Source organism: Cibotium barometz, chromosome 15 (genome assembly GCF_041138505.1).
Source record: "Cibotium barometz isolate CiBa-2024 chromosome 15, ASM4113850v1, whole genome shotgun sequence".
NCBI classification, from domain to species: domain Eukaryota; kingdom Viridiplantae; phylum Streptophyta; class Polypodiopsida; order Cyatheales; family Cibotiaceae; genus Cibotium; species Cibotium barometz.
Window position 1 is genome coordinate 23,191,928 of NC_141060.1, and position 72,089 is coordinate 23,264,016.

Sequence of the window (72,089 nt, forward strand, 5' to 3'; positions counted from 1 at the left end):
CTTGACTCTCCACTTCCATGTGTGACCCTTGGTTTCTTGACCCTAACCCCAACCCTAGTTAGGTTTAACCCTTGTCCCACTAGAGCATGTTCCCATGATCCCATGCTCACATGCCTAGGGCGGGTTAGCCCCTCCTAGTATATGCACATAATATGACGTACACAACAGTTTCCCTAGTGGGGGTATCTACAACTCTGGTGCTAACACTTGTGGAGGTCTCTTAGAGGGTTCTTGGTCCTGGAAACCTTTGCTATGTCCTTGAGCTTCCTCAGTCGGCGATCTTCTACTTTTTGGTGTATCTTGACCATACCAATCCCAAATTTGTCGACTAACGATATGTCACGTGAGGGGGTTTTGACAAAATCTTAAAAAGATTCACTATGCCCCCATTTTTTAATCTTGCAAAATGGGAATAGGGATTTTCCCAAACTCCCTAATATGGTCTTTCTAGCGCTTCATGGGACATATTGGGTATTATCAACATTTCATCTTCATGTACGCTAAGATTGCTTGCCCCCTCTATGGACTTCTAATCATTTTTGAATGGGCGAAGGAGTGCCAAAAGTTGTATATGTTACCATATTATAGTAGTGATGTGTGTGAACACACTTAGGACCGCCGGGGCACTTTTTCCCTCACTAGGAGGTTTTTTCCCCCGTGCATTGTATATACGCCCATTATCTTTTAGGGTTGGTTATCTTTTATTTTTGGCACTCATAATACACTACAGTGTTGTGCTCAAGCTTCCTCATCTTCTTGAAGTTGTGTGTGCATTCCTGCAACCCTAATTCCAACAATTGGTATCAGAGCAGGCTTCCTCCTCCCGGGCAGCATCACCGGCACCTGCCGCTTCATCTCCTCCGATTGCAACGAGGTTTCACGAGCGTCTGCAGGTTAGTATATGCCGTGGGAAAGCCCGTAGGGCTTGTTCGTTTCAGAATTTTGATCTGAAGTCATTTCGCCCTCCGTTTTTGCATTCCAAGTACTGCGCAGGCAAAATCGTCCTACTGTGCAGATTTTCTGTCAAGATTAAAATCTGCAGGACAGGTGCCCATTCGTCTGTTTTGGGCTGTGCTACATAGCACAGGTCGATTTTATACAGGTTTACCTCTTACAGACAGCATTTACATCTAGTAGTACAGTCATTGGCCATGGCTGATAATAATGATGTATTCCGCATGTTGGCTGCTGAGGATAAGTTGGATGGCACCAACTATCCATTGTGGGCATATATGATGCAACATGTATTGGTAGCAAAGGGGTTATGGAACATTGTGCAGGGTATTGATGCACGTCCTATTGTGGCTGGGAATGCTGCAAACACATCAGAAACAGGTACTGTTGATGATGGTGCAAGCACAAGTGCTGTAGCAGCTGTTCGAGAACCACCACTTTCAGCAGAGCAGATTCGTTGGGATGGTAGAGATGCGCAGGCTCATGCCTTGATTGCGCTGTCTGTTAAACGTACCATTATCCCACATATTCGCTCCTGCAGGACTTCTAAGGATGCTTGGGATGTACTTGCCACATTGTATCAGGCAAGAAATGAGGCTCGTGTTGCTTATCTCCGAAAACAGTTGGAGAGTGAGCATATGAACGAAGGTGATTCTATGGATAGCTTTTTGACAAAGATCAAGGATTTCAAAGAGCAGCTCATTTCTGCAGATGAAATCCTGTCAGACAGTTCACTTGTGCAGACTGTTTTGAATGGTCTACCAGATTCTTATCAGGGTTTTGCTTCCACTCTTCGCTTGATGATGAAAGGCAATCCCAATGCCTTATCATTTGAGGAGTTAGTTTCTGTTTTGCTGCAAGAAGACCAGTCAAGGCAAAACAGGAATATTATGCGTGTCGCAGATCAAGCTTTCGTTGCTAGTCAGAGAAGCGGGAAAGGTAAAGCTGGCTTTTCTTCTAGTAAGCAGAAATCTGCAAATGCTGCGCAACCAAAGAAGGAAGACAAAGATGAGAAGAAGGGTGACAAACAGAAGACATTTTGCAAGTACTGTAAGGGAAATGATCATGTCATCAAAGCGTATCCTAAGCTGGCTGCGAAAGAGGCTAAGAAGAAAGAGGCTGGTATGGATGTTGCAGATGCCTCTCCTTCTAACAATGAATCTGCTAATGTTGTGCTAGATACAGAATGGGCATTCAATGCGCAGTGCAGTTATGACCCATCTTTGCATGACACATGTATGTCTGCAGTAGATTCACATGTATGGTACTTTGACAGTGGTGCCACTAAGCATATCACCTCGCAGCGCAGTTTATTCACTTTCCTTGAGTCTGCTCCCACAGGGAATACTGTCACTTGTGCCAATAACTCCTCTTATCCCGTTGAAGGAGTTGGACAGATTGTGCTGAATGTTGCAAATGGCAACACCTTTACACTTTTTGATGCATTGTATGTGCCAGGGATCAAAAAGAATCTGCTGTCAGTCTCCGCATTTGCCAAAACAGGTTTGGTTGTAAAATTTGTGGATGACAGATGTACTGTTCATGATCTCTCTTGTGGTGACATCATTGTAGCATCTGGTTCACTATGTCGAGGGCTGTATAAGCTCAATATGGATGGCAAATGTGTAGAGGATTCAGCATGTGCTATTATGGATACGCAGGCTATTTCAGATGCAAAACTGTGGCATGCACGTTTTGGTCATCTGAATTTTGCAAGTTTGCTGCGCCTGCAGAAATCTGAAATGGTGTCTTCTTTGCCTAAGCTTGAGGCACCTGTCAAGCATGTTTGTGAGGGCTGCATATTGGGTAAAATGCAGCGTGCTTCCTTTCCCAAAGATGGATCAGTGAGAGCTGAACGCAGATTGCAGCTTGTTCACAGTGATGTTTGTGGTCCCATGCAAACTCCATCATTTGGAAACTACCTTTACTTCGTGACTTTCATTGATGATTTTACCAGGCATGCATGGGTATATCCTTTGAAGGCAAAGTCCGAAGTGTTTTTGTGCTTCAAACAGTTTTTGGTTATGGCTGAAAATGTGTCAGAAAGTAAGATGGGCACCCTCCGTTCAGATCGAGGGGGGGAGTATATGTCTTCAGAATTTAATGCATTTCTGGCTGAGCGTGGGATAAAACACCAATGTACAGTGCCGTATACACCACAGCAAAATGGTGTGGCTGAGAGAAAAAACAGGTCTCTCATGGAAATGGCAAGATGTATGGTTAAGAGTCAAAGTCTACCACATGGTTTTTGGCTTGAGGCTGTCATGTGTGCCACTTATGTACTAAACAGGTGTCCCACCAAAGCATTACAGGTTGTCACTCCATATGAGGCTTGGCATAGCCGCAAGCCATCTGTTGGCCATTTACGTGTTTTTGGTTGCCTGGCATATGCATTAGTGCCTGTGCAACATCGCAGAAAATTGGATGACAAAGCTGTCAAATGTATTTTTGTTGGATATAGTGCTGAGAGCAAAGGCTATCGTTTGTATCATCCACAGACAAAGCGCATTTTGGTTAGCCGTGATGTTGTATTTGTGGAAGATGCAGTTCAGCCCTTGGTTTCATGTACTAAGGAGACAGATATCAGCTCACGTGATGTCTATGATACATTGTTGCCTCTTTTCAGTGGTGCACAGTCAAGTGCAATACCTCATGAGGCAGTTTTTCAGCCTATGCAGGTTTTAAATGATGGCACAGATCAGCCTATATCTGATGCAGATGTGCATGATGCACTTGAGGATGAGAGACAAGAGATTGAGGGCTCTAGGAATATGCCTAGATGGCTGGTGCAGACTTTGCGTGACAGCAAGTTGGATGCCCCTTTGTCTAGTCGCACTCGTTCTGGCTCTCATGGTGCCTCTTATGCGTCAGATTGTTATGCATTGGCTGTTTCTAGTATGTGCGATGAAAGTGAGCCTGTTTCATTTGATGAGGCACAAAGTTCAGAAAATTGGATGGCTGCTATGCAAGCAGAATACGATGCTATTATGAAGAATGGTACATGGTCTTTATGTGACTTGCCCCCTGGCAAGAAGGCCATTGGCACTAAGTGGGTATACAAATTGAAGCGTAAGCCTGATGGCACAGTGGATCGCCATAAGGCTAGGCTTGTTGCAAAAGGTTATGCTCAAGAGAAGGGCATTGATTTTGATGAGACTTTTGCTCCCACATGTCGTATGACCACTGTTCGTAGCATCTGTGCATTAGCAGCTCATAATGGTTGGAATGTACATCAGCTGGACATAAAGACTGCGTTCTTAAATGGAGATTTGCATGAGGAGGTGTATGTATCGCAGCCTCGTGGTTTTGTTCAAAGAGGGCAGGAAAACAAAGTGTGCAGGTTAAAAAAGGCTTTATATGGTTTAAAGCAAGCTCCACGAGCTTGGTATGAAAAAATACATGCATATTTGACTGCACATGGGTTTCAGAATAGTCCAACAGAAAGCACTTTGTATGTTAAACGTGTGGATGGTGTACATCTAATCATTGCTCTCTATGTCGATGACATGCTGCTCACAGGACCAAATGAGAGTCATATTGCTGATTTTAAGGCTGATTTGAATGCCTCTTTTGAGATGTCAGATTTGGGGCATTTGCATCATTATTTGGGGATACAATTTAAGCAGTGTGATGGAGGTATTGCTTTGTGTCAGACAAAGTATATTGAAACATTGTTGCGGAGATTTGGCCTTGAAGACTGCAAGCCTATTGCTACTCCAATGGAGACAGGTTTGAAGTTGAGTCTTCATGATGCTGGAGATCACTTTGATGTCACACTCTATCAGACAGCTGTTGGTTGCCTCATTTATGTATGCATTACGAGGCCAGACATTCAGTTTGCAGTCTCACAGGTGAGCAGATTTATGCATAGCCCAGGCATTAAGCATTGGCAGGCAGTGAAGCGTATCTTTCGCTATTTGAGTGGTACTCGGCATCTTGGGTTGTTTTATCCCAAGGGGGGATCATTGCCGCCAGATTTACATGTTTTTTCAGATTCTGACTGGGCTGGTTGTTATGACACACGCGTGTCTACGAGTGGTTTTTGCTTCATGCTTGGAAGCTCATGCATATCATGGTTGAGCAAGAAGCAGCCTACTGTGGCCACTTCTAGTTGTGAAGCTGAGTACAGGGCAGCTTTCACAGCTACGGTTGAGTGTGTGTGGCTCAGACGCCTTATGGCTGATTTGGGTGTTGGGCAGCCATCTGCCACCACCATCTTCACTGACAGTTAGAGCGCATTGGCAGTTGCGCGGAACCCAGTGTTCCATGCTCGTACGAAGCACATTGAGGTGCACTACCATTATGTCAGGGAGAGACTCTCTGCAGGAGAGATCAGTTTGGCTTATGTGCCAACACAGGATAACCTTGCAGACCTTTTCACAAAGGCTCTGCCTCGTGAAAAGTTCGAAGCTTTTCGCAAAGCTTTGGGCTTACTCCCTTTTGTGGATTCGTCCACATAGCTAGACACTTCCCTATACATGAGTGCTAGCTCTTGTTCACCGCATCACTCCAGGGGGGATTTGTTACCATATTATAGTAGTGATGTGTGTGAACACACTTAGGACCGCCGGGGCACTTTTTCCCTCACTAGGAGGTTTTTTCCCCCGTGCATTGTATATACGCCCATTATCTTTTAGGGTTGGTTATCTTTTATTTTTGGCACTCATAATACACTACAGTGTTGTGCTCAAGCTTCCTCATCTTCTTGAAGTTGTGTGTGCATTCCTGCAACCCTAATTCCAACAGTATAACACCCTGAAAAAAGCCCCTTCTATGGACTTCTAAACATTTTTGAATGGACATAGTATAACACCCTAAAACAAAGCCTTGGCAAGTGCTCCCAACTTGAGGTCCCTCAATTGGGACATCATATTTCACATCCACATCGATGCCTCCACCTTTGCAATTGGGCGGGTATTGGTGATGAGCATAATAGGGATTTCCCTACTAGTTTTGCCACGATCACCAAGTCAATGAGGAGTGCCAATAGGCATACACCACCCTAAAAAAAGCCTTGGCAACATAGGAGTGCCAACAGAGGAGTATAACACCCTAAAAAAAGCCTTGGCACAAGCGCTCTCATCTTGAGGTCCCACAATTGGGACATCACATTTCATGTCCACATCGATGCTTCCACCTTTGGAATTGGGTGTGAACATAGGCTCAACCTGGTGAGCACAATAGGGATTTCCCTATTGGTTTTACTAGTTGTTACAAACTCAACGAGGAGGTAGGACGCAACTATACCACCACCAAAAGGGAGGGGTTAGCCATGTTCTACACGGTTAAAAAGTTTTGCCATTTTCTTTTGGAACTAAGTTTATCTTATTTTTAGACCATCAATCTCTCCTTTATCTTGTAAACAAATTGTAAACAAACCCTATACCACCCGCGAATCACTAGATGGCTATTGCCTAATTCTGCTCGAGTTTGAGGAAGGGCTCACAGCATGTTTAGGCTAACCATATGTCACACATCCCCCACTGGTGGGTGTCAAGGATGGCTTGCTAGATGCTGCCTTGTTCCAAGTGTGCTTAATCCTCGAATGGGGAGAGGAGGTTGCACACTTCCTTGACAATGGCCTACCCATGGACCCACTCCTTAACAAATACCGGGCAAGGCACAAGCAAGGAAAGGGCATAATCATACGATGGTGTGCCCACAAAGACGAGTATGTCTTCCTTCTAGAGAGCAGGCCCACTTTGCCAGTGCTAGAGGACACTTCGCACCACACATTACTACTCGTAAAGTCCTCACAACAACAAGACTATGGTGGCCCTACTTAATGGCAGATATGCGATGGAATATGTCAAACGATGTGACAAATACTAACGAGTGTAAATTCCATGATTTAAGGACAAAAATCCCCTAAAAATAAGTGGGGCATTGATTTCATTTAAGAAGTGGGGCATTGATTTCATCGGATCCATTAGTCTAGCTTGGTACACTTAAGCATGATACATTATAACATCCCACAGACTATTGCAGTATGGGTCAAAGCTAGGGCTCTCCACAAATTTGACTTGAGATACACAGCTAAATTCCTTTATTAAGAATCAATGAGTGACAATGGCGCGCACTCATATATCTAGTGATATAATTCTTGTTACAAGAATTCCTAGTCACCCATAGGAAATCCTACCCCTATTATCCCCAAGCCAATGGCCAAGACAAAAGCACAAATAAAGTCCTTTATGCCATCCTGACCAAAAAAATTGAGGCTAGCTGAAATGATTGGGAATAGAAGTTGCCTACAGCCCTTTGGGCGTATCGCACATCCTACAGGACAACCATAAATGCCACACCCTTCAGTTTAACCTATGGTATTGAAGCAATCATGCCTATGGAGTTCTTTCTACCCACCTTGAGAATTGCAGTACAAGAGAAACTCACGGCCAATTGACGTGAGTAGAGTGAAAAGTGGGAGGATGGAATGCCCCGACGGTACCATCCTACGGACGGGTGGACCCGATTAGTCGGGTAGCTTTCCAACAAATTAAGTGAAAGCCCTACTCTAGATAAATAGGTTCTTGGGCAATTCTATTCTAGAAGACTAGGCCAGCGGCGGCTGTGCCTTCCATGGATGAGGAAAAAAGCATTGTCTCTAGGAATCAAGACTAGTAGTTGCCCAAATTATGATCAATTACTCTATGGGCGATTTGATTTTTAAAAGACCACGGGATATGAATCGTATCCTTGAATCTCTACATGATCAAGGTGTCGATGAGTAGGAAATTTTCTCCAAGTTAAGACTTAGTGAACTATCTTAAGTGTTTCCCCTATTTTGGAAGGGGGAAACCTTACAGCTACTTTTTGTATTGACATTCAAGATCTCTTGGTGATAAATTACCTCGATTTTTATGAGGTGACAAAGATGGTCAAAGTGATTCCATCTCTTTCTCTATTTGCCTATCTTTGTCATTGTATTTAACCTTAGCCATGTAAATGAATGTGCATGCAAGTCTTTATTGTTGTCTTTCTCCTTTGCCATATCCATGTAAGTGAATGTGCATGCAAGTTTAAATCTATAAACTGCCACGTCATGTACATACATAAGTGATTATAGGTTTTAATACACACTGACACAAATATATACACATACACTTGGATAATTATGTTTGTGTAGCTCTAAATGGGTGGGAATAGTAGATGAGGATTATTGTCTTAGTTTTATTCTCTAGTGCAAGATGGTAGCACGAAGGCAAAATGGATTATTGGCATAATACTTCACGTTTTAAGTGGGCCATATTAGCATTTTAGTTTGCTACCATTGAAGTATTCCGCCATTTTGCCATTGAGTGTTTCTACACTACGTGTGGGGTTATCTTAGTGACTAGGAAAGGTCTTAAGCCTCTAAATTTGAGTTTCTTTTTGTGGTTTTCGTGTTGTAGAGGAGGACCATATCACCCTCACTCATTTCTTTGTCTTTGACTTGGTCGTCAAACCACTATTTATGCCTCAGTTTTTTTATGATCATACTATACATAGAAAGGAGGCGTGCTTTTCAAGTTCAAAAAGGCGACAACCACACTGTTTTGACATACATAAACATGCTCCTTAATTAAGGCCCTTTTCACAAGGTTTGTTAAAACAGCCTTTTTCCACAGTACAATAATGCCAAAGACAAGATTTATAAAAAAAAAGTTTATACATGAATCGATTCCATAGAAGCCAAACTAGCTCTCTTATTCTTTTCCTTTATACTGTTGAATGATCTAGAATTCGACCTTCCAGCCTCTACATGCTGGCAAAACCGTACGGGACCATACACCTCGTCAATCATCATCAGCTGCCGCCGATTGCTGGCGCGAGGACTCAAGCCGGCATGTCGCCCTCTTAAGCTCCATTGCGCTCGATTCGTCCACCCCTTAGAGGGATGTCTACACACTAGGTTGGGCTTATTCACCACACTAGCCTGGGCCCTCAGAACTAGATAGCATCACAATCTCTCGCCTCAATTGGCAAACCTTATTCTCCCAATGGTATGAGGGATACCTTGGGCCAATCCTAGTTACACAAGCACGGAACGGAGTTAGCGTTGAAGATAAGAAAAACCTGCACTCTTTCTCTTAAATTTTTTATTATGTGCATTGGATATAGAGGATGATTGATTCTTGGATTTTTCCAATATGGGAGACGAAATAAGATTGAGTACCTTGTCATTCTTGATGGTGGAGGTATGGGACGGTGCTCTCCACAATACTTCCCAATCTCCTACTCTTAGAGGATGTGGGGATAGATGAAACAAACTTCTCATGATCAAATGGAAAAAATCGGTGATGGTATTCATACAAAACCTTCTTGAGATACATAGGCCATGATGTAACAAGCGATGGCCCACAAATAGGACAAGCATTGTGACCGGATGTTGTGAGCCCGAATTATACACAATGCACAAATAACATATATTTAGAGCCAACACATATTAGATAATTTAAATCAAATGGAAGGTGATTGAGAATAGAAAACATACTGGAGTGCTCTCCATATCCCAAAAGTCATGCATTATCCACGTTTAAATTTCCTTCACCTCTGTGCTATGTTGTGTAAGCGGTTGGGACACATCATGCACTTGGATGCCATGCCATAGTGTCTCAAGCTTCTCAATCAAAGGTTTAAGGTACACATCCATGTTCTTGACCTTGTGCTTGCCAAACACACACGAGAAGAGCTAGCATCACATGACCCTTATTTATTGACTTCCAAGGAGGGAGATTGTAGCTCACTACTACCACTGGCCATGTGGTCCATGAGGGAATATTCGAGACTAAATGGATTGAATCCATCCATACCCAATCCAAGTCATAGGTGACATGGCTCGTCCTTGAATTTTGACCACTCCTCTTCTATGTGTTGCATGTCGATGAATCAGTAGGGACCCTCATCGTGCCATTGGTAGAATGATTATGTGCATGCCATGTCATTAAAATTAGGGAAAATTCGGGTTCCAAATGGGCGCTTTAAAGGCTTTCTCTCTCATGGAATCCCAAAAAAAAAGCAAAAATAATAATATTCTATTGGGTTTCTCTCTCTTCTTTTCAAATCTAAATTCTCATTTTTTCATATTTTCTAAAGAGATTCAATGCTTATTTTATTCTAATGTGCAATCCATGTATCCATTAATGCTCACACTCCATGTTCCACCTTGTGCTTTCCATGTGCTACCTTTTTGACCTTTGACTACCCCATTTACACTTGACCATACATTTCAACCTTTGGCAATGTACCCTTATTCTAATGTGCATGCTCCTCCCCTTTCTCCACAATTGTTGCACCCTCACACATTGTTTTTCTCGACATTTCCAAAAAATAGACCTCTCGCTAGCCTTGAAAGTTGGATAAAGTCAACATCAGTAATACACAAGTCAGTAAGACTTACAAACTCTACAAATAGTAAGCAAGATACATAAAAAATATTACTCAACCAGTAGATGGAGAAGCATTTTATATGTGGCCAATTTTATTACCTACCTTTTTGATAGTCCACTTATTTGTGCATTTATTCCAAACCCAATTGCAAGGGAAGTCACTGTACATTAGATTGTTTACATTGACATGAAGCTCATTAGTTACAAATCACCTTGTAAGAGTAGTTTTATTATTAGTATCGTCCTCAACTACATAATTGTCTTGAAACATCACGTCATTTTGCAATAGTAAATGACCTTGAAATATTTAGATATCCGACTTCTCCTCATGCAAATCATATTCATAGATTCTATAGAATGCCTCTAATGCTGATATATAACGTACCTCCAAGTTTTTAGAAATTTAATCCACTAAACCACTGTGATCATCCATTGTTATCGTTGCTTTGTCAAGACCCTTATACACATACTTGTACAAATATTGCACAATGAAAACTGTGGAGCACACTTCAATACTAATGTGAACCTTGTCTCTCATGGAAGGGAAAGGAGAGTATGGCATGATCCACCTATCGTCCACTATAGCTTCCTTTACTTGTACTCTATAGCTCCCTTTACTTGTACACTATTACCATCATCTTGACACATGTAAATGGGATAATCATCAATATCCATTACTATAGACTGAGTGAAGTTGTGTGGATAACCCCGAATACATCTCCCATCAACCATACAAATAGTGTTGGGAATTAATGTACCACATGGACCATGAACATTACGCTATTTGTTGATAGCTTCATGCAACTCTAGAAACATTTCTCTATTGGGTAGTTTAGCACATACCAATCGATCATAATGAGATATGTCACGGCTTTAATTCATATTTCAGAATCAGTAATATGTGCAAGTGTGGAAGACATATCTTTTGAAATTCAATCACACATGCATAACCACTTTTCTAAATAAACTATGCTTTCTAAGTAACCTCACTATATCCTTATGCTTCTCGTAGTAAGATCTGGCCGATCCTAGAGGCAATTTGCCTCAGTAATAAGGCATCAAATATTTCATGTCATTTTGGGTTACACACAATCTGGCTGACCCTTCTTCCTTACAATTGCCATGGCATCTTAGTATTTGAGCTAATACATAAAGTGAGGCCCTTCTGTAAAGAAGATGGCAATACAACTTTTCACCCTGCTGCACACACCCTGATACAGTTTGTGCATCATCAACTACATTGTGGCATGATAAATAGTCCCTTCTAGACTTTATCATGAAAATTTTCTTGGTTATTTTGAATGCATGCTAATCTTGACTCCTCAATAGTACTATAAGAATCAATAATGTATTGGTACAATACTCTTTCCCCACGTAAAAGCCATGCAATGGTAAATTTAGCCTATCTAATTTGCAAGCTATATACATAATATTTACTCTGAGTGACACATTTATGAGTCCCGGTTATTGCATGCATGGACACATCAACATGTGGAATATGTATATGCCAACCCATCCTCTCCTCATGGAAATAGGAGAACATACATGAGTGGCATATATGATCGATGCAAGTTACTTATTATTTGCACTACTCCATTATGGGAACAAACTTTAATATCTCAAAACCCAAGATCAAAATCATACCTTTCCCCTGGCATAATCGCAACATTAGTAGAGTCGCAACCTCGCTAAGCAGTTGGCACTAAATACTACCTTGAAGTACGTGTCTCACAAATTACCATCCTTAACTCTACATGTGGATTACTTTGTGAAAATTCCTCCATAGATCAAAAAACATTGGCATATGGGTTGCATTCATGCATCATTTTTTACAACATTCCTAACACATCGGGATCCAACCAAGGCATACCATCTAAACGATTCTATAACTCATATTCTATGTCATATACTCATACAGTTATGCATACTGTGGATTTTTTTCTTGTGTCTAGTCAGGTAACAATGTTTTGACATGATGATACAAACTACCATGGATTTAAAAATTACACACACGTCTATTTCTACCAAATCTTTCACATCAACATGAGTACCGAGTGAAACAAAAGCTAAGGCATTATTGTAAGCTCATATATCCTTTCAAAATAACTTGCATTTGGCATCACTATTGAGCAAAAAGAGCTTTTATAGCCTTAAGGGAATTCTCTAAACCCAATAACAATACCTTCCTAGATCCACATCAATGCTTCCCCACAGCTTATCGATGGGGTATTTTTATCCCTTATTTCCATAACTGAGCATGGAAAAAACTACATATATAATCCAAACCTCCCAAATGAGTGAAAACTACAGGCACCAAAAAATAATGGATATGTTGCTGGATACCTTATGTCATCTCTTGTAGGATATTGATGAGAAATAGAAAGACCCGGGACTCTTGACCTTGGCATATCACCTCTAATCTGTGAACCATCTCCCTGTGCAAACTGAACAGTGAGAACCTCTATTTCCTTCCAAATGATTGAAACTATTTTGTTGTAGATCAACTATTACTACGTTTTCTATAGAAATTTGTAGTGTCACATTCTAGAATTGATTGATACACTCAGGTTAATCCCTATATGCAGTTACTCCTCTTCTAACACATGCCATCCTTTCTTCTGTCAACCTAGATTCTTGATTCCTATTTTGATCTTGATTAACTACTACTTTGTTTAAATTTCTCTAGTAGTGTCACATTCTGGCCTTGATTATTACACTCAAGTTCATCCCTAAATTCACTTACTCCTCTACTAACTACCACCATTTGTTTAGTAAACCGAGATGCTTAATTTCTAACTAGTATTCTTTGTGTAGCAATGCTGTGACATGCTCTACATGTGACATCAAAATGAGTAAATATATATTTATTTGGATCAAATACTCCAACTCTCTCTGTAGAAGTTTGTACTAGCACTGTATGGGTTTGATTATTACACACATGTTTCTCCCTACATTCATGTACTCCCTTCCTAATAGTTTTCCACCCTTCCTTTTGTAAACCTAAATACTTGATTTTTAAGCACGATTCTTTCTCTAATGATGTTTGTGAAGGGCTTTGCATGTGACATCCAAGAAACGACATCGTTCAAGTCATGCAAATGTGAAGTATTATGCACTTCCAAAAATCCATTTTGCCTTCATGCTACCATCTTGCACTAGACAACAAAACTAAGTCAATAATCCTCATCTACTATTCCCACACATTCATAGCTATACAAACATATTATCCAAGTGTATGTGTATATATTCGTGTCCGTGTGTGTTTAAAAAACTATAATCACTTACATATGTATGCACATGACATTGCAGTTTATAGATTTAAACTTGCATACACATTCATTTACATGGACATGGCTAAGAAGCAAGGAAACAACAAATACTTGCATGCACATTCATTCACATGGCTAAGGAGTAAGGTAATGACAAAGATAGGCAAACAGAGAAAGAGATGGAATCACTTTGGCTGTCTTTGTCACCTCATAATTATCGAGGTACATTTATATTACCACAAGAGAGTTTGAATGTCAATTCAACAAGCAGCCTAAACACCCAAAATGTGGTTCGTATAGTAAGTAGTGAGGATGCACAAAGCACTCCAACATATATCACCAAGAGAGATGCATGTCAATATAAAAAGCAGCCTAAACCCCCCAAAAAGTGGTCCATATAGTAAGTCAACAGCAACAAGGAGGCACAAATTGCTCCAATGTGCTATTCTATTCATAATTGCTTTCATCCTACTCAAGTTGGTTTTGAGCCTTGTCACTTCACCACACAAAACAGTAAGAAGGCACATGCCTAATGCACTCAATTGGGTTCGAGAGACTTTAGAGAGGGTGGTGCAAGGGGACAATGATTTCTTTTAACAAAATTGAGATGGTTGTGATTTTCATGTTAGTACATGTATATTTATTTTTAATCATTATTTAAACGATTTTTCTTTACATATAATGCGTAAGTTCACTCACTAACTTTATCCATGTTTGGATTGGCATGATGTTATAGTAGTATCAAGGCTTATGCTTGATAACTTCAGTGCCTTGGTTGATTTGCATCATGTCATGATGGACTCTGGCATTGTAGCATCATTTTAGCAAAACAAAGCTACACTAGTAGTATGGATACAAATCTTACCAATGGCAAACTTGGTTATGTTAGTGCTCAAGGACATCATCCAGGTTGGCTATAGGTCCTTCAAGCAAGCACTGCTAAGATTCAGATGGTTCTAGACATAGTACCATGGAAATAATACAACAAACATAATGGAGATAAATAGATTCTATGCTATCAATTCATCAAAAGAATTGCATCAAAGAATGGAGCCATTCATCTTCCCTAGAGCATTGTGAATAACATTCTTTTTTCAAGATTCAAACAATGAATAATGGTTGTATGTTATCCGCATGTCACCTCTTGTAATAGTAGGCACATATTTCAAGAAAGGACAATTAAAGGAGATGATATGTTTATAGATTAAGATAGAAAATGAGAGAGGGGAGCACATATTGGACACACAAGTAGGGACCAAAACCTCTAGATATTAATGCAAACATTTTTGCACCTTAATGAGGACGAAGTACATGGTAATGAAGATGGCTTACCAGAAGTTAATAAAGACATTGAAGTATCTAATGAAGATAACACCTTAGGATTACATGTTTTTCTTCCCATTAAAGTGTGTGAGGCTTCACTTGACAAGAACAAAGAATTTGAGCTAGAGTGATTCCAAGACTCTTTCATTATATACTGGCACAAAATCAATGTATCCATGTACAATAGTATAACCCTTTTAAGGAAATATTTATCATATGTCGTGACCTAAATTGTGAGCCTTGGCTTAGTGAGACAAGTTGGAGGCATGAGCTATGTAGGTCTTTCCAAGCGATAGAACTCAAGTGTCAGTCTAGGTCCATTTTAACCTTGGGGAACAAGTAGTGCATATAGGTTAAGCCTCGAGATATATCTAAAAGCATGTAGAGTCAAGTGCTCCTTTTTTTTGGGTAATTTTGGATCTTATAAAAAGGAAAACATCATTATAACCACATATTCAATCACAATCATCATTGCAAGAAGTTATCCGAGACATAATGAAAGCAAGTACTCCTACTTGCAAAAGAGGGGGCCCTTTAGTGGCTAAACCAATCTCGTGTCAAATCTCTTTATCTCTTTCCATACCTAAAGTGAAGTTCTCTCTAAGTAAAGTTTGAATAGGATCTTGGTGTGTGTATGTACCTTTAAGTCCGTGAATTTAACCATCACCTTGATTACATGTCCTCAAGTTGCATTAAATGACTTTGACCAAATGAACTTAACTTGCAGGAAAGGCATGTAAGTTGTTTAAACAAGTAGTATCGCATTTCAATGCTAATGCATGCTTTAATCACAAGTTGCAAATTTACAGTCTTATATATTTCAATTCAAAGATCCCTGCCCCCTCTGCATAATGAATTCGGGGATACTAACATTGGAAGTAGCACTTCTTGCGTAGGCAAAGCCTCTCACTCGGGGCCTCGCCCACGGATATCCGGACAAGAGACTAATCCCTCGGTTCTTCCAAAACCGAACCCAGAAAAACTTCCCTCGCCTAGAAAGCATGGGCGATTCCTCTGGGATAATTTTATTCTAACGTAGTCAAAAGTCTTAACTAACCAAACTAATCCAACCAAACCCATAAGTCTCGTGGTGGTCAGATCAAGGAAGAGACTTACACTTGGATCATAGAGTCCAACGCTTTTTTCCTCATCAAGAGGCACAACCGTTGATTATTTTCCATAGAACAAGGGCTATCTCGGATTTACTTCAACTATCATAACTTAACAGAATTGAGTCTCATTTTAGGGATCCATCGGTCGAGCCTAACCCCATCCAATCCCATGGGTTAGCCAACTGTCCCAGCCAACTATCCAACCACTGTAGTGATAGGATCCATTTAGGAATTCAGTTATGTTTTGTCCCGAGTACCAGGGAAAAGAGTTCCTAGGCCCCCTAGCCGGTGCTTCAAGTAAACTTCAAGATAGTCACACCACTTACACACCCCATATAAAATTGCCTGTTTCACAAATTCAGTCGTCTTTAAAATAATCTTTTAATGAAATCATAGTATCACTGATCATAATCCTCCAAAATATCTAGCTTGAGTTCTAATTTTCCTTCATTCCTTCATCGGTGTACCTATGGCATCATTGGTAACCAGAACGCTCACCATCTGTCCACTCAGGGGTCTTTTCAATAGTTCCTAGCTCATAGTACCCGGAAATATAATCACATAAGAAAACACCAGCTGGACTCTCGGTTGAAGATCAGCAAGATCAACCAATAGATCCATATAAAAGAGCCATGGACTCATCCGTTGAGGACCAGCAAGGCCAATCAACCAGATCCATACCCGAGTTTAGAAAATAACTCTAACTCCTTATTCCATTTTCTTCCTCGATGCACGTATGGGTATCTTCAGGCGACCCAGAGCCGGAGCACCGTATGGTCAGCACCCTCCAGGCTCCTACGCAGGTCACCTAGTGCTTCACTCATAGGCCGCTTCCTTGGTTTCTCATCCACCGTATCGCGAAAGCTCACCATTTAAATCAAAATGAGGCTGGTCAAGACCTCAGCGGACCTTGCTACGCAAGACGTAATAACTCATTACCAGAGAATAATTCATTCATATTCTTATCATAATAATGGTCCATCAAACCGAAAATTCCATCTAAACATTCCTCCATGGGAATTTCAGTTATGCAGGTTCTCAATTTGTCATTCCTTAATTAGATCCACTAGGTCAAAGGTCAAACAACAACAATCTGTCAACACAATCCACTAATCTCATAGTGATTTGTTGAAGTCATAATCGTCATTCCAGTTACTAACATCATCACTGGGATTTGTCCCATTTATCCTCCTTGTGGCTTTGTTCAACTTATCTTCTTTCAACCAAAATTCAAAAATCATCATCTTTCAATCAGAATCCAAATCAACTCATCAATTCTCAACCAGAATTCTAAAATCATATCAACCAGCATTCGAATTCATCCTCTAGATAGCATTTTTGCTTATAATTTCAAGGTCTCAGATTTACTTGTATATATTGCCAGTAAAGAGCTGCAATTATACCCATTGGTATATACGGGTAATCACGATCCTTGGAACTATAAATACCATCATATCTAGGCCTTAAGCAAGTCAAGGATTCCAAAACAATTGCGGTACTTCTATCTGAAGACCCACTTTCTAATTTATGAATCTTGATTTTGAATATCAATTTATATGAATTTTATCACACCATTACAATCTTTTACTGGTACTTCATAAAATTTTGACATTTCTTGCTTCCTGATTGATCCACTTTAGCCAGTTTGATCTGATACCAGCTCAAAGATCCCTGCCCCCTCCACGCAACAAATTCGGGGGTGCTAGTAGTAGAAGTAGCACTTCTTGTGCAGGACAGAGCCTCTCACTCAAGGCCTCGCCCACGGATATTCGGACAAGAGACTAATCCCTCGGTTCTTCCAAAACCAAACCTAGAAAAACTTCCCTCACCGAGAAAGCATGAGCGATTTCTCCGGGATAATTTTATTCTAACGTAGTCAAAAGCCTTAACGAACCAAATTGATCCGACCAAACCCGTAAGTCTCATGGTCAGATCAAGGAAGGGACTTGCACTTGGATCATAGAGTCCAACGCTTATTTCCGCATCAAGAGGCACAACCCTTGATTCTTTTCCATAGAACAAGGGTTATCCGGGATTTACTTCAACTATCATAACTTAACAGAATTGAGTCTCATTTTAGGGATCCATCAGTCCAGCCTAACCCCATCCAATCCCATGGGTTAGCCAACCGTTGTAGTGATAGGATCCCATGGGTTAGCCAACCGCTGTAGTGATAGGATCCATTTAGGAATTTGGTTATGTTTTGTCCCGGGTACTAGGGAAAAGAGTTCCCAGGCCCCCTAGCCGTTGCTTCAAGCAAACTTCAAGATAGTCACACCACTTACACACCCAATATGAAATTGCCTGTTTCATAGATTGAGTTGTATTTAAAATAATCTTTTAATGAAACCATAGTATCACTGATCATAATCCTCCAAAATATCTAGCTTGAGTTCCAATGTGCAATCATTCCTTCATCAGTGTACCTATGGCATCATTGGTTACCAGAACGCTCACCACCTGTCCACTCAAGGGCCTTTTCAATAGTTTCTAGCTCATAGTACCCGGAAATATAATCACAAATGAAAAATCTAGATGGACTCTCCGTTGAAGATCAGCAAGATCAACCAACAATAGATCCATATAAAAGAGCCATGGACTCATCCGTTGTTGAGGACCAGCAAGGTCAATCAACCAGATCCATACCCGAGTTCAGAAAACAACTCTAACTCCTTATTCCATTTTCTTTCTCGATGCACGTATGGGTATCTTCGGTGACCCAGAGCCCGAGCACTGTATGGTCAGCACCCTCTAAGGTTCTACGTAGGTCACCTAGCGCTTCACTCATAGGCCGCTTCCTTGGTCTCTCATCCACCGTACCGGAAGCTCACTATTTAAATCGAATTGAGGCTGGTCAAGACCTTGGCAGACCTTGCTACACAAGACATCCTCTATTGACTCTCTGTCAGCTATTGCAACTTTATCACTTAGGTCTCCATGATCTCATTCACAAGATGGTCAAAATGCTTCCCCAGCATTCTTGACATAAAACAGTCATTTAAAAACAAGTTTCATAAATACAACGAACTCTCATCTTTCCACATTGTTCCACATCATTTCTCATTATTCCACATTCTTCTATATCAATTCACATTGCTTATTCTGCATCCAGTCATATGTATTCCCATCGTCCTTCATCTATTCTCATCTAATCACAGCATATTACATCTCATCACATCTATCTTGATCACATCACATCACATCACAACATATCGACATTGCATCTCATCCATTCATATCACATCACATCCATCTACATTCATTCAGATCCACATCACATCCACATATCATCGCATCACGTTCACATCTAATTACATCCATTCACATCACTTCACATCCATTCACATCTACCCAAGTCCACACCACATCACATCTCATCTATCCACATCATATCTCATCCATTCATATCTAACCAGATCCACATCACATCCATTCACATCTCATTCCATCACATTCACATCTCACTACATCCACTCACATCTCATCACATCCATTCACATCTATCACACCCATTCACATCCCACGTTCATTCACATCTTGTCACATCCATCCTCATCTTATTACATCTCGTTCACATCCATCCACATCACATCTCATTCATTCCATCCACATTACATCACTCCACATCTATCCATATCACACCACATCCATTCACAGCTCATCACATTCATCCACATCTATTCGTTCATTTACATTCACATCTATCCACATCCATTCATTCATTCACATGCATACACTACAAGGGATCGGGCTCATACCCGCGCTCTTAGCCGCTAAAAATGACTTGTGAAAAAAAGTAGCGGGCCCGTGTATTAGCGCGTGTATAATCGCGGCCAGAGACATGCGTGTAAAACCGCGTGTACAGTACCTCTCAGACGCGTGTATACACGGGTATGTAGCCGTGTTTTTTTATACAGACGTGTTAATACACGCCGCTATACACGCTTCTTATTATATTAGACGCGCTTATACACGGGTGTATAGCCGCATCCTGTTCAGTTCCAATGTCCCAGACGCGTTTTTACTTGCGGCTATACACACGTTTCTTTAATTTAGATGCGCTTATACACGCATTATTACCAGTTTATACGCAGTAATACACGCGTAATTTCCAGGGTATCCGCGCAGATACACGCAAGTTTTAGCAGTTTTGACGCGTTTATACACGCGAACAGAGAGCAAAAAAAAAAATCCAGAGAGTGCTATTTGGTGCCTGAATACTGTTCCAGCATTCCAGCACCCAATAGCACTCTCTGGTTTAGGGTTTTTGGTGCATTAGACCATCCCATTAGACCATATTCCACGAAGAACATATGCACGAGGGAGATTAAGACAAGAACGACATGAATGCATACATTGTCATTACACGATTCAAGACAGACATGAATGTAATACTATCGATCAATCAATTCAATATTACTATCAAAATTTCATACATGTATACAAGGGAGTCCATATCTCGAAGTAGCCCATGGCTTGAGTTTACAAAAAAATATATACAATCACATCCTAAATATGGAATGTGATACTACAAGTCTGAGTACTACTCAAACCCAGATGATGACTCGGTGCTCCCCCCATGCTCAGATGAGCTCGCATCGGTCGGAATGTCCGAGGAGTAGTGCTCACGTCCACCCTCTACAGCGGCGGCCGGTGGATCATCAGCAGCTTGTGCCTGTTCAAGTAATATATAGTATATAAGTATATATATATGCAATTCAATAAACCAAAACCATTCGTTACGAATTTTCAAGTACCTGTCGACCGTATGGTCTCATGGCCAACTCAAACTGCGCATCCGTAATACGTCCCTCGGCTCTGAAGATGGCCCACGTGTCACGTCTGCTATGCCGGCGAGCATACGCAGTATCGTGGGTTGTGGGCTTCCTCCCCGTAACCCGTCGCTGTATCATAATCAACACAATTTGTAAGATTAAAACAATTCATAGAATCAATGAATTAAGTAAACAATCAAATAAAGTGGCAGGATACTTACGAACTCTGCCTCCCATGACTCGACGCCGCCAGATCTGAAATGCGAAGATCCAACGGTCTCCATCTGGATCCGTCGTGCCTCCACATGCTGCCTGCTCTTCACGCCACCCTCTGCTCGTTTCTTTGCCTCCTTCCACTCGCGTTTGTGCGCAGTGGGGCAGGTTTCTCGGCAGGATAGCCACCCGCAGCTACATTTAGCCGGTCATCGTACACGAGTTTTTTAAGGTGAGATCTTTTATTACTTAAGATCTCCCTTATTCGCGTCCTTCCCCATACATCCGAGAATGTAGCATGTGGGGGATTGGGGTACCGACTGTGTACAGCCTCTATCACCTCCCCAACTAATCGGCTATTTTGATCTTTAAATTTAATAAAACAATTTCTATATGAGTTTGATACTACCCCACGCATGTACTCCATTACCTCCCTCCCCCTCGCATCCATCACTATCCCGCCCCTATCCGTCACATCATAGCAAACCACTCTCTCCATCTCTCTCATCTCCTCCTCTTCCGAACTGTCTCCTCTAACTCTTCTCCCTCTATCTCCTCTCTCACCGCGTGCCCTACTACCTCCCCCACCTCCCCCACCTCCCCCAAGCACCCGCCGCATCCTCCACTCCCACTCTTCCTACTGCTGCGGGTGGAGTCACGACTGGGGGATTGTCTACGTGACGGTGGCTGTGAGCCCTGACGTGACGGTGGCTCTGAGGGAGCACGTGATGGTGGCTGTGAGGGTGTACGTGAGTGTGTCTGGGACGAGGTATGTCTCCTCGGTGGACGTGGAAGAGGAGAAGCTGCATGCCATCTCGTCGGACTCGGAGGAATAGACGGCACTGGAGTGCCTTGGATACTCGCGGTAGGGGTATAGACACCAGGCAGGGAAGGAGGGGGATGGGCATACATATACTCTGTAAGCTCAACCGGACTAGGTTGGTGCCCAAAGTGATTCATCATCTCCATCAACCAATTGCTGTACGCAAATGGATCGGATGAAGAACCTGGAATATCCATAAAGAACCTGTAACAAACATCATCATGCACATCATGGGCTGTCTCTTGACTCACACATTGTCATTACACAAGTCAATTGCCTGCAAATCATGAAATCTGAAACGCCGCAGTTTTCTGTCCGCAGAAACGCGTGTATAAACTCGGCCAAAAACGCGTGTATATACGCGTGAAAAAACTCTGCAGACAGATTACACGCGCTTCTACACGCGTTTGTACACGCGACCTGCGAAAAAAATTTCTCGAAAAGACCGACCCCCCGACAAAGACAGAATGTCCTTATAAAAGGACCAGCCATTGTCGCCCCTGTCAGGATGCAGCAACCCAATCGTGTGCAAAAAGACAAACCCAAAGAGCAAAGAGCAAAGTAAACAAATCTGACAAAAGAGACAAGGCACAGGACAAAGTCACTCACCTCTGAAAAAGTGAGTCCTCTCTGCTCCTTCTCTGCTCCCTCCTTCTCCCGTGTGTGTGCTCCTTTCTCTGCTCCCTCCTTGCTGTTGGAAGAGGCGAAAACAGGTGAAAACGCATGCACTGTTGATTTCTAAGTTCAAAATCTATATTTGGGGAAGACGGGCTATTTTTAGTTTAAATATGCCGCCGCGTTTATATTCGCGTTTATGAACGCAGGTATATTCGCGTGTATATGATTTTAGCTGCGTTCATACACGCGTTTTGCAGAAATTAGCCGCGTGAATACACGCGATTTTTAGGAAGTAGCCGCGTTAATACACGCAAGTTTTAGGATATAGCCGCATCAATACACGCGATTTTGTGCTTTCATTAAAAACATATAATGATTTTGTGTTTTCTGATTTGTACACAGGATGTCATCAACCTCTTCAAGCAGTTCTGGGGAAGATGAGACAATGCGTCATCGTAATCGCGATGTGTGGTTGGGACAACGGATCAAATGTATGTGTAATCGATGTCAAGGATGCATTGTACGAGCATGTCGAATTACCTTGAATCACATCTCCATGTATGGAGAATGGAATCAAACAGGTTTAGAGGTGAGTAGATGTAAATTGATGGTATTCAAATGACTCATGGTATCCAAATTAAATTAATAGAGTTGTAACATATAATTTGATAAATTGAAGCAGGATGCAGTACCACACCCTAACATGGTACCCTACGCGCGACGAGAGCACGTAAAGCGTCGACGAGATGATGCTGGAGCTTCGGGATCTATTGTCAGAGATGAGTGGGAAAGGGACGACAATAGCCCTGCACCCCACGAAGTTGTGGAAGAGGAGGTGCTTGATGATATGGTGCGGAATCTTTTTAAGGATGATCCCAAAGGTATGGACGACGATGATATGGAACAAGAGCATCTTTATAAAGCTTCATCGACACCGGTGTTTGAAGGGTGCACACTCTCAGTTTTACGTGCTTCACTTGAACTACTTAATATACAAACAGTTTATGGATGGAGCAATGCAAGTCTTGACGCATTGTTGAAGTAAGCATTCTAACTTATAAATTTGAATTAGTGGTTTAAGGTTTAGGATTTAAGACTAATTATAATTGATGATATTGGATGCAGGCTATTATCAAACATGCTTCCAAAGGAAAATAGACTACCCACCTCAAGAGACATAGCGAGGCGCTATGTGACATCTCTTGGAGGACTGGATTATGATAAAATACATGCATGCGTCAATGATTGCATTCTCTTTCGTGGGACGCATAAGGAGGCTCTACATTGTCCCACTTGTGGTGAAGCAAGGTACAGAACAGATATGAAGAGTTTTGATGTACCTCGTAAAGTCTTGCGACACTTTCCTATAATTCCTCGCATCAAACACATGTTCAAGTGCAAATCCATAGCAGAGCTCATGTCATGGCATTCCTCACATCGATCGGATGATGGCATGTGGAGAATTCCCGCAGACACTCCTGCTTGGAAGCATATTGAAGATGAGTGGCCCAGCTTTAAAACAGAGCCCAGAAACTTGAGACTTGGCCTGGGTATGGATGGAGTGAATCCATTTGGTTTCAAAAGCACCGCATACAGCGTGTGGCCAGTTGTGTTGGTGAATTACAACCTTCCACCATCAATGGCGATCAAGAAGGGACATCTTATGTTATCCCTTCTAATTCCAGGGAAACATAAAGTCAAGCATATGGATGTTTATCTTGAACCACTGATTGATGAGTTGGAGGAACTATGGAGAGGTGTTGCGGTGGTGGACATTAGTAGGCCTCTCTCCTCTCGACACTTCGACTTAAAAGCAGTGTTGATGTGGACAATGCATGACTTTCCAGGATACAGCGATTGTTCTGGTAAGAATTCTAATTACCTCCCTACTCTATTACTATTGGCTATATATATTAATTAGACGGTTTGACTTTATTATTCTAACTTTTATTTATATTTTAACAGGTTTGAAAACATCGGGTAAACATGCATGTCCTGTTTGTGGCCCTTCGTTAGTACATGAGTATGCTGATGGTTTGTGTAAGACTATATTCGATAATCATCATCGATTTCTCCCCTCAGATCATCCTAAATATGTTGCCAGTAAGAGTAACATTCCTCCACAAACACTTCGTGCAAAAGATTGGAAGCGTATTTGGGAGTCTACAACTATTCTTCCTCCAGATGGCATGAACAGGTATAGTGATGTTTTTTCAATCTTGTTTTGTGTAGTCTCTAATTGGATTAAAGGTCACATAGAGCAATCCCTTGTGCAGGTACTCCATTTTTTTCCGGCTGCCATATTGGACCCATCTTAAGATCAACCATCTTCTTGATCCCATGCACATCTTCAAGAATGTGGGATCTGGTATTTGGGAACATATTACTGGTAAACGAGACAATGTCAGCGTACGTGAGGACTTGCGGGTCGCAGGACGTATGCGTCAAGCTTGGCCACAAGAGGTGGGTGGGCACGTTCGTCTTCCGCCTGCACCATGGATTATATCAAAGAAAGAGGAGAAGCAGGTAAAGCAGGCCATCACCACTTTGCGTACTCCCACTGGATGCATGAGATCATTGAAGGGAGCCTTTACAACCACTAAGAAAAGAGGCGTTAAGCAACTATATGGGTTGAAGTCCCACGATTGGCACAAGATGCTTCAAGTAAGTGTTTTCCAAGTCTTGTACGTACGTTGAAATTAAATTTTGTAATGCCATAAACCATAAATGTGCTCTTATGTGCGCAGTTCATACTACCTACTAGCATCGACCATTGTGCGAATAAGAGTTTGAAAAAATGTATTTATAAGATGGGCGAGCTTGTGAGGTATGTAAAACCCATGCTCAGATCACCCTTCATTATACCTTGCAAAATGAACGTGCATGAGGTATAACGTACTATTTAATTATTTTTCAGATATGTTAGTTCCAAAGCAATTGATCCAGCCACGTTGGATGATGCGCGTGTTATGGCAGTGGAGGTGGTTTGTTTGGTAGAGGAGACTTTTCCGCGAACCATTCTCACAAGTCAACTACATCTCATTGTGCATTTAGTGGACGAAATTGCTTTATGTGGTACTGTGCATGCACGTTGGATGTTCTTCCTAGAGCGCTTCATGAAGACCTTAAAAGACTTTGTGAGGCAAAGTGCAAGGCCTGAAGGAAGCATGGCCGAGGGTTGGTTGATACAAGAGTCTCTTGTATATATTTCAGAATTTCTTGGTCAGGTGGACAGCTCTTTGCCACGACTATGGAGCAATGAAGAGGACTTGAGGATGACCTCTATTGTGCCTCAAGGAAAAGGACAGAGTAAAGTAATTGACAGAACATTGATTGATGATCTCAATTTCACTTGTATCCTTAATAGTGATGTGATGAGCAGATGGGTTACAAGATATGAGGATGCAAAGACAAAAAGGCAAGCATAAAGAGCTCTCTTTCGGAGGCAACATGGCTCTCGGAAGGCGTACCCTAAGCATCTAGCAACACTTTCGAATGATATCCATGTTGATTGGTTGCATGAGGAAATGGAGAGAGCAGAGAGCGACGAGGGGCTGCATATCACGGCGGAAGAATGGGAGTATGCACGAGGATGCATGTCAAAGGTACATAGAACTAATGTTTTGCATTAGTTGTAAGTGATTTGCTTTTAATATTTATTCACATTGCTTACACAAATATTGCTTCTATTTTGGTCCAGTGCACTATGTTCAATGCTATATGGTGTGAAGGCAAGCATTTTCGAACACAAAGAATTGATGAAAAGAGAAATACACAAGATTGCGGTGTCATTAGTAGCTTTGAGGGAGCTAATGGAAAAATGGATGATTATTGTGGCATAATCCAAGACATATTTAGGCTTGACTTTCGTCGCTTCTTTGTGTATGTTTTGGATGTCAAATGGCAAATGAACGTGGTGGAAAAAGGGCCTGATGCAACGATAAAACGCCATGCAAGTGGATATGTAACTATTGACTCTACAAAGTTCTGGCAAACAAAGAAAGATAGGCTCGTATTGCCACAACAATGTGAGCAGGTATGCATTTCTTTACTAATGTGTTTCATGTACATATATATCTAAGCTCGCGTACCCCTTGACTTTTGATATGCTAATTAATTACTGTACTATGTGTATTTGAGTGGGTTATCTATCTACCAATGGTGCATGACATCAAATGGTGGTACGTCATCCCTATTGCACCACGTTCCAAAGTGATGTATAATACATTCACTGATATGGAGCATATGGAGGATGTAACAAGCCGCAATGAAGATGACGTCGAACATGCCATTGAAGATGTTGTGATCGATGATCAAGAAATAAGAGATGATCGTGATAATGAGGATGAGCATGCCATTTCTCATGATCATGAGAATGACCCTACCATTGAGGATGATGGTGATGTTGATGAGGATGATCAGGACATCGATACCATTATCAATGGAGTACAGAATATCGATAGTGGAATAAATTTAATCGTAGCCTTACCAATTGATCAAATGGATATTGATGTTGATCGTTTGGCAAGGATGGATCTTATTGAAGATGAGATCGAACCCTAACCAATCCGTCACTGTATGTTCTAAATTGATGACATTTCTATCATCTCATATGCATGATTTATTTTTGAATATATTTCATTGTTGTAAATGCATGTAGTGGGATTGTGTAATGATGTATACTGTAATGTACTATGAGATGGTTTAAGGAAAATAGTTTTTAATTTTGTTAAGGAATTCAGTTTTTTTTCAGTTTTTCTCTGCCATGCGTGTATTAATCCGTGTACAGTGGCGTGTATTTATCCGTGTATAATAGCGAGTATTACCCCGTAAATATTATCGTGTATTTATCCGTGTATTACTGCGTGTATATAAATGCGTTTATACACGCGTTGATAAATGCAAATATACACGCGAACTTAAATGCAAAAATACACGCGCCCGATTCTATTCAAATACAAGCGCGACCATACACGCGTTCGTAATTTATCGCGTGTATGAAACACGTGTATGGCAGCATTGTCTTGTAGTGATATCTATCACATCATATCTCATTCTCATCCATTTAGATCACATCACATCCTTTCACATATCATCACATCTTATCACATTCACGTCCACATCCATTTACATCACATCACATCCCATCCACATCCATTTACATCACATCACATCTCATCCACTTCTCATCACATCCACTCACATCTTATCACATCGCATTCACATCTTATCACATCGCACTCACATCTTATTCACATCGCATTCACATCTATTCACATCGCACTCATATCTTATTCACATCGCATTCACATTTAGTACCGTTTTCTACTTTCGATATACCGATGGGACTTTTCTAAGTTTCTGCCAATTGCTTGGCCTAGTTAAGGGTAATTTTTCTCGATGGATATTTTCATATTCTTTCTCAAATTTCTCAAGTGAAATATATTCAATATTCTTCTTTTTTAGTAAAAGATTCATGGGATTTACAAAAATCAATTCTACCCATATTTTCCAATAAAATTAATAATGCTCAAAATTCCACTTTTGATAAATACTCATAATTTGAATTATGCCAAAAATTCCTCTTTTACCACGTACTAACTTGGATCTCAAATATCATGGGAATTCCTCTTTTTGCATAAAAATAAATTTACCAAAAATTCCTCTTTTACCATTTAATTACTTGGATCTTAATTATCATGGGAATTCCTCTTTTGCATAAAAATAAATTTACCAAAGTTTACTCTTTTCTCATAATCAATTAATTATGCATAATTACAAAAAAATAATTTCTCATGAATATGATGAAAATCATTCTTTTTGCATAGGATGTCCAATCCTAGAATATGGTAGGAAGTCCTCTTTTAGCATTATGCATAAAAATAAGATATGTATTATTTTTTGAAAATTTTATTATAGCTTCGCTGCTATTACTGATAATTCTTAATTTTTTTTCAGAAGAATAAAAGCTTGTAATGAAAATATGATAGTAGTTCCTCTTTTATGCTTAAAATCAAACTATGAATTTAAATCATAATTTTAACAATAATCATAAACTTAATTTTGATTATCTCACTAGATTATGCTAATTCCACTATTTTCATTTTTCCAAATTGATAGGATAATCTATTTCTCATTTAGAATCAATCAAAGTAGTTTTTAACTACTTATAAATAATCTAAAAGAAATAACCATTATTTTGTTAACACAAAATCATAAAAATACCATTTTCTTAATCTCTAGCTTATCAAGCCTAGAGTTTAGCTTTGAATTAAGAGACTATCATTGAGAAGCATCCTTTTTCAAGGGAGTTAACCCCATAAAGATGGCTATTCTTTTAGAGAGAGTGATTTACTTAAAGAAAGCATTACAAATAAGCATAAAGATTAACTTTCTCTTAATTAAGCATTAAGACTTTAAGGGAAAGCTTGATTTGAATTAAAACAATCATTTAGAAAGCTTCTCAAGCTTGAGAGGGGTTGAGAAGAAGAAAGTTATTGAGAAAATTGAAAAAAAAATCATAAAATTTAATTTTACCTCCGAGTTTGGCTTGGTTCTGTAATTGCAGTGAAGCCCCCAACCAATCAATTGGTCCACCAAGAGGAGAAGAGCAACTCCAAGAGGAGTTGTAGAGAGAGAGAGAGCTCCAATCTCCCAAGAGAGAAGAAAATTTAAAGTATAATAAAAAATATGATTATTTTAATATAATACTGGCATAGTATAGCTCCAATATTCAATTACAAATGATTGAGGGTCTATTTATAGGTGAGGGAGACCACTTACCAAGTCCAATTGGGTTCTAGAATTTTCCAGGTTCAATTTTACTCAATTTGGACAAGATTTGGACCAGTTTGGCTCCCTTTTTTATTTGGTTTGATCCAGGAGAGAGGAGAGATAAAAATATCACAATGTTTTTGAATTAAAAACTACTCCACACATGTGAAAGAGGCACCTACCTCAAGAGTCCCCCTTTCCTTACCAAGGTGTCAAAAATGTATCATTATTCTAAAATCTCTCATTTTTTTAGTTATATTTCATAATTTTTAACTAATAAACCTTGTACTTAGTCAACTCTTCATCTTATGTGAGAATTTACTCATTTTTTGGTATTTTCTTTTATTCTTTTGGATATATCTCATCCCAACACTTGGATTAATCCAATTGGCCCATTGGAACCTTAATTAGACCATAATCCAAAAATTTCTGAAAATGTAGACCCTTAGGCTAAGGTCCCTTATACCATTTTCAATTAATTCCTAATGCACATTGGAAAGTTAATTTTGAACTTCTGTTTCAGGGGAATCCATTTTAGACACTAGGAGGATTTTTATATCCAAAGATATCTCAATTTTGGACTTCACGCGACAGCCAAATTACAATCTAACTGCATACCTGTCCGAGACATTTGATGTCAAATAATATCATTCAATCATTGTCAATTGATGATTTGATACGTACCCCCCCCAAAAAAATCTCACCCAGATGGTGAAAAACCTTGATTTCTAGGATATTTATTTACTTTTTAAAAAAACTTAAAATATATTAAATAAAAAGGTTCATGAAGGTTTTTATTCCAAGAAGTATAACACCATTAACAGGAACTTAAACTACACTAACTTGATGATATACTCAATGAACTCATTGTCCCACAAGGGTGTACCACTTTTTCAAATAATGGCCACTTTTTGTAGGCAGTGGACAAGCCGCGGGATGAGCCCCAAAAGTTAGTTGCTCAGTCGATTGGAGTGAACACCCTACATAGCTTTGGTAGAAATGGCATCACAAGTTCTGTCACGATGTTTGATGTCCATGGCAACCATCATCCTTGATCCAAAGCACTTGTGAGGTTAAAGAGCAAGCGTTGCACACTGTTGTCACTGCAAGATCGCCGAAGAGGAAGGTGGAAGCAAGTGCCATGACGATCGAACGATGACAGCCTATGTGCCCACTTGCACGTGAACACACCCTTAGTATAAGATGTCCCCAAGACGATTTGAACCCAAGACCTCCTGTAGAAAGTCCAAAGTCTTATACCTAGGCTACCGCCTTGGAGCAAGTTCTATAACCTTTTCTACATTGTTTGCTTCATGAGTAAGATTAGTAAAATTTGTTTCCATTTTGGCAAATTGATTCACCTCCAATTTAGCATTTTCAACAATTGATTGGCCTCCAATTCAACAATATTAGCTATCATCTTACTTAATTTTTTGGACACATGCAAGGCATTTCTCATCTACACAGCCATAGAATTGCTCATTCCAAAGTAATAAATCAGAAAGTTAGAAGCATAATCCTAATTTTCATCATAATTGTTTTAAAATATATTTTTAAAATATTTATTGTCGATTTGAAGGTATTTTTTGAATTTCAATAGTGTACACAATTTTGTCATTTGAGTCGAGTGTGGGAATTTAAAAAAGGTTTTTTCTATCCCAATGGTGGAAATTTTATTTTCTCAATGTATAAGGTCACAATATTTAAAGGTTTAATAATTACAAAATGTTTTAAGCTTTTGGCATCATAGTTTTAAAGGTATTTTTAAACTTTAATAGTTCACATTTAACTCAGGTTTTTTTAAAAGACAATGCTAGCAACTCTTTGATTTTATGTATTACACATCAAGGTCATTTGCATTCCCACATCTGTGAGAAAATATGATTATTGATGTAAGATTCCTCCCTCTAGCTTTTGAGGTGTAAAGGTGTAAGAACCTCCCCTTCTATTCTTGTGATTATTCCCCTCTCTGAAATAGAAGAAAGATCTTGTTTTACCCTGTTTTGGCCTGGAGAGAGATACCAACAACCTATATTTGACCAGCCCTTTAATGAGAGCTTTAATGAGAGAGTGATTTTTTTTAAGATTTGGGCATTTAGCAATAGCAGTTAGCATGTGCATTGCTTTTCGTAAATTAAAATTAACAATTTAAATTTATCACAAACTTTGAAGTTGTACAATGACTGGCAAGTTGCACAATGACCTTTAATAGTTTTGAAACTAATGGTGAAAAATAAAAATTTCAGGTAAGAACTTTAAGAAGAAAACAAACATGATTGTTATGTGGCCCCCACCTTCATGCACGCAAAAGACTAGCCTTAAACGAAGTAAAGCAACAAGTTTTTTAAAAAAACTAGTGGGCAACCCGTGCTTTGCACGTCTTTTGAGACTCCAAATTCAAATTCTACCCAAACCTCCTTCTCACCTTCTGGAACCTCCAAATTCTTGCCACATGGCAGCTTTGTGAAACTCTTCCTTAAGATAATATAGAGGAGGGCAAGTGAAAGGTTCATCCAGAGGAAATTGAGAGCCAAGATAGCTCAACTACATAGGAAAGCAAAGGATAGACATGATGACAAGCTGATCAGTACAATCCAAAGTACAATCCTGGATATAATGGTTTTGAGAAAGACACCAAGGATACTATGCTAGTGAAAACTCTATATCTGTTGTAACTCTTCTCTAACTCCTTAATGTAAATAGCCTTTATTTGAAAAAAAACAGAGCTTAAAATTATTAAATCAACATTCTTAAAGGATAGACATGATGACAAGCTGATCAGTACAATCCAGGACATGATGGTTTTGAGAAAGACAATAGTCACCAAGGACTCTTCTCTAACTTCTTAATATAAATAGCCTTTAATACTTGAAGAAAAAAGGGCTTAAAATTATTAAATCAGCATTCTTAAAGGTAATAAAGTAGTATTCTTAAATGAGGCACGTTGGGTGGTGGTCTACGAGACAAAGTGTGAAACCGTAAAGTTAAACTAATGGCCTCTCCAATAAAAAAGATTAGGAATAGGGGAAGAGGATGTAGTTTAAAATTGCAACATCCTGGTCTCCTCTTACATTAAACGGACAGCATTACTCAAGGCTCAGCCTGAGTCTGATTCTGCTGACGAGCCGCACTACTAACTAGGCGAACATTCACGCCGCGCAGAGGATGATCATCTCATTTGCAGAGGAAACAGGAGAGAGACACACACAAGCGGCTCAGCCTCCCCGTGGTGAATTTTTGAATAATGAAGGGTAAATTTCATCTCTCTCTTACACACACGTACACACAATTAGCACATCGATGGGGACGAGAATGGAATTTCGAATAATGAAGGGTGATTTCACCATATAATATATATATATATATACATTATAAGGCCTTAGTGTTTTTCTCTCTAGTGTCTATAAAATTTTCATCTTTTGTTCTCTCTAAGTCTCAAGCATCTCACTTTCCCATCAAAAAAATTTTGAAATTGTTCAAATGTTTACTTTGAAATTTGAAATTGTCCAAATGTTTAATTAAAGATTTGAAATTGTCCAAATGTTTAATTAAAGATTTGAATCTGCTCAAAAGTTCGCACAAAAATCTCTCTCCCCTTGCCTCAAGAGTCTCTCTTTTGCTCTCTTTCAAGCTCAAGCCCACATTAAAAAAAACATTAATTTAATATACATATATATGTATATATGTGTGTGTGTGTATGCATGTATGTATAAATTGGTATACACACACACACACACACACACACACATATATATATAGAGAGAGAGAGAGAGAAATAACACACACACACACACACACATGCATAGACACATGTATGTACTTACACCAATTTACACATTATTTTAGTATACACACTATGAAAAATACATGAAAGTATAAACATGTGGTCTTTAATATCCTTTCAAGTATCTTAGGTATGTTATTTTTTTATGATGGATGCAACATTTGATGCATCTATGATGTGGAAGTTCTTCACATCCACGTGGAAAGTATGATGTGGCAACTCTTCACATGTATATGTAAGACCTCAAAAAATGGCATATGTGCACACACTCATGAATTTGTGCATACATGTGTTTACATACACATGTATGCACATTCGTATGCATGCATATTTACGTAAACATACATATGTTTGTGTGTGTACATGCACGTGTTTATGTAAATTTCATTTCTCTCTCTCTCTCTCTCTCTCTCTCTCTCTCTCTCTCTCTCTCTCTCTCTCTCTCTCTCACGCGTACACATATATATATATCAAATCGACGGGGACCAAAATAGAGCTCGGGGGATACACTATTAAAAACCCTATGTATCACATGTGTTCAAGGGGAATTTAAAAAAAACCCCTTACCTGTGAATTTTTTATGAATAAAATGACCCCTTTTTCTTTATAAAAAAATCCTTCTATAAATGTATTTACCTTAAAATTTTGAATTAAAAAACCCCTTCATTTGAACTCACATGGTATACTTGCATATTTTTAGGTGAACCCCCCGAGGAAGAGAGATGATGAAATTTCTAATAATGAAGGGTGAATCTCACCATAATATATATATAATAAGGCCTTAATGTTTTCTTTGTTAGTGCCCACAAAATTTTCATATCTTTCATTCTCTCTATCTCAAGGATCTCACTTTCCCCTCTCTCTCAAGCACTCATCAAAAAATATTTAATAAGAAATTTGAAACTGTTCAAATGTTTAATTAAAGATTTGAAAGTGTTCAAAAGATTCTCTCTCTTTGCCTCAAGAGTCTATCTTTTGCTCTCTTTCAAGCTCAAGCCCATATTTAAAAAACGTCAATTTAATATACATATATATGTATGTGTGTGTGTGTGTGTGTGTGTATACATACATAGAGAGAGAGAGAGAGAGAGAGAGAGAGAGAGAGAGAGACTAAAATAACACACACACACACACACACACACACTAGAGTAATGTGTAAATTTTTAAAATAATGTGCAAATTGGCATAAGTACATATGTGCACACGCACATATGTACTTATGCCAATTTGCACATTATTTTAAAAATTTACACATTACTCTAGTGTGTGTGTGTGTGTGTGTGTGTGTGTGTGTGTGTGTGTGTGTGTGTGTGTGTGTATACACACTAAATTTTATAATGTGTATGTTAATTCATTATTAGTAAAATAAATAAGAAGATATGAAAAAATATGAGTGTGTAAGTTACACCAATATATTGTTTCTAGAATATGTACTTATGCCAATTTGCACATTATTTTAAAAATTTACACATTACTCTAGTGTGTGTGTGTGTGTGTGTGTGTGTATACACACTAAATTTTATAATGTGTATGTTAATTCATTATTAGTAAAATAAAAATTTACACATTACTCTAGTGTGTGTGTGTGTGTGTATACACACTAAATTTTATAATGTGTATGTTAATTCATATGTACTTACACCAATTTACACACACACACATATGTACTTATGCCAATTTGCACATTATTTTAAAAATTTACACATTACTCTAGTGTGTGTGTGTGTGTGTGTATACACACTAAATTTTATAATGTGTATGTTAATTCATTATTAGTAAAATAAATAAGAAGATATGAAAAAATATGAGTGTGTAAGTTACACCAATATATTGTTTCTAGAATAAAGTGTAAATTGGGGGGGGGGGGAGGTGTATACATACACAATATAATATTAAAGTAAAGTAAATATATGTAAATCCAATCTTAGGGAAGTAAATGAAAAAATATGAAAAACATGTGAAAGTGTAAACATGTGGTCTTTAATATCCTTTCAAGTACTTAGGTATGTTATCTTTTATGATGGATGCAATATTTGATGCATTTATGATGTGGCACCTCTTCAAATCCACGTGGGAGGTATGATGTGGCAACGCTTCACTGTAAGACCTCAAAAATGGAATATGTGCACACTCTTAGGAATCCACGTGGAGGGTATGATGTGGCAACTCTTCACATGTATGTGTAAGACCTAAAAAATGGCATATGTGCACACTCTCACGAATTTGTGCATGCATATGCTATGTCGATGTATATTCTATGTATGTGTTCTATGTGCATGTGTGTGTGTGTGTTCTATGCATTTGTGTTTTATGCGTGTATACATGTGTTCTCGATGCAAACATGTGTCGCAATCGACCTATTGAAGGCGGTTCTGGCCCACTCGTACATAGCTTAAAGAAGGGCCTGGCATGTACACTTCTTGAGTCAAAGTACATATGCTATGTCGATATATATTCTATGTATGTATTCTGTGCATGCGTGTGTGTGTGTGTGGGTGGGTGGGTGTTCTATGCATTTGTGTTTTATGCGTGTATACATGTGTTCTCGATGCAAACATGTGTGTCGCAATCGGCCTATTGAAGGCGGGTCTGGCCCACTCATACACAGCTTAAAGAAGGGCCTGGCATGTACACTTCTCGAGTCAAAGTAACAATCTTAGGTCAATAGGTTGTTTATTTTACCCTCACAACAGTCTCTTCTTGTATTTTTCCTTGTCCTAAGTCAAAGCCTAAGCTGGAATTGCCTTCATTCCTTCAATAATTAATCATGGGGCTCACCCTCCGTCTATCTTCATTCCTTATACAAACTCTACATGACTAGAGCAACTATTTGATGAGAAGAGTCTCTCTCTTTATTTTTTGTATGCAGATAACTTCACAAAATTCTCTCGTGTTGATAAGGCTACCTGATATCCATAGTCTATGTATGCAGATAACTTCACAAAATTCTCTCGTGTTGTAATGTTACTTGATATCCATAGTCTAGAAACAGTCCATGCGCGGTTAGTGATACGAGCTAGCTTGATATTCTCGTTGCTTTGCTTTCGCAATAGAACTAGTAGTGAGGATTAATCGAAACCATGAAGGCTACAAAGGTTGAGAATGAGGAGAAGAAGAAGAAGGTGGAATATGTGCCATTTCACAAGCTTTATGCGTTTGCCGATTCTTATGATTTGGGTTTGATTATAATGGGGACCCTTGGAGCTCTGGTAGCCGGAGCTCCTCTCCCTCTTGCTGCCTACATCTTTGGCAATGTCTTGGATGCCCTTGCTTGGTCTGATCCTCATAAACAAGTTCACAGAATGTCTCAGGTTAGGGTTAATCCCTTCATTACTTTTCGGTTAAATCTTAGTGTCTGCGCCCATTAACGTATTTATAGCTCAACTCTCCACACTAATCACAATGAACTTATTGATGCTCTATGACTATATTATTGCAGACTGCTTTACATGCTTTATTTGCGGGGTTCTTTGCAGCCGGTGGATATTTCTTCCGTAGGACCTCCCCTTTTTTGGAAAACTTCTATGCTTTTGTGGCGATGAAAGTGTGATTTGATCTTAAAAAGAGCTTTAACCGGCGTAATCGACTTTTTTTCTTCTTCTTTTGTCGGTGTGTTTGTAGAGGTTACATGCTGGATGACCACGGGAGAGAGGCAAGCTGATAGAATCAGATATCTCTATCTGCAAGCCTTACTGAGGCAAGATTTAGCATTCTTTGATCAGGAGATCTCTACCGGAGTTGTGGTGGAGGGCATGACTGCGGACACTTTTCATATCAAACAAGCGACAGGAGAAAAGGTGTAGTAGTAGTTGCATGATGCAAACTCTTTGTTCTTCATAAATTTGAATTGCGCCCATTTACTTACTTCTTTTCATTTTGTTTTAAAAAAGGTTGGAAGGCTTATACAAATTCTTGGTACTCTCTTAAGTGGCTATGCCATTGCCTTCTCGCAAGGATGGAAGCTTACGCTGGTGATCTCTGCAATCATTCCATTAATATTGGCATCGGGCTATGCTATGGATTTAATAACCTCTAAAACCTCAAGAAAGGTTTTTGAGGCCAATGGAAACGCAGGCAGCATAGTAGAGCAAGTCATTAGTGCAATCAGAACGGTAAGTGGGATTATTGCTAACATATGCAAGGTGATTAGTTATTTAATTTTGCTCAACATTGAACTAATCTTGTAGGTCTAAAAGCTGATTTATTAAAAGCATGCATGCGCTTGTTGATTTTTTTATTATTTTGAGAGGAGTGCAGCTGAGTACAGGTCGTCAAGACATTGATTTATTTTCATTTTGATTGTTAATGTATTTTTATTCTGCAGGTGGTGCCTTTCGGTGGTGAGAAGAAGGCAGTGCAAGCGTATGATACGGCCTTGAAGAATGCCGACAGGGCGAGTTTGCAAGAATGTTTAGCGGTTGGCTTAGGCATGGGGGGGGTTATGTTCTTTACTTATATCGCGTATGCGTTGACTCTGCGGTTTGGAGCGCAGCTCATTGTGCATGGTGGCTACACAGGGGGCAAAGTGATTACGGTGCTCTTCTCCATCATCATAGGCACAGGGTGCGTTGTAATATTCATATTTACAAACCTTTGTTTACTCATAATAAGCTTCGTTTAAGGTTAATTACGTTTTTTTGCAACTGCAGCCCTTGGCTGATTGATTTAATTCTGGTGTGTTTCAGGGCCTTAGGTCAATCTACTCCAAGTTTGAGTGCCATCGCGTCGGGCACTGTTGCCGCACACAAAATGTTCAAGGTGATATACAGGGTGCCTGCAGTGGACATTTCAGATGAGAGCGGACAAGTTCTGGACGAGCTGAAAGGCCATATCGAGTTCAAGAATTTGAGGTTTGCCTATCCCAGCCGACCCGGACACCAGATCTTTGCCGATTTCACACTTTCCGTTCCTGCGGGCAGTACTGCGGCACTTGTCGGCGAGAGCGGGAGCGGCAAGTCTACAGTGGTGAGCTTAATCGAGCGCTTCTATGACCCGCTGGCCGGCGAAGTGCTGATAGATGGCGTTAACTTGAAGAAACTGAAGCTCAGCTGGTTTCGCCGCCAAGTAGGCCTTGTTTCGCAGGAGCCTGTGCTACTGGGGGCATCAATACGTGACAACATCGCCTATGGCCGAGACGGTGCTGCGGAAGAGGAGATCCACGCCGCCGCGCAACTCGCCAATGCGGCCAAGTTTATCGCGGGCTTGCCCGAGGGTTTCCATACCATGGTGGGACAAGGAGGACTGCAGCTGTCCGGCGGACAGAAGCAACGGATTGCCATTGCCCGGGCGGTGCTCAAGGACCCTCGCATTTTGCTCTTGGATGAGGCCACCAGCTCGTTGGATGCAGAGTCTGAGAACCTTGTTCACGAGGCCCTGGAGAAGATAATGGTGAACCGCACCACCCTCATCATCGCCCACCGTCTCACCACAGTTAAAAACGCCCACTTCATCGCCGTGCTCCATCGAGGGCACATTGTAGAGCAAGGTATAGTCTCTCCTCTGCATTACGCAGACTTCATCGTTGAATTACGTTGGAATTTGGACCCTTGAGTGCATTTTTAGTACGTCTCACTGTAAAAGAAAACCTTCCTTTAGCGTAATTTTCACGGCTCGAATTTGGTGTGCTAACAATGTCTAGGTGTAGAATCAATGTCTAGGGGCGGCAGATGGGTGCCCAGTTTAGAGTTTTTAGTTTTTAGTGGGTGCGTCAAATTGCAAGTCTCAGAGTACTTGGGCTGCTTCGGGAGTACTTGGTCGCTGTTGTTGTGCCCAGCTCATGGGTTTTCTGGGGTAGTGCCTTAAGGAAGTAGCGAAATCGTTTCTAAGACTGGAGATGACAAAGCTAATGACAAAAGCGTCTCTGCTCGAGTCTCAGAACGAGCTTGCTCGTTTCTAACCCCGGCTTGAAAAACAAAAACAAAACAATCAATGTTTGGTGGTTCCCTGTACAGATCATTGAACGCCAAATTTTGTACAGTATCAATGTCATGTGGTCCCACGTACGGACCATTGAATGCCCAATTTTGTGTAGTATTAATGTCTTGTGGTCCCATGTAGAGACCATTAAATGCCCAATTTTGTGTAGTATTAATGTCTACTGATCCTACATACGGACCATTGACCAATTTTGTGTAGTGTTAATGTCTAGTAGTCCCACGTATACATCATTGAATGTCCAATTATGTATAGTACCAATGTCTAGCAGTCCAACTTACAAACCATTCAATGCCCAATTTTGTATAGGATATCGTGGTCCCATATGCCACCATTACAACTTACTAGGGCTAGTTGCTAATAAAGTATGGTTGGAAATTGATTGTTAGCAGCTAGCGTTTTTTTTTGAAAACACACAGCCATGCATTCCACCGCTTGCATAAAGGGAGGGCTCGTACGCATGAACGTGTACATTGTATATTTGTGTAGCATGTCCAATCACCCCACATTTGGAGCATTAAATGCCATGTCCTGTGGTTATTTAATAATAGATTTTAATATGTCCATTGGAGCTGGCCGATAGCAGTCAGTCAACATGTGTGGGTGTCCAAAAGCCTATAGATGGCTCATCCATCATCTAACTCCTCACTTGAGGGTAGGTCTAGGATAGGGTTTGTTACCCTTTTTGGGAAGGCAAAAGGCCACATACATTGTAACCTTTTTAGATATACTATGAATATATTGAAAATACAACTATGTCTCTCTCTTCTATCCATCTCCTCTTTGCGTTTTGCATCAGGATGTTCCTATGAAATGTGCTTAGGACTGAAAGAAGACAGAGCTTCCACCATGTAACATTGGTATCAAAGCTTCAGGTTATGAGATATTGTTGCTATGCCTATGTCCCACCCACCCGCACTACATCATACATGGCTAAAACCATTGCTCGTGTCTTGATCTTTTGGTGGTGTGGTGACTAGGCAACATTGTATAAGCATCAAGTTCAACAATGCTAAGCACTAATGGTATCCAAGATGAAGGTGGATAGTCCAAGGAGAGTAACACAAGAAGACATGGAAGAAGTTCCCAGAAGGTTGGTTGGCGGTATTTCACAAGACCCAAGGGGAATGCACCCCTTATGACAATTTCCTTGAGATTTTCGACAATTCTCTAGTGGTGCAAGTATGATGCCCTTGGGGTGGAGGTTGGTCCTCACACGATGAAGGTCGGGTGGGTGTGGCTTATTAGCCCTTGCAAGACTACTAGTTCGGGTATGCAATATGGCAGGACTACTAGTTGAGGTATGCAGTACTACATTCCTTGGTGATGTGGCTGCACCTGATGCTCTGATACCAATGTGACATAACAGAAGCCTTCATGCCTTATTCTCACCCCTTAAGCACCATGTAGGAACATTAAAGCAAAACACATGAGAGAAAGAGAGAGATAGATAGGTTTTCAAGTATATTTATTATGTACATAGGAAAAGGTTTACAAGTATATTTATTATGTACATAGGAAAAGGTTACATTTATGCTTGGCCATAGGCCTTTCCAAAAGGGCTACTGACTACTTATGACCAATCTCCAAAAGAGAGAAAGAGGATTTATAAGCTAATGCACTACTTTCTTTCTTATATGATGCATGGATGTTGTTCATATGACAATGAATCGTTATTCCATTTTCATGAAATGATGGCAATTTTATAATTTAAATGAAGTTTCACCACCAATATATCACCCATTTGTTAGGGTGCTTGAAGTCTATGCATGAGACCTCACAGGTTCAAATCCCATCGGTCGCTTGGTGTATGAGTTGTAATTTATAATTCACAAAAAAAAAGATATCTAAGTGGAGTTTGGCCTGGTAAATTCTCAAGTAACTTTAGAGAACTATCTACTATCTATGGAAAGTAGTCTCAACAATGTTGCCTTTCAAGGATAGTCATTGGTAGGCTTCTAGGCTATAAACTCAAGGTATCATAAAGGCTTCATTAAAAACTATTTCATCAATTTGACAGCGACTTCATCAATCTTTTTTTCTTTTTTTTTAAACAGACAGGAGGGATTATATTATAACATAACTGAATACAAAAAGCTTTTTAAACAGAGAAGCATAAATCTTAACGGATAGATCATTTGAAAGCTACAAGTTTTGAAATTTTCCCTACAATTGATTTATCCCTCTGGTTGATGATCCTCGTCTCTTCTTCTATTGTTTCCCATTCTTGATTGAACTGGGAGTTGAGCTTGTTGAATTTCTTGTTGGCTATACTCATTGATTCTTGGTGCTTGCGTTGTAGCTTTTTCATTGTTATCTCTTTGATGTTAACAAAAGCTCACTTCATCAATCTTTGACTACTTAAGCATGTATTAACGTAGTCAACAAATTTATTGTGATATAATAAAACTCTCCACCCATGATAGGAAATAAGGGATTCTCACGTAGTACTTTGCTATCTTCTAGTAGTCGCCAAAATTTTTAAAAAATAATGAAACTCTCGAGTCCCATTTAATTTCAAAGTCCACTTTCATTGGAAAAATAGCCAGCCCTTTTCAATTTTATTTTTGTTTTGAAAATGACACCTAATAGATACATATTTTTGGCCCGTGTTTACAATACTAAAAGAGCAGTTAAACTGTCCCTTAATTGTTAAGCGGCTTTGTGGTTGAATTCAGGAACTCACGCTGAGCTAGTCAGCAAGCCAAACGGGGTTTTCTCGCAGCTCGTGACCTTGGAGGAGAGGCTGCAAAACGAGCAACAGCAGCAGCCCGGAAATGAAACTGAGCCACGCCTGCCGAGCAATGCTACGTCCAACTTCCCGGTAGCGACTCACGAGCGACTGATCAGCAAGGCCTCCAGCAGGTCTATGTCATTCGGCAGTGTAGGAAGCATCGGCAGCATCGCCGTCGACAACGAGACGGAACGGCAGCTACGGAACTGGCGGAACGGCGTCGGAATTTACGGCAACCACGACTCTATCCGGTGCTCTCATTTCCTCCGCCTGGCTTCGTACAACAAGCCGGAGACCCCCCTCCTCCTGCTGGGTTCTATCGCTGCTTGTGCTAATGGAGCTATCATGCCGGTCGTCGGCCTCCTCTTTGCGAACATCATCCGCACCTTCTACAAGCCGCTGGACGAAATCCGCAGTGGCTGCCTCCCATATATCTACCTGTTCGTCGTTGTGGCTTGCTTGTCCCTGGTGCTTATCCCGCTGCAGAACGTCTGCTTTTCAGTGGCGGGAGAGAAGCTGGTGCGTCGGATCCGTCTCTTGACGTTCGACAAGATTCTCCACCAGGAGATAGAGTGGTTCGACGCCAGCGAGAATGCCAGGTGAGCTTGAAGGGAAGTAATAGTGACAGATTTCCGGACGGAGATGTTGACGGACTGTCGGATGGGGTTCTTGACTCTTGTTTTTTTTTTTTAAATATATAAATTTGTTTGCAGTGGGCTTATCAGCTCGCGGCTACTGCGAGATGCGTCGCATATGAGAACAATGGTCGGAGATGCATTAGCATTGATTTTGCAGAACCTAACCACGGTTGTCGTGGGTTTGTTCATAGCCATCTCTACATGCTGGCAGCTTGCTCTACTATTCGTAGGTTTGCTTCCCTTCTATGGTATGGACGGCTTTATGCAGATAAAGCTGGGAGAAGTCTTCGATTCGAAAGCCAAGGTATTAATAAAGTTGCTAATTAACATGAGCGCCAAGCCTGATTTACTTGGTGGGTTTGTTAAATATGCGCATGTATGAGGTGTATGTACATGCATATGCATATAATATGTGTAGATCTTATCCATAATGATGAGATTATCCTTAATTTTGTCTTATGGGATATGGGATTCAACAGGTCTTGTATGAAGAAACAAGCCAGGTAGCACATGAAGCTCTGAGTAGCATTAGAACGGTGGCCTCATTCTGTGCTGAGAAGAAGGTTCTTGGCTTTTACCAAGCCAAAAGCATGAACTGTGTAAAGGCTGGTATGCGACGAGCTCTTATTGGAGGATTTGGGATGGCGGCAACCTATGTGGTGATGTTTGGCTCCTTGGCACTAAGCTTTTGGGTTGGCAGTCGCCTTGTCATATCCGGGAAGGTCAATTTTGATGGATTTGTGAAGGTGGGATTGCCATTATAACTACGTTCAAAAGTATAGTAGTGTATGTAAGCATGATTTGAAGAGTTATTTGGGATTTATCAAACTTCAATGCTATGTCTTGTGGAGCTTTGCATGATTTGAAGAGTTATATAAACTTCAATGTTACGTCTTGTGGAGTTTTAAGAAGTTCTGATACTAATTGCTGGTGTGCAGACCTTCTTAGCCATTGAGCTTAGCGCGCTTGCCATCTCCCTCTCAGTGGCGGTCGCCCCAGACATCTCAAATGTGAAGCCAGCTGTTGCTTCCATCTTCACTATGCTTGACCTGAAATACAAAGATCTCACCTCTGGCACCAAGTTGAAGAGATTGAAAGGTGAAGTCGAGTTTCAACATGTGCAGTTTACATACCCCTCGAGACCAGACAGTCAAATTTTCAATGACCTTAGCTTCACTCTTGAAGCTGGCAAGGTGAGTACATCCCTCATGAGGTGAGTCTCATTTAGTTGAAGCTTGATGTCAAATGTTTAGCCTTGTACAACTTCATGGGTTTTGGACTGCTTTGTAAAGTGTTCCCTTTATGCTAATGTTGTTGGGTGAGCACAACAGACTCTTGCTATAGTGGGAGAGAGTGGAGGTGGAAAGTCCACTGTGTTAGCACTGATGCAAAGGTTTTATAACACACAAGGTGGCCACATTTTTCTTGACAAGGTGGACATCAAGCAGCTGCAAGCAAAGTGGCTACGCCGGCAGATGGGCCTTGTGAGTCAAGAGCCCTTCTTATTCAATGACACTATCCGAGCCAACATTGAATACGGGATAGAAGGGGAGGTTTCACAGGAGGAGATGCAAAAGGCCGCAGAGATAGCAAATGCTCACAAATTCGTCTCTAGTCTGCCATCAGGATATGATAGTGTTGTAGGGGAGAGGGGGGTGCAGTTATCGGGTGGCCAGAAGCAAAGGGTGGCAATAGCACGTGCAATGGTGAGAGACCCAAAGATAGTGCTGCTAGATGAGGCCACGAGTGCATTGGATGCAGAAGCTGAGCTGCTTGTGCAAGAAGCATTGGAGAAGGCTGCTGTGGGGAGGTCAACCATGGTGGTCGCACATCGTCTCAGCACTGTGAGAAACGCTGATAAAATTATTGTTCTTAAAGATGGCTGTGTTGCCGAGCTAGGCACCCATGATGAGCTCATGACATGCGAGCATGGCCTCTATGCAGCCCTCGTGAGAATCTCCACTACCAGAGATGGGAACTCAACCCTCTCGTCTCCAATTTGACTAGTCTGGGACACGTGCGGGGCGTGCCTCTTACCTCCTCTTTTTTTTTTTTTTCCTACTATTGAAAATCATCCAACCCAGAAATATAAATCCATCTCAAATTCAAGCCATCTCTTATTATTATCACCATTGTAAAACTCATTTCAAATAACTTTCTCTGGGGGCCTTGAGACTTAATTTTGGTCTTGTTTTTATAATTAACATCCCATGCATGTGTTATTGTAACCAATTTGACTCTAGCTTTTGTGCTCTATTGGTATATAAATAAAGTAGTGTTAGAGTAAGCTTGCAGTTTGTATGGATTTCTCTGGGTGAATCATTTCTTGCTCATGTGTCTTCATCCACTTGGTTCTCGATGTGCAATCGTTCTATTGCTATGTATGGTGATTGTGGTGCTGCATCATGTATATAACATTGAGTCGACGTTGCTTTTGCATGCATTGTTAGACATGTCTAAGCCATCTTCTTCCGTTCGTGCATCACACCGGCTCAAAGAGCAAGTTCTCTTCCTTTTTTTCCTGAATCTGTGCCTCTGGCGCGTCACTTCTGTTACCTCGCATGGCTGCTGACTGTCCTGTACATTCGCCTTCTAAGAAAGCTCTATCCGAATCCAATAAGGAAAACATCCCTCCTCATGTGGTGACTCCTCCAGAAGGTTTTGCAATTTATTGTAAACCTATGGAGGGTATCACATATGTATATAAACAAAGTAGTGTGGAGTAAGCTAATAAATTATTTAGCTCTATTATCTGACTCTAAATTAGCTTCCTATTATAACAAATGCCATACCAAAACATAATGCCATAGACCCGAATGCTCATGGATGGTCAGGGTAGAATGCCACATAGAAGAAAATCTGAGCTACCATCATATCTGGTGCTGTCATATACCTTAATACCATAAAATAGCTCTTGCAACTTCTCAATAAGAATACATTCATATCGGATTCCTGGTTCTTACCTGAGGTAAAACAAGAATCCAATAATACATCTGCTAGAAGAATTTAGAAGAAGATAAGATGATGGCCATGAGTGAAAAGAAGACATGTACTTACTAGGACTTAGGAGACTTAACATTAAATGTTCCTTCTTAATGTGGAATGTTATAATTCACAAGTACAATTAGCCATGTAGAGTTTTTTTAAAACTGCCACAAGGATTAATTCCATCAAGTGCCAGTTCAAGGTGTAGATTTAGTGGCTCATCCTTGAAGATAGGATACTCCTCTCAATGTGTTGAAACGCTTCACAATCACTAGTAGTCCTAATCTTCCCATCCACGCTTCTATTTGATGCATGCCACATTTGCAACTTTGCAAGCTCTGGCACAATCATTGATGCAAGCAACAATATGATTATAGTCCGTACCAATATGAGACAGTATAGCTTTTGCCTCTACTCGTGACTTTGGAAGCTTGTTGTTTGTCGGCAATAATTGTGTAGCAAGTAACTTGTAAGAATCAATGCAAGAGGTTCCTCAATAAAACAAAAAATGATAGAAAATTAACATGCAAATAGCATGAGCATTATTGGACATCAAAATACTAAAGCCACCAGAACCACTATAAGAGATGGGGAGCATAGCTAGCCACGTCAAGAGAAGAGAGAGTAGAGAGTAGAGAGTAGAGAGTAGAGAGTAGAGAGAGGGGACTTGGGTAGGTGCGTAGGGTGTACACAATTATAGTACGTGGGTATAGCTACCTACGGCTAATACGCAGCTATAGCCACGTGTTGTATAGCTAGGAGTATAGCCGCGTACTGGGAAAAAAAATCGAGACATTCTAGAGAGAATTCCCGAGAGCTGAAAATGCCACAATATCACAAAACAAGAAGCACAAAATGTGATCCTAATATCACAAAAGAAGAAGCACTTAATGTATTGTAATACAATCAAATATGGACTAAATCAAAACTGGTAAATTGAGCAATTGTTTAATGAATTAGGGTGAGCTTGGCCCAACATCTATTGCATCTCCCACAAAATCCATACATGCTAATTGGTTTATCTCAAGATCCATATCTCCTATTACAAGATCAACAGAAAAATCTATCCCACTAGCATCGGACTCAACATCATCATCGTCATGCTTGGATAAAATTCCTTCCTCATTATCTTGGATAAAGACCCCTTCATCTTGATAAGTTGGTGGTATCTTGCATTCTTCATCTTGTACTTAATCCTTTGCATGTTCATTTTCGACAACAACTCCCTTGATCTTTAAAGCATACTCATTTTGATAGAAATGCTTTTCTTTTCCATAGTATGTATCTCTTGCTTTAGCTACAATTTCCTTGCCTTTGTGTTGGTCTGGAACATCTACACCAAGTTCTGCCATGCAACTCCTAGAGTGTTCGCATCCTGTATGTGTCCTATCATTAGTGTCTGTGTGACACTAATTAAAAGCCAATACATGACTTTCCTTGCACCCTGGTTCCAATCCTTGAATGAATTTATGTCTGTTGGAATGGCATTCTCTTTAGAGACAAATCAGGAGGCTCCTCATTGTGTCCTTTGACATAGTCCCAAATTCCTTTACCCATAAGGAAATTGGTCATTCTGAAGTTCTAGGCATGGAAGTTGTTCTTGTCCAACTTCTCACTAACAATCTGATTGATTCTGTCAAACATATTTTCCTACAAAACAATCAAAAATTTGCAATAGACAATTTTTGTATGCAACCTGTAACACAATAGTATCTTCTGTGGCTACTACAATGGTACTTCAACACAACTTGTAGGTCACTAGATCTAACCAAAGTACATGTACATAAACCCAATGTCAACAATACATGTGCAAACACTGTGTCTGCACTCCCAAAATGCATTGCTGCACTCTAGAAACTAGATTTCAACTAGAGACAGTTCTCAACCAGAACTTCTCGTCGAAACTATCGAAAATATCTTGCAGTGTGACAAAATGGAGATAGAGTACTGTGTACCACACAAGCACCTCCAAGCCTGCAAAGAAAGCTCTTGAATCGGAGATGTGTAGCTCTCGAAGATATTAAGGTTGTTGTACCTAAACCAAGAATGGAAAGAGACGGTGATCCTCTTACCCCATGTACCACTTCCTTGCTTGCTTATTCTTGCCTCTTGCTTGCCTCCTTAGCTCTCACATGAACTAGAGCTCTAATACCATAAAGAGAATGTGGGGGGGAGAGAGAGAGAGAGCTTGAGTTCCTTACCAAGAAAACACACACACACACACACATACACACAAGAGAGTGCAAGAGAGTGCAAGAGAGAGATGGATGGCTTAATTTTCTTCTATCTTCTTCTCTTCTCTACAGCCATATAGCTAAAAGATAGTACATACATAAAGGAAAAGTACTCTTCTACAACAATATACAAAGTGGTCAGTCTATAGTGTGAACCCAACTATATGAGCTGGCGCTGTAACTATGCCATAACTCTAGTACTCCAAAGTGGCTATCACACAGCGTGTCATCCACTTACGACTGAACCTGATTCCTTGTTCCCAAGGGATTTATCAAATTCAACATGCCTTTTTTCTTGTGAAGGCTTCCTTGCCTCAATATTTGTCTTTCTCTTCTTGGTGTTCCTTTTGTAGACTTCTTCAACTTTGTGAACTTGAGGGGAACACCTTTGTCCTTGAGGGTGTGTTTCACTAATTGGTTGGGGGACTTTGAATTCTGTGCATCAAAATGCTTCTATGGGGAGAACATAGGCATCTCATTGCTTGCTTTCTTCTTAGATTTATTCTATGATGTAGGCTTTCTTGGTGCAGGAGAGTTCGGGTCCACTAGTGTGATAGCATTATTTAGAATGCAAGAAATGCATTTTTCTCTCACCCACCATACCCAAGACTCGGGATAGTCAATCATATGTAAAGAAAGTTAAACCGGGCCAAAAGTAAGAGAAAAACATCTGCTGAGAAATGAGTATGGGAAAAGTTAAAGAGAATGTGGGAGAGAGAGAGAGCTTCAGTTCCTTGCAAGCAAAACAATGACTTATATTTTAGTTATATTGTTGTAGAGAAGAGAAGAAGAGAATGTGGGGGAGAGAGAGACCTTCAATTCCTTGCAAGCAAAGCACACACACACACAAGAGAGTGCAAGACACAAGAGAGAGATGGATAGCTGAATTTTCTTCTATCTTCTTCTCTTCTCTACAACCATATAACTAAAATATAAGACTATATACATAAAGGTACAACAACATACAAAATGGTTGGTCTATTGTGTGTGAACCCGACTATATGAGCTGGTGCTATAACTATACCATAACTCTAGTACTCCAAAGTGGCTGTCACATAGCTTGTCATCCACTACTAGCGGCATATCGACCATAATCTCACCAACCATGCCAATGGCATAAGTGTGGAAGCTGTTGCCCAGGCGGGTCATCAATGTCCATAATAGCACTATAGTTGAGCAGTTTAATATCTCAACACTCCGCCTTGAGCTCAACTCCACACACTACACTCCAAGTAAGCTCCCAAGAGTGTGGAGCTTCTGTTATGGCTCACCCTAACCCTCCTTGAAAAGAGATTACTTGGTGAACTGCAACTGTCGTGAGAGAATCTTTCCAATGGGGCTGAGCTCGTAACCCTTGAGGTCTCCAAGTTCTACATATCTTTAGAAGCAATTCCACCATGTCTCCAACGAGCGTTGTCACACTGTCGCGTTGCACTACGGGTCCTCGTCCCTCCTCTCACCTCACTTCACTCACACACTCACTAGCATGCATTAGGGAGAGAGATTATCAAGAGGATTAGTAAGAGCAACACTCAATTGCACAATGGGAGAGTATGTTGTATTATGAGAGAAATTCACTTATATATATATTGCCATAAGTATTCACACTCAGTTAAACTATGGCCGATCGGGCACGTTAGGCTCATAAGAGGCCTAATGCTATTACAATGACTACTCTCATAATACATCCATGAAGTACATCACTTAGGACTTCATCCTAACTTGCTACCACAAGCTCTTGAAGCGGAATCGCCATAAATACTCCGTCACACCATTATGGGCGCCCGTCCAAGTTGTAGCTTTGGACACTATTGCTTCATATCTTAAATGTATGACTCTTTGGTGTATCTACCATGACTCTTTGATGTAAGATAATGGCGGTAGATCTTGTTAATCCTAGATTTGGATTAACATTCCCCCTTCCTAATGACGATCGCGTTGAAGACCTTTATGTGGGGAGAATGAACAAGGCTTGTCGATGGCGTTGATGCTAAATGATGTTCAATGTTCTTTGTTCCTCCAAAGGAAATAAGAAAAGCTAGTTAATGAATGAAGAGGTTAGTTGTGTATTGGGAATTCCTAACGTGGGGGGGGGGTGCGAATGATTGCATTTTTATATTTGTGTGAGCCTTTTTTTTGGGGCTCAATTTGTTTTTGGCAATCATCGGCAAGTTTACATGTGATTTTTGTTAGTAGGGACACTAAGAGATGTTAATAATGGAAGAGAGGAGAGAGAAGGATTCGGAGGGACATAGACTTAGTCATGAGAATGAGATGATGATTCTCAGTTCCTCATTTGATTCATTGAAGCGACATTCATCATCGGAAGTAGTTGGCTTGTGATGATGTCCCTTTGTGTGGCAGGATTCTTGTCAAATTCTGTTGAGTAGGACCTGATCCTATCTTCTTTTGCCCATGTGCTTTTTATGTTTTTATGCATATTTAAGTGCTCTTAAAAGTAAATTTTCATGAACTACAATAATTGAGTCATATAGACTCTTATTGAACTGCTTTTTGTTGAAGTAGCCACTTGTTGGTGAGGATTGAAAGAATTACGTCGAGTTGCGAGGCTAATATAGATATCTTCACTAAGGATTGAAGATCATTGATTTGTGAAGATGGTGGCATCATTTGGAGAGGTTTATAATTTGAAGGAAAATTCCAGGCAATGGGTTATACCATTGACCAAGCTTCCGCCCACCATGGCCCCCCCATCCAGATGTACCTGGAAGTTGTTGATGGTGAGGCTTTGGTGCAAATGTTCTCTAGTGCATGAGTATGGATATGTACTCATGGAGTAGTTGCTACATTAATTTAGCCAAAATAATAGTAAGCAATAAGCTTAACAAATATGTAGTGGCTATTGTGTGATATGGCTTAATCCATGATGAGGCTTAAATCGTGGAAGTGCAGGTTCTTAAGCCATGAGATGGAACTCCTTAAATTGTAATTACGTGAGATGGAATTCCATGAATTTGCAGATTTTGACCCTCTTTTCTTTGGCTTTATGGGTTATCTAGGTCATGATTTGCAAGCAAGAGCTTCTTGTGTGCTCATTTCTCACTACCAGAGGGGTGACAAGAGCATTGTTATTCTGTTCTTGATGTGCTCCTAAGTCTCCATGTTGATTCTTTAATTTGTTGTGCTGAAATGATGTTGAGGTAGTAGGAAAAACTGCTGATTGTTTGCTTGAACAGACAAGCTCTTATGTTGGTGTTAAATGCATGAGAGTAGTTGAGTGATTTGCTTGTTGTTGCTTGGGCCTCCATTTTTATCAAATTTTAGGTGAAGTTATTGGGGTTGAAGTCGGTGGTGAGGTTTTCTTCACACTGTTCGATTTTGGCAACCATATGATAGAATTACCATCATAGTATTTTTGTTGTTGAAGCATATGCACAGGCACCCATCTTTGATGAACACTGTAATTTGGTTGCCGATGTGCTTGGTGTTGAGGCTTTCATCTTTGTGCAAACTTAGGGGACTTGTGATGTGCTTGGGGACACAAGCTTTGGTATTTCTTTGGTAGTAACCTTGTGCTTGCAGCAGTGTTTTTGGTACCCACACTTGTTGCATTGGTGGAGTTCTTTGAGGAACGTCAGCTTCAGATCCTATGTCTGTTTCATATTCCCATTTACTTTCATTCTCTGTTTGGGTTTCAGCTTTTTCATCAAGAGTACCCAATGCATACAATGGCATACTTAGCCCTCTGACAATTCTTAATGAGAACTGTTTGAAAACTTGCGAATCTTGACATTCTTGTTTTATGAAGTTTGTTATGTCCTTGTATAACTCAGTTTGAGCCATTAAAGGTGCAAATGTTGATGTGATGTTGGCTTTATCAATGAGAGAAGAGCATTCCTTTGAATGAGGTTTTCAGACACTCTTTTAGTCTTGTAAGAGAATTATCGAATTCATCATGTGCTTTCTCAAGCCTATAGTTCGTACAGTCTGTTTTAAATGACTCTTCTGTAGAGAGTATGTCTTCCTCTTGAAAGGGAAAGCGGTACTCCTCTGGGATTTATATCTTGGTTGCTATTTTAGGTTTGGCATTATGAGGCTCAATCACAACCAGTGATCTTATAAGACATTTAACCAAGCTAATCATACTCTCCTGAGCTTGCTTTTTACATTCCGCATATGTCATGTGATCATTATTATCCATTTGGGGTGGTTGGGTGGGTTCTAGTTTCTTGCTTGGTCTATGTGGAGCATTGAGCGAAGAGCAAGAACTTGTTTCATCCTCACTTACTGATGTACTAGAACTTGTTTCATTCTTTGACTTTCTTTGGTTGGTCAGTTTTTCATTATGTTTACCCATGCGATGAGATCGAATTTTCTTTTGGGTTTTTGTATCCTATGTTTCACATATGGGTGTTGAGGTTCATGCGGTGGTCTTTGATGTGGATGCTTCTACATCCTGTATAGCTTTTGGCTCTTTTGGGATTATGTCCTCTTTTGGGTCTTTGTCCTCTACAGGCTCCTTTTCTTTGTCTTTTAACTCGACTTTGGTTTTGACAGTTTTTTGTAGTTCCTTGTTTTTCTTGGTTTTAGAAGGTTTTGTCTTCTCATTTGGGTTTTGTTTTAAAGCATGTTATTCTACCCATGTTGAGGTATTGTCTTTCGATTTCCTTTTGACTGTTTCTTGTGCCTTGGTGTAAGCACATTCAAGGGCACCGTGCACAATTGCCCGTTTTGTACACTTAAGATATTAAGAGTTGTATTTTGTGAGACAAGTTACATTGAAGAAACTCATCTTGGGCAAGCTTGGAACATGTGATCAATGCCACATCTTTCACGCATGGGTCGTAAGGTGTCAGTGAGACTATGGGCATGGAAGTATTCCAAACTGTGTAGTCTACCACCTTGTGAGGTCCACAATAGTAGAAACATTGAAGTGTCCGATTAACTGTTCCGTGAGCAATGTCTACCCCTTGGACTATTTCTATTTGGTGCATGGGAGGTGGACGTTTTGAGTCCATTGTGGATGAAGTGGAACACTTTTTAGTATCATGATCAAAGGTTTTACAATATACGAAATATAGAAGAACAGGTGCCTTGTATGCACAATGAGGATTGGGATGGTCGTATTGATTGCATTCAACACAAGGCATTTCGCTCCTCACTATTAGAGGTATTAAGGATGTCTGGTTTTGAAGGTTTTCATCCTGTCTTATAGATGTCTGCTGTAATGTTTTAAGCAAGGCTGCATACAATTCTAGGAATGTCAATTCCGAGATTGATCTTTATTTTTTCATTGCTTCACTTGGTTTAGATGAGGAACACCTCGTAGCATGATCATCTTCTAGAATGTTGTCATCTAAACGTATTGCTTCTTTACAACATTGATTGAATGTTTTCGGATTGGTTACAATGATCAAGTTGTGTAAGCTGTTATTCTTCAAGCCCATCATGAAACATCTCCTCAATTGAACATCGTTTAATTTTTCCCATGACTCACAACATGAGTCCAAGAGTTTTATCTGAAGGATAAAATCTTTAATGGATTCATTGGGTTTATGCTCAATTGAATAGAGTTCTCTTACTGCACTCCATCGATCACCTTGTCTAGAAAAGCCATGTATAAAGGCTGATTTCAAGGTTTTGAAGTTGGTCTTGATCGTCGGCATCAATGCGATGAACCATCGACTAGCTTTTTCCTCTAAGCATAAGTTCAACGCATGTACCTCAGTGGGGCAGTTGGGATTTCCAAAGGCTTCACATCTCTGTTTTCAAACATTTGAATGAATTGAACAAGATCTGTTGTTACGTCGTATTTGCCCATAATTTTGGAAATTTGTACGGCCGTATTTCCGTATGAATCATAAGGCCGTATGTGAGTGGTCTTGTTGAAAGAGACTTAGTGAGTCCTTGGGCCACCCCCTTCCTAGGCTAGCAGTATGTCCAAGGTGTGGGCATCCAGGAAAGGGTTGGTACTTATAGGATTTGCGGGAATGTTAGGCAAGGGACCAAAGCCCGGTGGAATCGAAGTGACAACGGGTGTAAAACCCGATGACACGCTTGTTATAGGCATGGCCAATGGCATTGGGAGGTGTTAAAGCTACATTTTCTCGATCCCATTGAATCTACATATCAGAGTGTTGTTGAAGGTTTAAAAAGGGAAAATAAACCTTTAAATCAGAATTGAATAGTAAAAAATTCAGAAAGAGCATTTAAGTATTGTATTTTCATTTCTTAAGCTTCATTAATGAGAATTAATTCTAAACTTCCGTTTACTCATTGGATCCTCGATCCTCGATTAATGAGAATTAATTCTAAACTTCCGTTTACTCATTGGATCCTCGATCCTCCCAGGGATTCTAGATTCTCTTTTCTGAATAAGAATTATCCAAGTTTTCTCGATGGATATTTTCATATTCTTTCTCAAATTTCTCAAGTAAACTATATTCAATATTCTTCTTTTCGAGTAAAAGATTCATAGGGTTTACAAAAATCAATTCTACAAGTTAATAATGCTCAAAATTCCACTTTTGATAAATACTCATAATTTGAATTATGCAATTTTCTCTTTTACCATTTAATTGCTTGGATCGCAAAAATCATGGGAATTCCTCTTTTTGCATAAAAATAAATTTACCAAAAATTACTCTTTTCTCATAGTCAATTAATTATGCATAATTACAAAAAAAATATTTCTCATGAATATGCTAAAAATCATTCTTTTTGCATAGGATGTCTAATCCTAGAATATGGTAGGAAGTCCTCTCTTAGCATTATGCATAAAAATAAGATATGTATTATTTTCTAAAATTTTAGCCTAGAGTATAGCTTTGAATTAAGAGACTATCATTGAGAAGCATCCTTTTCCAAGGGATTTAGCCATAAGATGGCTATTCTTTTACAGAGAAAGATTTACTTAAAGAAAGCATTACAAATAAGCATAAAGATTAACTTTCTCTTAATTAAACATTAAGACTTTAAGAGAAAGCTTGATTTGAATTAAAACAATCATTTCGAAAGCTTCTCAAGCTTGAGAGGGGTTGAGAAGAAGAAAGTTATTGAGAAAATTAGAAAAAATCATAAAAATTGATTTTACCTCCAAGTTTGGCTTGATTCTCTAATTAGAGTGAAGCCACCGACCAATCAATTGGTCCACCAAGAGGAGAAGAGCAACTCCAAGAGTTGTTGTAGAGAGAGAGAGAGCTCCAAGCTCCCAAGAGAGAAAAATTTAAAGGATAATAGAAAATATGATTATTTTAATATAATATCGGCGTGGTATAGCTCCAATATTTCATTAAAAATGACTGAGGGTCTATTTATAAGTGAGGGAGGCCACTAACCAAGTCCAACTGGGTTCTAGAATTTTCCAGGTTCAGTTTGACTCAATTTGAACAAGATTTAGACCAGGTTGTCCCCTTTTTTATTTGGTTTGATCCAGGCGAGAGGAGAGATAAAAATATCACAATTTTTTTGAATTAAAAGCCCTTCCTCTCACGTGAAAGAGGTGCCTATCTTAAGAGTCCCCCTTTCTTGACCAAGGTATTAAAAATGCATCATTATTCTAAAATATCGCATTTTTTTAGTAATATCTCATAATTTTTAACTAATAAACCTTGTACTCAGCCAACTCTTGATCTTTTGTGAGCATTTACTCATTTTTGGGTATTTTCTTTTATTCTTTTGGATTTATCTCATCCCAATACTTGGATTATTCCAATTGGATTATTCCAATTGGTCCACTGGAACCTTAATTGGACCATAATCCAAAAATTTCTAAAAATGTAGACCCTTAGGCTAAGGTCCCTTATACCATTTTTAATTAATTCCTAATGCACATTGGAAAGTTCATTTTGAACTTCTATTTGAGGGGAATCCAATTTAGACACTAGGAGGATTTTTATATCCAAAGATATCTCAATTTTGGATTCTCTCTCTCTAGGCCAAAACAGGGTAAAACAAGATCTTTCTTCTATTTCAGAGAGGGGAATAATTACAAGAATAGAAGGGGAGGTTCTTACACCTTTATACCTCAAAAGCTAGAGGGAGGAATCTTACACTTCCACCTCTATCTGTTCTCCCCTGATTATCCCGAGGGGTCATACCCTTCTCTAGTTAGCCATGCAAATTTGGAATGGAGGAGGATGCATGTTAGTAATCCCTAGCTTTGTAGCCAGGATATCTAACATTATGTTTACCCCTCAACAAACATCTAGAATGACTCTTGTCATAGTCTCACCTCTGCTCCTGATGGCTACTTCTGGAACAGGCATGTTACAGTCCTAAATAGTTTCCACATTCCTACATTCTGCCTGCCAGGTTTTTCGGATCTTGTAGAGGCATTTGTGCCAGTTTGTTATTTGGTATTATGGCTTACAGTAACTTCTGTCTATAGTTAGGAACTAGGCTCAGCATTTGATCCAGATCACTTGATATTCAATTTTCTCTTGCTCAGATCCTCCCATAAGTAAGACTCCTTCCTAGAACTGCTACTTTTCTCCTGTTGCTAGTGGGCTCATCTTGACCTCTGCGTGTTCTTTCTTCTTCCTGATTTTCTTCTTTCACTCATTCTTGACTTCCCCTTGTTAGTTTTTCATTCCGGATGTTCTCCATATTTTCTTCTGCTTCTTTCCTTGCGACGCTTTTGCTGCTCTGGGCTTTACTTGGCTCTAGTTGGCATTTTTGTGTCTTTTCCCCAAGTTGCTCTTTCATTATAGACTAGCTTCTTTCCTAGCACAATTTTCTCTCTCTTCTTGATCAGGCTTATCTTGTCCAAATTTGGGCTTTCTCGTATTGTTCTCATCATTCCATGTGCACTTTGCACTAGTTTGGTGATCTGGTCATGAACTTTCTGCTATCCTACACACTACTTTGGATTCTGCCTTTGTTTTGGTTCGGCATTCTTGCCTATCATCATCTCACCAAGTCCTTGTGATCTTGTCATGGTGGCCATCACTTCTGATGACTTCTAATGGCTTTGTCTTTCCTTCTCCATGGTCTATTTTCACCATATTCACAACTCCACCATTTCCTATCGTGTTTGCCTCCCTTGATGGCCTTGTTTCCTATAGTTCTTGATGAGGGCACTAAAATATGGGGCAGTCATTCTGTTTATGCCCTAGACCATTGCAATAGAAGAAGGCTCCTCTTGGACTGAATCTTCCACCTCCCCCAAATCTTCCACCTCCTCTTCCATATGGTCTGTTGATTTGAGGTCCTATGGTAACCTGATTAATAGCAGGGGCTTGCTGCTACTACCTTTCCACTACCCTTGGGTTCTTGTTTTGTATATTGTAGTAGCATGTCTCTTTAGAGTGATTGTCCCTACCACAGATGGTGCACACTTGTTGTGTGTCTCTTAACTGGCACTCCTCTTTTATGTGCCCTTGATTGTTGCATCTTGTGCACCAAACATCTTGTCTGAGTCAGGATCCTGTGTGTCCTCTGGCAATCTTAGCTAGGGGAGCCCTCAGTTCTTCTTGAAATTTCCAGGCTTTCTTCTTGATGTTTTTTTTCGGGGCTTCCACTCTTTGGCATCCAAATCCTAACTCGATTGTGACTCTGAGGTCTCCTCTTTGGAATTAGATTCCTAGGTTTCTTCCTCTTGTCCTTCTTTTTATTTTTGGAGTCTCCTGCCACCACTTGTTTGAAGGTCAGGTCTTCCAACAGGTAGTATGAGGATACTGCCATTTGAAGCTTCTCCCTTAGTCCTCTCACAAACCACTGGCTTAGTGTAGCTAGAGTGGGACAATTGGGTTGGTCCAAGCGCATCAACATTGCTTTAAATTTGTCCACATAGTCTTCTATTGTTGGTCTCTTTTTCTGTGTCATCCTTTGTAGCTTTTCTAGCACTTCTCTTATGGTCTTTTCTTTCCTAAATCTCTTCAGTAAAGCCTTCTTCAGCTCCTCAAATGTTTGGAAGTGCTCTAGACTGTACTGGGCATACCAGGTGGTGGCTTTGCCACCCAATGTTGTAGAAAATAACTTCGTCTTTTGCCCTAGAGCAGAGCTCTATTTTCGTGGAACGTGGTTTCAAAGGTAAAAATGTGGGCATCAGGATCCTCCTCATTCTTCACAGTTGCTGCTGCCAGTTCTTCCCCTTCTTGAGCTTCTTGGCTCCTGTTAGGTGGTTCTTGATGGTCTTCTTCTTGATTCCTTGGTGGTTCTGGAATCAGACTCTCCTGCTGTTGTAGAATATCATTGGTTTCTGAGGATCTTCTTCCTTATTCCTTACTCGGGGGGGTCACTATATGTAAAATATCCCTATCGCGTGCGTTCAAGGCCTATATTTTAAATCCCTTATTTGTGAATTTTTTAATCTACATACTGATATCCCCTTTTCTTTATAAATCTGTAAATTTTTTTGAAAAAATTTTAAATCATACCCTTATGTAAATATATTTCTGTAAGTTCCATAAATTAAAATTATGCTTCTGTTGAACGCACGTGATATTCACATTTTTTGTGAGTGACCCCCCGAGATTCCTTAGTTGTTTCGGAATCAATCTTTCCAATAGCTATGGATTCCCATTTTCTAATCTTCTTGGTCAGTGCATTGACAGTGTGGTGGTGCTTCTTGTTCTATAGCTTCGGCCTGTTTATGGTGGCGGGACCGTATTTCCCTATTTGAGCTTCCTTCGTTCTCCATGTTTGATCCATTTCTCTTATGATTATCTAGTTAGCATTCCTAACACTAGTTAGTGTGTGCTTTCTTTCTGGGCTTCTTTTAACTAGTTCACTCTAGTGACTGTGCAGGACTTGACCTATGCTAGCCTCTATCTCTCTACTCCCCTTCTTGGCGGCATGCCTTTCTACAGTAGGATTGCCAAAAGTGTCAGTGTTCGATCGAGATGCGACACTTGCATGGTTCCAAACCCACCTAGTTGGCTTTAGAGAAGACACGACTAACACAACTGTGCCCAATTCGATAAGTTAATGTCAGTGTGTTGCTTTGCTAATTTGCCTGCACTAAGGGAGTTAGTTACGAAAGTGCAAAGGTTATCTCCTCCATAGTGAGATCCTAGGCTTAGCTCCTGATCCTGTTTGGATAGGAGTCACTTCTAGAAAGGAATGACCTTAGATCTCGATTACAGATTAAAGACATGTTTAAACAGAAAACACTAATGCAATGTAGAAACTAGATAGAATTACATGGCATGAAGAGCTACATGAGTAATCATTGTATATCAGAGTCAAGACTTAGCTCAAAGTATAATGCACTAGTCCACAAATGAGACTCCCTACCCTTCTCTTTGTCTTGCATGGTCCTAATAGTGTTTTGTTTTCCCTTTTACATCTACCCGGCTACTACCCATTGGCAAGATTCGATTCCAAGGTTGTTACAAGAAATTTTTTGCTCAAAAAATACACAAGGTGGCAAAGGCTGGGCACCTGCTAGTGGTTGGATGACCCCCAACATCTAGTTAGAATACAATTGCTTAACGAGACAATGAATAAGTTGGATATTGTTAAAGTTCCTAAGTTACCATAAAACTTAGCTTTGAGAAAATCCATTCTTCAAGAGTTTCTTAAGGATTTTAACTCTAACATAGACCCATCAAAGATTGTTAGAGACATGTGAAACAGTTGGGGTAAGTAGAAATGTATATCAAGCTTTATCCAAATTATGGTTCAAAAAGTTAAAACAACAAAAAATTAGGCCTTTCGGTTTGCCAAGGCCACATACAATCACTAAAGCATGAAACCTATTGAATCTTAAAATTCCTAACTACTTTGGAAACTATTATCATATAGAAGGCTCTATGGCATTTGAAGGCTCTATGGCATATAGAAGGCTCTATGGCATTTGAACTATTATCATATAGAAGGCTCTATGGAATTTGAAAACCAAAAAAGACATACTTTTTTTGAATACAATGAATTCAATAACATTTGGATGGATGTTATAAAAGTACAAGTTCCTATGGTTAATTATATGGAATAATTGTAAATGAGTATAGTGGGAAACTTAAATTTTATTTGAAGTTAGATGAAGCACAAATTTAGAAGTGCTAGAAAATGGAAAGAGTGAGCATTTATCTTATGAATCAATCATTAGAGTATAGCTAGGGCATAAGGGATGTTCTTGGTCATAGTGTGCAATCAGAGATGGAGCTATGGTGAATTGGCTCTACCTAAGTACTGGTTGAAAGCCATCCAATACTCAAATGGCTTTTCTCTCATACTAACATTCCTAGAATTATTGAATCCCAAAGTGTAGGTGAATTCTTGAATGTTGATGGTGTTGGTAGTTTTTTAGTTGAATGGCATATGAGTGCTAATTTAAAGGCATTAAAATTAATGTATGGTATTAGTGGTGGTGCTAACTCTATGTTGGTGGTGGTGGTAGTTTTTTAGTTGAATGGCATATGAGTGCTAATTTAAAGGCATTAAAATTAATGTATGGTATTAGTGGTGGTGCTAACTCTATGTATCCTTGCCTATATTGCATGGCTAGTATGGGGACAAATGAGTGGTATAACACAAAAGATATTGGTAGGCCTCCAACAAGAAACAATGTGGATTTATCAAAATTCAAAAACGGTGAAACACTACAAGGGATCGGGCTCATACCCGTGCTCCTAGCCGCTAAAAATGACTTGTGAAAAAAAGTAGCGGGCTCGTGTATCAGCACGTGTATCATCGCGGCCACAGACATGCGTGTAAAAGCGCGTGTATAGGACATCCCAAACGCGCTCATACACGGGTGTATACATGCATTCTGTTCAGTTCAGATGTACTCAGACGCGTTGATACATGCGTCTATACACACGTTTTCTTAATTTAGATGCGCTTATACACACGTAATTCTCAATTTTGACGCGTTTATACACGCGTGTTTTTTAGATTATCCGCGTATATACACGCGATTTTTAGCAGTTCTGACGCGTTTATACACGCGAACAGAGAGCAAAAAAAAAATCCAGAGAGTGCTATTTGGTGCCTGAATACTGTTCCAGCATTCCAGCACCCAATAACACTCTCTGGATTTTTTTTTTTGTGCATTAGACCATCCACGAAGAACATATGCACAAGGGAGATTAAGACAAGAACAACATGAATGCATACATTGTCAATACACGATTCAAGATAGACATGAATGTAATACTATCGATTCACGATTCAATATTACTATCAAAATTTCACACATATATACAAGGGAGTCCATATCTCGAAGTAGCCCATGGCTTCAGTTTACAAAAAAAATATATACAACCACATCCTCAATATGGAATGTGATACTATAAGTCTGAGTACTACTCAGACCCAGATGATGACTCGGTGCTCCCTCCATGCTCAAATGAGCTCACATCGGTCGGAATGTCCGATGAGTAGTGCTCATGTCCACCCTCTGCAGTGGCGACGGGTGGATCATCAGCAGCTTGTGCCTGTTCAAGTAATATATAGTATATAAGTATATATATATGTAATTCAATAAACCAAAATCATTCGTTTAGAATTTTCAAGTACCTGTCAACCGTATGGTCTCATGGCCATCTCAAACTGCGCATCCGTAATACGTCCCTCGGCTCTGAAGATGGCCCACGTGTCACGTCTGCTATGCAGGCGAGCATACGTAGTATCGTGGGTTGTGGGCTTCCTCCCCATAACCCGCTGTATCATAATCAACACAATTTGTAAGATTAAAACAATCATAGAATCAATGAATTAAGTAAACAATCAAATAAAGTGGCAAGAAACTTACGAACTCTGCCTCCCATGACTCGACGCCGCCAGATCCGAAATGCGAAGATCCAATGGTCTCCATCTGGATCTGTCATGCCTCCACATGCTGCCTGCTCTTCACGCCACCCTCTGATCGTTTCTTTGCCTCCTTCCACTCGCGTTTGTGCGCAGTGGCAGGTTTCTCGGTAGGATAGCCACCCGCAGCTACATTTAGCCGGTCATCGTACGCGAGTTTTTTAAGGTGAGATCTTTTATTACTTAAAATCTCCCTTATTCGCGTCCTTCCCCATACATCCGAGAATGTAGCATGTGGGGGATTGGGGTACCGACTATGTACAGCCTCTATCACCTTCCCAACTAATCGGCTATTTTGATCTTTAAATTTAATAAAACAATTTCTATACGAGTTTGATACTACCCCACGCATGTACTCCATTACCTCCCTCCCCCTCGCATGCATCACTATCCCGTCCCTATCCGTCACATCATAGTAAATCACTCTCTCCACCTCTCTCATCTCCTCCTCTTCCGAACTGTCTCCTCTAACTCTTCTCCCTCTATCTCCTCTCTCACCGCGTGCCCTACTACCTCCCCCACCTCCCCCACCTCCCCCACCAAAGCACCCACCGCATCCTCCACTCCCACTCTTCCTACTGTTTGCAGGTGGAGTCACGACTGGGGGATTGTCTACGTGACGGTGGCTGTGAGCCCTGACGTGACGGTGGCTCTGAGGGAGCACGTGATGGTGGCTGTGAGGGTGTGCGTGAGTGTGTCTGGGACGAGGTATGTCTCCTCGATGGACGTGGAAGAGGAGAAGCTGCATGCCGTCTCGTCGGACTCGTAGGCATAGACGGCACTGGAGTGCCCTGGATACTCGCGGTAGGGGTATAGACACCATGCAGGGAAGGAGGGGGATGGGCATACATATACTCTGTAAGCTCAACTGGACCAGGATGGTGCCCAAAATGATTTAGCATCTCCATCAGCCAATTGCTATACGCAAATGGATCGGATGAAGAACCTGGAATATCCATAAAGAACCTACAAAAATAATCCTCATGTACATCATGGGCTGTCTCTTGACTCACACAAATATCATCATTCAAGTCACCTATCAGCCTGCAAACCATAGAAACAGGAAACGCAGTCTCGTGTATACACCCGTCCAGAAACGCGTGTATACACCCGTCAAAAAATACGTGTATACACCCATCCAGAAATGCGTGTATATCCGCGTGAATAGACTCTGCAGACAGGATACACGCGTTTCTACACACGACTTGCGCAAAAAAATTTTTGAAAGGGACCGACCTCCGACAAAGTGTCCTTATAAAAGGTCCACTGTCGCCCCTGTCAGAATCGTTCACCCAAAATCATGTGCACAGAAGCAAAAGGACGGAGACAAACCCAAAGAGCAAAGAGAAAATAGCATAAACAAATCTGAGGAAGGAGACAAGGCAAAGGACAAACTGACTCACCTCTGAAAAAGTGAGTCTTCTTTCTTGCTCGGTTTCCTCCCATGTGTGCTCCTTCTCTGCTCCCTCCTTGCACTTAGGTTTCGTTTCTGTTGGAAGAGGCAAAAACGAAAGCAGTGTTGATATGTTAGTTCAAAATCTTTATTTGGGAAAGGCGGGCTTTTTTTAGTTTAAATAAACCGTCGTGTTTATAAACGCGTGTATCTTCGTGTGTATGATAATTTAGCTGCGTTTATACACGCGTTTTGCAGGAATTACTCGCGTTAATACACGCGATTTTTAGGAAATAGCCGCGTTAATACACGCAATTTTTAGAAAATAGTCGCGTCAATACACGCGATTTTTATACTTTCATTAAAAACATATTATGATTTTGTGTTTTCTGGATTGTACATAGGATGTCATCAACCTCTTCAAGCAGTTCTGGGGAAGATGAGATAATGCGTCATCGTAATCGCGATGTGTGGTTGGGACAACGGATCAAATGTATGTGTAATCGATGTCAAGGATGCATTGTACGAGCACGTCGAATTACCTTGAATCACATCTCCATGTATGGAGAATGGAATCAAACAGGTTTAGAGGTGAGTAGATGTAAATTGATGGTATTCAAATGACTCATGGTATCCAAATTAAATTAATAGAGTTGTAATATATAAACTCTAATTGAAGCAGGATGTAGTACCACACCCTAACATGGTGCCCTACGCGCGACGAGAGCACGCAAAGCGTCGACGAGATGATGCTGGAGCTTCGGGATCTATTGTCAGAGATGAGTGGGAAAGGGATGACAATAGCCCTGCACCCCACCAAACCCATGTCAGATCGCCCTTCATTATACCTTGCAAAATGAACGTGCATGAGATATAATGTACTATTTATTTATTTTTCAGATATGTTAGTTCCAAAGCAATTGATCCAGCCACGTTGGATGATGCGCGAACCATTCTCACAAGTCAACTACATCTCATTGTGCATTTAGTGGACGAAATTGGTTTATGTGGTACTGTGCATGCACGTTGGATGTTCTTCCTAGAGCGCTTCATGAAGACCTTAAAAGACTTTGTGAGGCAAAGTGCAAGGCTTGAAGGAAGCATGGCCGAGGGTTGGTTGATACAAGAGTCTCTTGTATATATTTCAGAATTTCTTGGTCAGGTGGACAGCTCTTTGCCACGACTATGGAGCAATGAAGAGGACTTGAGGATGACCTCTATTGTGCCTCAAGGAAAAGGACAGAGTAAAGTAATTGACAGAACATTGATTGATGATGTCAATTTCACTTGTATTCTTAATAGTGATGTGAAGCAGATGGGTTACAAGATATGAGGATGCAAAGACAAAAAGGCAAGCAGAAAGAGCTCTCTTTCGGAGGCAACATGGCTCTCGGAAGGCGTACCCTAAGCATCTAGCAACACTTCCGAATGATATCCATGTTGATTGGTTGCATGAGAAAATGGAGAGAGCAGAGAGCGACAAGGGGCTGCATATCACGGCGGAAGAATGGGAGTATGCACGAGGATGCATGTTAAAGGTACATAGAACTAATGTTTTGCATTAGTTGTAAGTGATTTGCTTTTAATATTTATTCACATTGCTTACACAAATATTGCTTCTATTTTGGTCCAGTGCACTATGTTCAATGCTATACGGTGTGAAGGCAAGCATTTTCGAACACAAACAATTGATGAAAAGAGAAATACACAAGATTGTGGTGTCATTAGTAGCTTTGAGGGAGCTAATGGAAAAATGGATGATTATTGTGGCATAATCCAAGACATATTTAGGCTTGACTTTCGTCGCTTCTTTGTGTATGTTTTGGATGTCAAATGGCAAATGAACGTGGTGGAAAAAGGGCCTGATGCAACGATAAAACGCCATGCAAGTGGCTATGTAACTATTGACTCTACAAACGCCATGCAAGTGGCTATGTAACTATTGACTCTACAAAGTTTTGGCAAACAAAGAAAGATAGGCTCGTATTGCCACAACAATGTGAGCAGGTATGCATTTTTTTACTAATGTGTTTCATGTACATATATATCTAAGCTCGCGTACCCCTTGACTTTTGATATGCTAATTAATTACTGTACTATGTGTATTTGAGTAGGTTATCTATCTACCAATGGTGCATGACATTAAATGGTGGTACGTTATCCCTATTGCACCACGTTCCAAAGTGATGTATAATACATTCACTGATATGGAGCATATGGAGGATGTAACAAGCCGCAATGAAGATGATGTCGAACATGCCAATGAAGATGTTGTGATCGATGATCAAGAAATAAGAGATGACCATGATAATGAGGATGAGCGTGCCATTTCTCATGATCATGAGAATGACCCTACCATTGAGGATGATCAGTGGAATAAATTTAATCGTAGCCTTACAAATTGATCAAATGGATATTGATGTTGATCATTTGGCAAGGATGGATCTTATTAAAGATGAGATCGAACCCTAACCAATCCGTCACTGTACGTTCTAAATTGATGACATTTCTATCATCTCATATGCATGATTTATTTTTGAATATATTTCATTGTTGTAAATGCATGTAGTGGGATTGTGTAATGATGTATACTGTAATGTACTATGAGATGGTTTAAAGAAAATAGTTCTTAATTTTGTAAAGGAATTCAGTTTTTTTCAGTTTTTCTTTACCATGCGTGTATTAATCCGTGTATGATAGCGTGTATTAATCTGTGTATGGTAGCGTGTATTAATCCGTGTATGGTAGCGTGTATAGATGCGTATATTACTGCGTGTATATAAACGCATTTATACACGCGTTTATAAATGCAAATATACACGCAAATTTAAATGATAAAATACATGCGCCCGATTCTATTCAAATATAGGCGCGACCATACACACGCTCGTAATTTATCGCGTGTATGAAACGCGTGTATGGCAGCATTGTCTTGTAGTGAAATGCTTTGGGATCCTATACTCCCAATTCAACTTACGAATGTTCATATTTGCATGTTGCATGCTGAAATTAGAATACTTGATAAACTTCTTTCTCTTCATATCTAGACTATGCATATTCAGTGAAGCCTACAAAAATTACAAATGAATGCATAGATAAATGTGAAAAATTGCTATCAAGCATGGGTTTCCATGGTGGTCAAGTGCACGTCAGGAAAGACCCAAATCTTTGTGGAAAAATAGGTGATGTTCTTGTAGATGTTTCAATGGCAAGATCAAAACCAAGAAGATTTTTAAGAATCATGACCAAAAATAGGTAAATGTAATGTGGGAGTGTTGAAAAGAGCTATGCCAAATAACAACAAATGCCTTAAGCAATCCTCAAGTAGCCAAAAAAGGAATGGAAGTGTGGATGGTACTTGACAACTTTTTAAAGCTTCTAAGGAAACAAGTGAGAACATATACATATGCTCATGAGTACAAAGAAACTATAACACTTGATTTAGGCAATCAAGGCTGCATGGAGAGAAAATTACATCACATACTACCTGGTAAGGTCTTCAAACTATTGCTTAGTTTACACTTATGAAACAACTTACTAATGTATGTCAAAAAACTAAATTATTACCATTGCTCATGCAACATATACTTTATAGTCATGGGCCATTCTTTGTTGAGAACTTACTACCTGGTAAGTTCTTCAAACTATTGCTTAGTTTACACTTATGAAACAACTTACTAATGTATGTCAAAAAACTAAATTATTACCATTGCTCATGCAACATATACTTTATAGTCATGGGCCATTCTTTGTTGAGAACCAAGGACCACTTGCAACATGAAGTATTCAAGGCATGGACAAATCACACTACCAAGCCCGAACATCGTTCTTTCAAAATATGCGACATGGAGGCAGAAGAACAAGGAGCAATGCATTAAAAGAGCTCTTCAACTAGTTTTACAAGAAACAACTTCAAAGAATTCTAGTTGTTCATCAATCATAAGCACAAAAACAAGAGAGGAAGCTGATTACATTTCATCAAAGGCATACATCAACCAGCTATCTTGATACAAAAATTCAGCAAACCAAATGTCTATATAGGGAAAATAAAAAACCAATTAAAAAACATAAAACGACTTTAAAATCCCTTCAATGTACACACACTCCTTTAATACAAAACTATTTTTTTATTTTCTTCACATCAGTGTCAATAGTAGAGGCATTTTGACTCTATATCTTAAAAACTTCTTTCTCTTGTATCTCTAAGTAGGTTTATATCTGTGCCAGGGCATACAACACCATATTGGGAAATATGGGAATTTCCCATAAGTTTGGGACACATGGTCAAATCTTTGGATTAATCATAACTTGAACACCGTTACTCCAACTTGAGCGCTCTATAGCTCACTAGATTCCATTTTCCAAGCGCTTTCCAACAATAGGTCACATGATATGGTTTTGAAAAACTTATAGGCATGTTATCCAGGTCCCACCTTTTTAGTATTCAAAAAATGGGAGTTGGGAAATTCCCAAACTCACGAATATAGTGTTATACGAAGAATAGCATAAAAAGTATCCTGCTCATGAAGGCCAAAATCTAGGACCATAACCAACATCCTTATGGCAGCAGCTGTCCTCTCTAAGAACATAAGCTTGTTTGCTGAATGGATGTGTATCCCATGAACCTAGAAAGTACCTTTAGGGAAAACAAATGGATATCGGGATTCTTAGAGAGAACGCAGTGGCAGATGATAAGAACATGCTTGTCAAGATATGTCAAATAATGAGCTAGAGCAATGTCCCTTCTATTTAATTCCATGTCTTGTGCTCCTCTAGAACCCTTTCCCTTGCCCCAGAAAGTTCCCAGCATCTTCTATCTTGATCTGACATTCAAAATAGGATTCAAATTAAACAAACAAAGTGAAAAAGAAGTTACACAACAATGGAGAAAACTCTTGCTTTTTTCTGATTCTCATCTTCCTCTAGAACTTCATCCTTCCATAAATTGATAGAGCCTCGATTGTCCCTCTTTAGGCTCTATGTATTTTGCCTTCTCCCTCCCAATGCTAGCAATACCGAGTTCCTCCAACCTCTCCTCAAACTCCTCATTCGACATAGGTGAAGCTTCCTTGGTAGCCCTTCTCAAACATAGAGCTAGACCTGAAGATGCATCTATGAACTTGTCATTGGATGTCTATGCGTCTAGGGAAATAAACTCCTCTAAAGATTCATTCTCCACATTAATAAGCCCTGAAGCAGCCTCATAGCTCTCTGCAATAATGGACAAGTAGTAGTCCTCCCTAAAGTTGAAGAGACTTTGAATATGGGAAATCAATATGAAGTTCTTCCCTTTGATGTGGAATGAGGGTAAGGAAGGAAGGGTGAAAGAGTTCTCTGAAATCTCAACCTCCTCCTCTCTATTAGATGACTTGGCAATAACTGTCTGAGCCTTGAAAACATCAACATCTAATGCAGCACTAGATTTTGTTTCATTACCGATTTGAATAGGCTCTTCCAAATCTAGAGACTCCCCCTCCTCTAGCTCTTCACTGATGATTAAAAGATGTTCCTTTTTGTCTGTAATATCATCCTTTGAAAAGCTCTCTTTCATATCAATTTACACATAGAGGAACATAATGAAGGAAAGGGACTTAAAAACTAACCTGCAAGACTGTGTGCAATTGGCATCTCACATTAATCGGCATCAGCATATCATTAATTGCCATTGCCATGCATCTCCTTGTAATCTTACCCCTAACTGATGGGGTAGCACCTATGGCTGAAATGTGCATGTAAAGACCACGGTCCAAAGTCACTATATGCTACTCAATGAGGTTTTCAAAACTCACCCACTCTTCATGCAAGAATTCCTTACAGTGGTCAACTAATAGAGAAACATCAAAGGGTGCATAGAAAATCTCCCTCGCATCATTGAAATATCTGCTCTCACATCCCCCCTTAATGATAAAGTTGAGGAGTTTCTCACTAGGAGTTTCATCTGTAAGCTCCTAAATCTCTGATGAGGATGTCATTTCTTTACCCTCCATTGAATACTCTTGAGAACAAATGACTATACGGCATGGGAAGGGCCTATGCAAGCAGAGAGGAACCCCGAAATTCACATCGTGTAGTCAATGGGATACAAATGTTTTGCACTCGTTGAAAAAACAACAATACAGTGCGAAAAAGAGCTAAGAAAGCAGTGAGGAAACTGTGGGCCGAGCCCTCTGGTCACTATGTGGGTGAAAAAAACCTAATGTGGATGAAAATATGAAAAATATACAAGCATTCATCTTTATATACAAGCGTTCCTCTTTGTGTGAACCATTGAAATGACACATGTACCCAATCAAATTTCTCTACATGTACATAACATTGGAAAATTCCGCTAGTCAGAGACTGACATGTGTTACTCGCACACATGAGATGACCGTTTGCACAAAGTAAATCATAAGGTGCCACATGTACTACCCATTGGTACACGGCACAAAGTCAATCATTGTGTGACACGTGTAGCACCCGTTGGTACGGTATACAAAGTCAACCCTACGTGGCACGCGTCATTGGTGTTTGGTATTGTCAACTTTTTGTTGTTGACCACCATGATGACTCTATTGCTAGCAAAGCACAGTGGTGCTTGGGCAGCAATAGTCCATTTATGTCCCAAGATCAAATATGCTTCCAACACATACTCAACCACAAAAAAACTTGCAAGTAAGAGGGTTAGTCTCAATATACATTGTATGTTCAAAGTACCCCAAACATGGCATGTTCAAGTCTTGTGTAAAGGGAATTCTTTCAGGATGTGCCATGAGTGTTGGTTGACCTAACAAATCCCATAGCTTGAGGGTCATGAGATTGTATTCTTGTGTTGAATAAAGTTGTGCTTGAGCTGTGGTGATTTTATTTGAAATTTCCAATCCAACCAGAATCCTAGGGATCTTTTCAGTAAGATATGTTGAAAGTTCCAGCTCCTCCAAGGTCTCTTCCTCCCATAATAGCAATTGTACATTGCCTGTAGGAGTGTTTAAGGTGACTGTTTGCATGGATTCATCTATTGAATACAACGATTCACCTATCAAAGTTCCACCAAGGATGACATCATACTCAAGGGAATCTAGGGTAACATGGAATGTAAATTCCATATCTCCACTGATAGTTTTGTTGAGAAAACGTGGTGCTCATGCTAGATCAAGTGTGTGGAGCAAAAGAACTCACAAAATACAAGAACTCACAAAACGTGGTGCTCATGCTAGATCAAGTGTGTGGAGCAAAAGAACTCACAAAATACAAGAACAATATCTTGCTTATTAAGTTGTTTATGAATACAACTAGGCCTTGCTCAATACAAAATGCCTCATAGCTCCACCTTTAAATAGATGAGCTAGTGGACCTTAAGTCCATTCACACTCACACCCTCCCCTTCTACATAACCTTAGTCCCTTAATACCCCCCCTCAATACCAACTATGAAAGGATGGAATAGGTGGTATTGGACATAGGATGCCTTTATAACATTAGGCGTTCAAGGTTTGGAATATAGGTGTGATTACATTGAGAATTAAAAAAATTTCTCAGCAGAGGTAGAGGCTGATACAAAGTTTGCCTCTGACTCTTTGTTAGGACATTTAGAAGTGATATGTCCCGTTTGTTTACACTTGTTACGTTTTATTTTGTTGGGATATTTGATCCAACAATTATTTGCCAAATGACCCACCTTTTTGCAATGGGCACATCTTACTTTGACCACTTGATGTGACAAAGCTTCTTCGATAGTCGATGAAGTGGTTGCATTTGAAGATTCAGCTGCTCCCTTTGGCCTCTTTTCTTCTTCAAGAGACGACATGATTGAATGACTCCTTCGAGGGTGGGATTAGGTATGTTCTTCAGGGTGGAGATGAGCCTTGATGAGGATCTTGGGATACCAGCTATGAGAACACCTGGTGTAAAGAAAGCTATGGAAGCCATGAATACAAAGCTCGGAAGATCTAAGAGAGCGAAGAATCCTGTGCAGAGGTTTACCTATGATGGTTATGTGGCACATCACTATGCATACATGGAAAAAGTTGTATAGGTTGTAGAGCCCACATGCATTGATGAGGTTGTTGGAAATGTGTGTTGGGAGAAAGCTATGGATGAGGAGATGGATGCACTATATGGAAATGAGACTTGGGATTTAGTGCAATTGCCTGAAGGTAAGAAAGCCATTGGATGCAAGTGGGTGTACAGAGTAAAACATAACAGTGATGAAAGCATAAGCAGGTACAAAGCTAGATTGGTAGCCAAAGGATATGCACAGATATATGGCATTGATTATGAGACAACTTTCAGCCTAGTTGCCAAGATGGCAAAAGAGTTGTGATATAGTAGTGGCTGCGTCGAAGCAATGGTCTTTATATCAAATGGATGTAAAGAATGCATTCTTGTATGGGGATTTGCAGGAAGAGGTGTATATGTTGTAGCCACCCTAGTTATGAGGATGTGAGTCACCCTAAGCATGTTTGCAGGTTGAAGAAAGCCTTGTATGGCTTAAAACAAGCACCAAGAGCATGGTCTGACAAGATTTTTGAATATTATTTCACTATTGGCTTTCATGTAGCCAATGCAGATTTCTCGTTGGCTGTATGTGAGACACAGTGATAGAGGGGTTGTGCTTGTTGTCATCTATGTAGATGACGTGATCATTACGGGGGACCATGATGCAGAGATCTTTGAGGGGTAGCAAGATATTGTTCTTGTATTTTGTGAGTTCTGTTGCTCCACACACGATCTAGCATGAGCACCACGTTTTCTCAACATGGTATCAGAGCCTAGGTTGATTAGGCCCCTTGTGGGGTGTAGATTAGGTCATTTTTCTCCATTTTTTCTTATCTATTCACTTGTGGAGCTCAACCCTCTGTTGGTGGAGGCCTTCCAGCAGCTTGTAGAGGGCATAACTCTCAGAGATTTCTTCATGGAAGATGTAGAGGAGACCTGGGCGCATGTATTCATACGGCCAATCATCTGAATGCTTCACTCCTCGCCGCGGCATTACGATTGTAGTGGCCCAATGCCATTTTCCTGCAGTGCAGCTAGTCGTACACAAATACGCCAACTGTGAGCAATGCTTGCCTATGGGAGTTGAGGGCTATTGAAGCTCACTCTATCCCCTATGCACAGCTCAATTTTGAGCTCATTTGGTGCTTTGACACGTCGGTTAGAAGCAGAAAACCAGTCGCCTCTCCTCACTTCATGCAAGCTTTCCATTCAAGCTTCATAAGTGATTTTTTCTTGCTCAATACAAAATGCCTCATCAAACAAAGGCTGAAAAATCATCTTCATCCATTCTCGCATTCACTGATGCAAGTTGAGCCATAAGGCCCTTTAAGTGAGAGATGAAGGCTCCAATGCCATCTCCCTCTTTGAGTTCCAAGCTGAAAATTTCAATTTTGAGTGAGATCTTGGAATTCTTACCACGAGTTCCATTGAGCTTATCAAGCTCATACCATTTCTCCTTTTTGCAG

The 72,089-nt window shown here is 40.1% G+C and overlaps 2 protein-coding genes across 2 annotated transcripts; both read left to right on the forward strand.

Annotated features, from left to right (window-relative positions):
- Positions 1-24,007: 24,007 nt before the first annotated feature.
- LOC147631082 (uncharacterized) lies at positions 24,008-30,284 on the forward strand. The gene is made up of 3 exons (XM_086809136.1): positions 24,008-24,320; positions 24,421-24,558; positions 30,151-30,284. Exons 1-3 carry the CDS (start codon positions 24,008-24,010, stop codon positions 30,282-30,284), a joined length of 585 nt encoding a protein of 194 aa, XP_086665262.1.
- Positions 30,285-35,812: 5,528 nt separating this feature from the next.
- Positions 35,813-44,624, forward strand: LOC147631083 (ABC transporter B family member 3-like). Its single transcript, XM_086809415.1, has 11 exons — positions 35,813-36,324; positions 36,453-36,507; positions 36,635-36,810; positions 36,904-37,125; positions 37,338-37,576; positions 37,699-38,498; positions 41,626-42,280; positions 42,395-42,623; positions 42,799-43,065; positions 43,258-43,512; positions 43,651-44,624. Exons 1-11 carry the CDS (start codon positions 36,094-36,096, stop codon positions 44,320-44,322), a joined length of 3,801 nt encoding a protein of 1,266 aa, XP_086665541.1. The 5' UTR covers positions 35,813-36,093; the 3' UTR covers positions 44,323-44,624.
- The last annotated feature ends 27,465 nt before the right edge of the window (positions 44,625-72,089 follow it).

What these genes read in the sequence shown, in the direction of transcription:
- LOC147631082 (XM_086809136.1), top strand. Translation starts at nt 24,008, where the DNA reads ATGGATGGAGTGAATCCATTTGGTTTCAAAAGCACCGCATACAGCGTG. An exon ending in AGGATACAGCGATTGTTCTG is followed by an intron (nt 24,321 to 24,420) that starts GTAAGAATTCTA and finishes ATATTTTAACAG; the next exon opens with GTTTGAAAACATCGGGTAAA. An exon ending in TCATCCTAAATATGTTGCCA is followed by an intron (nt 24,559 to 30,150) that starts GTAAGAGTAACA and finishes TTTTGTAGGCAG; the next exon opens with TGGACAAGCCGCGGGATGAG.
- LOC147631083 (XM_086809415.1), top strand. Translation starts at nt 36,094, where the DNA reads ATGAAGGCTACAAAGGTTGAGAATGAGGAGAAGAAGAAGAAGGTGGAA. An exon ending in AGCCGGTGGATATTTCTTCC is followed by an intron (nt 36,508 to 36,634) that starts GTAGGACCTCCC and finishes GTGTGTTTGTAG; the next exon opens with AGGTTACATGCTGGATGACC. An exon ending in AGGGCACATTGTAGAGCAAG is followed by an intron (nt 38,499 to 41,625) that starts GTATAGTCTCTC and finishes GGTTGAATTCAG; the next exon opens with GAACTCACGCTGAGCTAGTC.